Source organism: Heptranchias perlo, unplaced genomic scaffold, assembly GCF_035084215.1.
Source record: "Heptranchias perlo isolate sHepPer1 unplaced genomic scaffold, sHepPer1.hap1 HAP1_SCAFFOLD_62, whole genome shotgun sequence".
Taxonomy (NCBI): domain Eukaryota; kingdom Metazoa; phylum Chordata; class Chondrichthyes; order Hexanchiformes; family Hexanchidae; genus Heptranchias; species Heptranchias perlo.
In genome coordinates this window covers 4,345,660-4,407,707 of record NW_027139644.1, presented here as the reverse complement: position 1 = coordinate 4,407,707, position 62,048 = coordinate 4,345,660, and the positions used below count along the sequence as shown (strand labels likewise).

At 44.2% G+C, this 62,048-nt stretch overlaps 6 non-coding genes across 6 annotated transcripts; 5 read left to right on the top strand and 1 right to left on the bottom strand.

Moving 5' to 3' along the window:
* Positions 1–13,462: 13,462 nt before the first annotated feature.
* Positions 13,463–13,535, top strand: trnav-cac (transfer RNA valine (anticodon CAC)). Its single transcript has one exon. It is a non-coding gene; the product is annotated as a tRNA-Val (tRNA).
* A 3,336-nt stretch (positions 13,536–16,871) lies between these two features.
* Positions 16,872–16,943, bottom strand: trnae-cuc (transfer RNA glutamic acid (anticodon CUC)). The gene has a single exon. It is a non-coding gene; the product is annotated as a tRNA-Glu (tRNA).
* A 4,105-nt stretch (positions 16,944–21,048) lies between these two features.
* On the top strand, positions 21,049–21,120 carry trnaw-cca (transfer RNA tryptophan (anticodon CCA)). The gene has a single exon. It is a non-coding gene; the product is annotated as a tRNA-Trp (tRNA).
* Positions 21,121–22,961: 1,841 nt separating this feature from the next.
* On the top strand, positions 22,962–23,033 carry trnak-cuu (transfer RNA lysine (anticodon CUU)). The gene has a single exon. It is a non-coding gene; the product is annotated as a tRNA-Lys (tRNA).
* A 78-nt stretch (positions 23,034–23,111) lies between these two features.
* On the top strand, positions 23,112–23,194 carry trnal-cag (transfer RNA leucine (anticodon CAG)). The gene has a single exon. It is a non-coding gene; the product is annotated as a tRNA-Leu (tRNA).
* Positions 23,195–35,722: 12,528 nt separating this feature from the next.
* On the top strand, positions 35,723–35,795 carry trnav-uac (transfer RNA valine (anticodon UAC)). Its single transcript has one exon. It is a non-coding gene; the product is annotated as a tRNA-Val (tRNA).
* Positions 35,796–62,048: the final 26,253 nt, after the last annotated feature.

The following is a 62,048-nucleotide window of genomic DNA, read 5'->3' as shown; positions in this document are numbered from 1 at the left end:
AACCATTCACCACTACTTTCTGCTTCGTGTCCCTTAGCCAATTCTGTATCCATATCGCTACTGCCCTCTTTATTCCATGGGCTGCCATATTGATGACAAGCCTACCATGCGGTACTTTATCAAACGCCTTTTGAAAGTCCAGAGACACCACATCAGCTGTACTGTCCTCATGTACCCTCTCTGTGACCTCATCAAAAAACTCTATCAGGTTAGTTAAACACGATTTGCCTTTAACAAATCCGTTCTGACTTTCCCTAATCAATTCACCCTCGTCCAAGTGACTGTTAATTCTGTCCCGGATTATCGTTTCTTACTTCCCTCAGCAACCTGGGATGCATCCCATCTGGACCGGGTTACTTATCTACTTTAAGCACAGCTAGCCTTTCAATTACCTCTTCTTTACCAATTTTTAGCCAATCCAGTACCTCAACTATATCTTCCTTTATTGAGATTCTGGCAGCATTTTCTTCCTTGGTAAAGACAGATGTAATGTATTCATTTAGTACCTCGGCCATCCCCTCTGCCTCCAAGAGTAGATCTCCTTTATGGTCCCTAATCAGGCCCACCCCTCCTCTTATTACACGTTTACTGTTTACATGCCTGTAGAAGACTTTGGGATTCCCTTTTATGTTGGCCACAGTCAGAGCGGGATGTTCTTGTACAGAATGTCTGCTATGAGCAGGCGGCCCTCCACCACCTCCTTAACCTCGGTGATGGTGAATTGACGTCCTTGCAGCAGAATCCCCAGGCCCGAGGATTGACTATCGTTGATTCCCGACCAGTTCGACTGCCCGTGGGTCCAAATGCGTGACCACTGTCGGTAGTTGCTAAGGTGCGGGATCACACACTCCTGCAACAACAGCATGTCCTTCTTGACCCTCGATAGGTCGTTCAGAGTTGCAGCACACCGTGTAGTAGCTTTAACGTTACCGTCCATTTCCAACCCTCGGGCCAGATTTTGCATTGGTGTCATGTGCAGGAACTTCTGGACAGTCCTTGGGCTGACGACATAGGCCTGTCCTCCTTTGGGAGAGGGTCTGCGTTCGGCGGTCAACGGCGGGATTTCTTGTGGTGGTATGTCCGTCACTTCTGCGGCCAAGTCCAGCTCCTCGGCCTTTGCTGTTTGTGCGTTCTCCGTGAATGTCGTGCTGCTCCTAGTGTTCCGGATTTGGGGTGCGTTGGATGCGTCCCTGCTCCCGGTGTCCCAGAGCGGGGTGTTACTGCTCCCGAGTCCCGGGAGTGGGAGCGTGCTGTCTGTGACACTTCTCCCGGTGCTCCTGAGCGGGATGTTCCTGCTCCCAAGTCCCTGGAGTGGGAGCGTGCTGTCTGTGACACTTCTCCCGGTGCTCCAGATCGGGATGTTCCTGCTCCCAAGTCCCTGGAGTGGGAGCGTGCTGTCTGTGACACTTCTCCCGGTGCTCCAGATCGGGATGTTCCTGCTCCCGAGTCCCTGGAGTGGGAGCGTGCAGTCTGTGACACTTCTCCCGGTGCTCCAGATCGGGATGTTCCTGCTCCCGAATCCCTGGAACCGGGAGCGTGCTGTCTGTGTCTCTTCTCACTGTTGCGTTTTGCCACTTCCTTTGATGAAGGCGGGGTCTCCCCCCTTTTTTCCTGTTCATCAGTCGAGGAGCAGCCGCTGTTGTCCATTGAGGGCTCGAAGCGCCTTTTGCTGCCGGTCCAACCTTTGATGTCAGTTCCCCTGATCCGACAGGACTTCCTCTTTTTCTTTTTCTGTGTGGTCCATCCTTCTTCCGCCCCTGGTTCACCTTACATCGGCTCAGGGAGAGTCTCGGGATCGACTGTCGGGGCTTGGTTGGTTTTCTTGACGCTCCCTCCCTTTTCCTTTTCCTCCTCTTGGTCTTTGGCTTTTTCACAGGAGTCGCCGAAGTGGGGGAAGGGGTCTTCCCTCCATTGGTGCAGCCACGACTGCGGCTTTCCTCACCTGCGTGCCCTGCCCTCCTGTCAGTCCAGTGCCTGTTGTCCATCTTGCTGCAGTTTCTACAGATCACCTCGTGCCCGGGTTTGCCGCAGGAGCGACACACTCTGGGCTGCCCCTGGTACACCGCACACCCACGACTCGTCCCAATCACGAAGCTTGAGGGGAGGTGAGTGATGTTTCCCGGGCCATTCACACTCAGCGTCGCCGTGATGCTCCTCTCGTTCGTCCAGGTCACGAACATTACCTCGATGTTGATGCTCCAGTCCGCGCCATCCACGTTTCTCCTGAGGAATGTCAGCACATCCATGACGGGCACATGTGTGTTGAACATGTGGACCGTCAGGGGCCCTTCCTTCCCCAGTGGGGGTGTGAAGAGCGGCTCCTCAGTGTGAAGTGACAGCGGCCCTTCCATCCCCAGTGGGAGTGTGAAGAGCAGTGTGTGTGATAGATGGATAGAGAGATAGATAGATAGAGAGACAGGTAGATAGATAGTTAAATAGATGGATGGAGAGATAGATGGATAGAGAGATATATAGGTAGATAGATGGATAGAGAGAAATATGGATAGAGAGATAGATGGATAGATAGATGGCGAGATAGATAGATAAGATAGATAGATACATTTAAAGCAGTGGAGAGACAACAATACATACAAATCAGTCGAAGTAGATTTATATTGATTTTTAATAAGGTGAAAATAACAATGGATATAGTGAAAGAGATAAAGAAACATAAAATTAGTAGAAAGAGAGCACGATAGACAGATTTATAATTAGAGACAGAGTTGGAGATTGGCAGAAGGAGCGATGGAGAAGTGGAGTAAGTTGGAACATTGGGGGCGGGGAGTGGGTGCAGGAATAGTCCGTCTTTTTGTGAAAGTTTAATTGAAATGTATTGAGTCAATTGAAGATCAATTAGCAATGGACAACTACAAATTGCCCGGTACAAACTCAAATATCCCTCGCCCCAATAAAGCTATGCTGGTAAAGAAACAACTCTATTGACACCCAAACTGAACGGCATCAAATCAGCAAAGGTTACTTGAAAGGCATCTAGTGATGAGCTTCAGACTGAATGTACTGGGGATGTTGTACTGAATTAGGCCGACCATGGAAGGCCCTGCAGTGATACTACATATCACGTGTTTCTCTGTTCTAATGTTGAGAAAAGACTCGAAATTAATTGAATACAACTGCAGTTCCTGAACGGGACTTTCTCCTTCACCTTAATATCCTCTAAACAGATCCGCCGCCTATCAAAGTCAACCTGCTTGACCTGTTCGGACTTTGACATTTGAGTTAATGATTAGTTTTGGGGTACATCGGAACATAGGAAGAGGAGTAGGCCAATCAACCCCTCGTGCCTGCTCCACCATTTGATAAGGTCATGGCTGATCTGTGATCTAACTCCATATACCTGCCTTTAGCCCATATCCCTTCATACATTAGGTGGCCAAAAAGCTATCTATCTCAGATTTAAATTTAGCAATTGAGCTAGTATCAATTTTCCGTTTGCAGAAGAGAGTTCCAAACTTCTACCACCCTTTGTGTGTAGTACTGTGTTAGTTTGAGGTGCTGGATTCTTTTGAGGAACACTCTTGGTTTGAGGTGCTGTAATTGTTTGAGGAACACTCTTGGTTTGAGGTGCTGTAATTGTTTGAGGAACACTATTAGTTTGAGGTGCTGTATTTGTTTGAGGAACACTAATAGTTTGAAGTGCTGTATTTGTTTAGGTCCAGTATTAGTTTGGGGTACTGTATTAGTTTGAGGAACACTATTAGTTTGAGGTGCGGTATTTGTTTGAGGAACACTATTAGTTTGAAGTGCTGTATTAATTTGAAGTGCTGTATTGTTTGAGGAACACTATTAGTTTGAGGTGCGGTATTTGTTTGAGTTCCTGTATTAATTCGAAGTACAGTATTCGTTTAAGGTGCTGTATTAGTTTGAGGTGCTGTATTAATTCGAGATACGGTATCAGTTTGAGGTACTGTATTTGTTTGAAGTACTGTATTAATTCGAGGTACAGTATTAGTTTGAGGTGCTGCGTTAGTTTGAGGTGCTGTATTAGTTTGAGATGCTGTACTAATTTGAGGCAATATATTAGTTTGAGGTACTGTATTAGCCTGAGGTGCTGTATCAGTTTGAGGTGTTCTTTAGTTTGAGGTGTTGTATTGGCTTGAGGTGCTCCATTAGTATGAGGTGCATATTAGTTTGAGGTGCTGTATTAGTTTGAGGTGTTGTAGTAGTTTGTGGTTTTATATTAGTTTCAGAATCTGTATCAGTTTGAGGTGATGTATTAGATTAAGGTGTTGTATTCGTTTGAGGTACTGTATTAGTTTGAGGTAATTTATTAGTTTGAGATGCTGTATTAGATTGAGATGCTGTATGAGTTTGAGGTATTATATTAGTTTCAGGTTCTGTATCGGTTTGAGGTACTGTATTAGTTTAAGGTGTTGTATTTGTTAGAACATAAGAACATAAGAAATTGGAGCAGGAGTAGGCCAATCGGCCCCTCGAGCCTGCTCCGCCATTCAATAAGATCATGGCTGATCTGATCCCAACCACAAATCTAAAGAACACAAGAAGTCGGAGCAGGACCCGGCCACATAGCCCCTGGGCCCTCTCCGCCACCCACAGGGCATTGACCGATCCGAACTCAGCTTCATGTCCAATTTCCTGCCCGCTCCCCATAACCCCTAATTCCCTTTACTTCTAGGAAACTGTCTATTTCTGTTTTAAATTTATCTAATGATGTAGCTTCCACAGCTTCCTGGGGCAGCAAATTCCACAGACCGACCACCCTCTGAGTGAAGAAGTTTCTCCTCATCTCAGTTTTGAAAGAGCAGCCCCTTATTCTAAGATTATGCCCCCTAGTTCTAGTTTCACCTATCTTTGGGAACATCCTTACTGCATCCACCCGATCAAGACCCTTCACAATCTTATATGTTTCAATAAGATCGCCTCTCATTCTTCTGAACTCCAATGAGTAGAGTCCCAATCTACTCAACCTCTCCTCATATGTCCGCCCCCTCATCCCCGGGATTAACCGAGTGAACCTTCTTTGTACTGCCTCGAGAGCAAGTATGTCTTTTCTTAAGTATGGAGACCAAAACTGTATGCAGTATTCCAGGTGCGGTCTCACCAATACCTTATATAACTGCAGCAATACCTCCTTGTTTTTATATTCTATCCCCCTAGCAATAAAAGCCAACATTCCGTTGGCTTTCTTGATCACCTGCTGCACCTGCATACCAACTTTTTGATTTTCTTGCACTAGGACCCCCAGATCCCTTTGTACTGCAGTACTTTCCAGTCTCTCGCCATTAAGAAAATAACTTGCTCTCTGATTTTTCCTGCCAAAGTGCATAACCTCACATTTTCCAATATTATATTGCATCTGCCAAATCTCCGCCCACTCACCCAGCCTGTCTATATCCCCTTGCAGGTTTTTTATGTCCTCCTCACTCTCTACTTTCCCTCCCATCTTAGTATCATCTGCAAAATTTGATATGTTGCACTCGGTCCCCTCCTCCAAATCGTTAATATAGATTGTAAAGAGTTGGGGACCCAGCACCGACCCCTGTGGAACACCACTGGTTACTGGTTGCCAGTCCGAAAATGAACCATTTATCCCAACTCTCTGCTTCCTGTTCGATAACCAATCCTCCACCCATGCCAGAATATTACCCCCAATCCCGTGATTATTTATCTTAAGTAATAATCTTTTATGTGGCACCTTGTCGAATGCCTTCTGGAAGTCTAAATACACTATGTCCACTGGTTCCCCTTTATCCACCCTATACGTTATATCCTCGAAGAACTCAAGCAAATTTGTCAGACATGACTTCCCCTTCATAAAGCCATGCTGACTTTGTCCTATTAAATTATGCTTATCTAAATGTTCCGTTACTGTCTCCTTAATAATAGACTCCAAAATTTTACCCACCACAGATGTTAAGCTAACTGGCCTATAATTTCCAGCCTTCTGCCTACTACCCTTTTTGAATAACGGTGTTACATTAGCAGTTTTCCAATCTGCCGGGACCTCTTCTGAGTCCAGGGAATTTTGGAAAACTATCACCAAAGCATCCACAATCCCTACTGCCACTTCCCTCAAGACCCTAGGATGGAAGCCATCAGGTCCAGGGGATTTATCCGCCTTGAGTCCCATTATTTTACTGAGTACCATCTCCTGAGTGATTTTAATCGTATTTAGCTCCTCCCCCCCGAGAGTCCCCTGTTTGTCCAGTGTTGGGATATTCTTAGTGTCCTCTACTGTAAAGACTGAAACAAAATATTTGTTCAGCATTTTTGCCATCTCCATGTTTCCCACCATTAATTTCCCGGTCTCATCCTCTAAGGGACCTATGTTTGCCTTAGCCACCCTTTTTCTTTTTATATAACTATAGAAACTCTTTCTATCTGTTTTTATATTTTTTGCTAATTTCTTTTCATAATCTAACTTCCCTTTCTTAATCAATCCTTTAGTTACTTTTTGCTGGCTTTTGAAGAATTCCCAATCTTCTATCCTCCCACTAAGTTTGGCTACCTTATATGTCCTTGTTTTTAGTCGGATACTATCCTTGATTTCTTTACTTAGCCACGGATGGCTGTCATTTCTTTTACACCCTTTTTTCCTCAGTGGAATATATTTATTTTGAAAGTTGTAAAATAACTCCCTAAATGAACACCACTGCTCATGTACCGTCTTACCCTTTAATCTATTTTCCCAGTCCACTTTAATCAATTCCGCTCTCATACCATCATAGTCTCCTTTATTCAAGCTCAGTACGCTTGTTTGAGAATCAACCTTCTCACCCTCTAATTGGATATGGAATTCAACCATGTTGTGGTCGCTCGTTCCAAGGGGATCCTTAACTAGGACATTATTAATTAATCCTGACTCATTACACAGGACCAGGTCCAAGGTTGCCTGCCCCCTTGTAGGATCAGTTACATACTGCTCAAGAAATCCATCCCTGATGCACTCAATGAACTCGTCCTCAAGGCTGCTCTGCCCAATTTGATTTGTCCAGTTAATATGATAATTAAAATCCCCCATAATTATGGCTGTTCCCTTATTACATGCCCCGACTATCTCCTGATTAATACTTCTTCCAGCAGAGTTGCAACTATTAGGAGGCCTATATACTACGCCCACTAATGTTTTTTTCCCCTTATTATTCCTTATCTCCACCCAAACTGTTTCATTATCTTGATGCTTTGCCCAATATCATTTCTCTGTATTACAGTGATTCCTTCCTTTATTAACATAGCCACCCCACCTCCCCTTCCTTCCTGCCTGTCCTTCCTGATTGTTAAATACCCTGGCATATTTAATTCCCAGTCGTCGTCACCCTGCAGCCATGTTTCTGTAATGGCCACAAGATCATACCCATACGTAGTTATTTGTGCCGTTAACTCGTCCATTTTATTACGAATGCTACGTGCATTCAGATAAAGAACTTTCAAATCTGTTTTGTGACGCTTAGTTCCTGCTTTTTCCTTTTTTAACACTTTACCTATTACTCCATACCTTCTGTCCCTTCCTGTTACGCTTTCCTCTCTCTCCATGCTCAGGTTCCCAACCCCCTGCCACTTTAGTTTAAACCCTCCCCAACAGCACTAGCAAACACTCCTCGTCGGACAGCAGTCCCGGCCCTGCCCAGGTGCAGACCATCCGGTTTGTACTGGTCCCACCTCCCCCAGAACCGTTTCCAGTGTCCCAGGAATTTGAATCCCTCCCCCTTGCACCATTCCTCTAGCCACGTATTCATTTGAAATATCCTCCTATTTCTACTCTGACTAGCACGTGGCACTGGCAGCAATCCTGAGATTACTACCTTTGAGGTCCTATTTTTTAATTTACCTCCTAACTCCCTATATTCTGCTTTTAGGACCTCATCCCCTTTTTTACCTATATCGTTGGTGCCTATGTGCACCACGACAGCTGGCTGTTCGCCCTCCCCCTCCAAAATGTTCTGTAGCCGCTCCGAGACATCCTTGATCCTTGCACCAGGGAGGCAACACACCATCCTGGAGTCTCGGTTGCGGCCGCAGAAACGCCTGTCTATTCCCCTTACAATTGAGTCCCCTATCACTATAGCTCTGCCACTCTTTTTCCTCCCAGCCTGTGCAGCAGAGCTACCCGTGGTGCCAGGAAGTTGGCTGCTGCTGCCTTCCCCTGATAAGTCATCCCCCCCAACAGCATCCAAAGTGGCATATCTGTTTGAGAGGGGGATGGCCACAGGGGACCCCTGCACTACTTGCCTGCATCTCTTACTCTTCCTGGTGGTCACCCATTAGTTTGATGTACTTTATTAGTTTGAGGTACTGTTTAATTTGAGAAGCTCTATCAATTTGAGGTGTTATATTAGTTGGGGTATCTGTATTGTGAGGAAAGAGTTAGTCTTTATATTGAAGTAATATTAACCTTTTGCTTTTGACTCTTAAGTAAGGAAGTATAAATCTCTGTTGGGAGAATGAAACTACAATCATAAGACAGATTTGCTTCATTTGATATGCATGCATATGATTAATATAGAGACTAGTAGATTCTGAAGTCCAGAAATTCATTGATTTTAGCTGATATCATTATACTCGTAAGTTTAATTATTCTTTCGATATAAACAATTCTCTGACCATCATAACAAGGCCTTTAAATCATTCAGAGCTGGTGTGTATGTGTGTCAGGCAGCATTGTGTGCTATTCGTCTTACCAGCTTCACAGGGAAGCAGGAGAGGTGTGAGATCTGTCTGATTGCAACGTATCATTCCAAGCTGACGAAGCGGGAAAGGGCTGTACTGGTGAGAGATAAACACCATTCTGCTTTCTGGTCAATGGGCAAGGCCATATGTTTTAACGAACAAGTTCAAAAGTTATCGTTATAATTAATGCCTAAAGCAGAACACCTGGCTGTGTGGAAGGAGCCTGTTTGCACCACAAGGCGACATCTAGTGGAGGAGTGTAGTTAGGTGATGAGGGAAGTGATACTCTGATAACGGAGAAAATGCTGGAAACCCTCAGCAGGTCAGGCAGCATCTGTGGAGAGAGAAACAGAGTTAATGTTTCAGGTCAATGACCTTTCATCAGAACCAAGTTGGGCAGTTGTGTTAGGTAATAGTATGAAACATGGGAATTGTTTCACTCATGTGGGGTGATTTGGAGACTTTTCAGTCTTTGGAAGTTCAAGATCAAAAGTAAAATAAGGGCTTCTCCGGGATTTGAACCAGGACCTCTTATATATTTGGATTAATAACCACAAAGCGAGAATCAACCCCTGGATGAACCAGCCCACGGATACAAAACAATGCACTCAAGAGCCAGCTATCGTAAAACACTTTTTGGTGGCTATCCTTGATAAGCAATTATGAGTACAGGTTGCAAAGACTAGACTTGCATTCTCTTGAGTATAGAATATTAAGAGGTGATCTAATTGAGGTGTTTAAGATGATTAAAGGATTTGACAGGGCAGATAGAGACTATTTCCACTGGTGGGGAGACTCCAGAACAAGGGTGTGTAACGTTAAAATTAGAGCTTGGCCGTTCAGGGTTGATGTCAGGAAGCACTTCTTCACACAAAGGGGAGTGGAAATCTGGAACTCTCTCCCCTAAAAAGCTGTTGAGGCTGGGGGTCAATTGAAAATTTCAAAACTGAGATTGATAGATTTTGGGGCTAATTCGGGAGTTTAATGACTTTGAAATTTTTTTCCCTGTGACTTGTATAGTTTCGATCGATGAAATGTTCGTGAAAAGTGTCAGTGTAAAGAGAGTCAGCAGGTCATGTTTTCCATTGACACTTCCTTCAGACCTGAGACCGAAAAGTTTGTCGTTTTCATAGTGTAGCGGTTATCGTGTTCACCAGTTACATGCAGAAAATGCCCGATTTGATCTCGGAGGGAAGCATTTTGTTGGGATTTGCTCCCCATAAACCTCCAGGGTCGAGTTTCTTCAAGTGTGAAAGGGGATACAAACCTTTTTAAATTTAACAGCGGCTGCACCGGATTCCTGGTATAATAAGCACGAAACATTTTTAAGCAGACTCCTAAAATACATAATGTAAAATGGGAAGGGATAAAAGTTCATGAAATGCAAAGCGCAAAGATTTATTAACGTTTCAATTGTCAGTTCGCAAACAAGTTAGCATTTCCTTCAGTGTGTAACAGAACGTATGAATGGTGATTGAAAAGAACAATAAGTGTCTCACAGACTTGAATTATTTTTGTGCAATGAACTATTCCCAACCACAAGGGAACACTGCATCAATCATATATATTTAAGTAAGTAATAAGTATATATAAATATATAATCAATGCCATCAGTTAACCTCGTGGCGCAACGATAGCGCATTTGACGCCAAATCAGAAAGCTGCGTGTCCAAATCACGTCGAAGTTACTATTTATCTTCCCATTCATAGGAGCCTGGATCATTTGGGAATTAATGCTTTTTAACAATAAACGGAACTTTGGACACTAGTTCTGCGGTGCCAGGGAGGGAAGCGTCCTTTCAAAATAAACTACTGGTAGCGGTGAGCAAGTTAAGGCACAGCAGGTGTTGGGACAAGTGAGTGAACCGTCTTAGTTCAGTTGGTTGTTGCTTAAACGCCCGGGTGCTTGATTCTGACACATTGATGGGCCCGACAGACAAGGAAGTAGCAGTGTCCTCAGGCTTGGCTAGCTCAGTCGGTAGAGGCATTCACCTCAGGATCGTGGGTGCTAGTTTCAACTTTTATGCTGCACTCATAAGCGGACCCCAGCGCTCCATTTTCGCTGAAATGGAGAATTTCTCGGCCACCTTTTTCTTGATATCACAAATGCTGGCGTGCGAGTGAAAAGGGCCCTCCTCTTCACTGTGAGTGCAAGAGACAAGTCTGTAGGTACCGCGTGGCGTCCAATGAATGTCAAAGCTTTGAAAGAAGAGTTAGCGATTCAGGTACACAAACCTCGCTGGTGGATAATCAATGTTTTTGTCAAAGGTTCCAGCCTTGCCTTCATCTCTTGCCCTTTGCAAGGCACTTTTTCCGGTTTAAATGTACAAACTGGGTGAGTTGGTGATCGGGGGGACTGCAGTAGACTCAGCGGCCCCGGGTGAGACACAGAAAAATCCGCCCAAGCCCTGTCCCAATGTACGTTTGTGGAAGTAAACACGGGAGGGGACGGTGTGACGTTCCAGTCAAACCTCCTGTCCGGGAACGCCTCGATTTTAAAATTCTCATCCTTGCTTTCAAATCCCACCATGGCCCTCGCCCCACCCTACCTCTGTAACCTACAACCCTCCCAGATCATGTGGCGACAAGGGCAGGTCAGAGCATGGGTATTCAGCGGCGAGTGACTCAGCTCCTGACTCCCCAAAGCCTTTCCACCATTCACAAGGCACAAGTCAGGAGTGGATGATTGCAGCTCCAACAACACTCAAGAAGCTCGACACCATCCAAGACAAAGTAGCCCGCTTGATTGGCACCCCATCCACCACCCTAAACATTCATTCCCTTCACCACTGGCGCAATGTGGCTGCAGTGTGTACCATCCACAGGATGCACTGCAGCTGCAGCAACTCGCCAAGGCTTCTTCGACAGCACCTCACAAACCCGCGACCTCTACCACCTAGAAGGACAAGGGCAGCAGACACATGGGAACAACACCACCTGCACGTTCCCCTCCAAGTCACACACCATCCTGACTTGGAAATATATCGGCCGTTCCTTCATCGTCGCTGGAACTCACTACATAACAGCACATGGACTGCATCGGTTCAAGAAGGCGGCTCAACACCACCTTCTAAAGGGCAATTCGGGATGGGCACTAAATGCCGGCCTCGCCAACGACGTCCACATCCCATGAACGAATAAAAACAATCTCTGTGCTCCTCCAATTCTGGCCTCTTGCGCATCCCCGATTTTAATCGCTCCAACATTGGCGGCCGTGCCTTCAGCTGCCGAGGCCCGAAGCTCTGGAATTCCCTCCCTAAACCTCTCCGCCTCTCTCTCCTTTAACACATACCTTAAAACCTAACTCTCCGACTCAGCTTTTGGTCACCTGTCCCAATATCTCCTTATGTGGCTTAGTGTCAAGTTTTGTTCAATAACGTTCCTGTGAAGCACCTTGTGACGTTTTACTACGTTAAAGGCGCTATATAAATGCAGGTTGTGTCCTCTGGTTATCGACCCTCCTGCCAATGGAAACAACTACTCCGCATCCATTCTATCAAAATCCCCTCATAATTTGCACACCTCTATTAAATCTCCCCTTCACCTCTTTTTGCTCGAAGGAGAACAATCCCAGCTTGTCCAGTCTCTCCACATAACCCATCCCCGCACACGATGGAAGGCGGAGGGTTGAAACCAGGTTTGCAAATTATTGCCAGTCGGGAGCTGGACAAATCGAAAGGAACCGAAATGACAAACAGCTTTGTGAATCTGTCGATACGCTTTGGGAAACAGAATTGGAGACAAATAAAGGACTGACCAGACAGGCGGCCAAGACGCAGCTGAGTCGGCATGTTCCCCTGGAACAGTTACTCTGATGCTGTATTTGAAATTAAGAGGTCGGAGCCATTTAAAGCGTTCCCAGTTGCTGCAGATCAGGGAGCAAAACCTGACATCAGCGCAAGAACGCTCACAACACTTCATCTTTATTTGTTCATGGGATGTGGGCGCCGCGTCGCTGGCGAGGCCGGCATTTATTGCCCATCCCGAATTGCCCTTGAGAAGGTGGTGATGAGCCGCCTTCTTGAACCGCTGCAGTCCGTGTGGTGAAGGTTCTCCCACAGTGCTCCTTCGTCACAGACAAAGCACCGGTGGGCGCGCCGGTTGCAGGAGAGCTGGTTGGCGGTGATATCGATGCTGTGAGCGAGACCAGACCGTTTCTATGTTTCCACAAACAATGTCCCATCCTTTGTTTCTGGAAAAGTAACACTGATGGTGGACAATTGCATTTCTGTGGCTGCAACATGTAACTTTGGCTAGGTGACACGCTGCTTTAGTGTATCTTGCAAGACAGTCTAGCTGACGGTCTCTGTGGTGCAATCGGTTAGCGCATTTGGTTATTAATCAAAAAGTTGGTGGTTCGCGACCACCCAAAAACAAAAATTGCACCTTTTTCTTCCCACATTCGGATTCATTGCCTCATTCTGATCGCCCTGAAGGCGGTGCCAGGTTTTAATTCCTGATCTGCAGTAAATGGGAGCACTTTAAATGACTCCGATCTCTTAATCTCATTTCAAGTTTTCTAATGTGTGATTTGGCTGCAAGAAAACACTCTGTGAACAATGTGATCTGAGCATGCCTGATTCGCCACAATTTACACTGCGGTCGGATATCAGGCACATGAAAAAAAAACAGTGAAATGTTTGTGTGGGCGCGATGCTCTGGGATTCCCTGCCTGACCATCACCACCGATCCTTCTCTGCAGCCTTCCGAAATACAGCGCAGTAAATGTATCCCTGTGAAATGAGCTCCTGGACAGTAATACGGAAATTAGTTTGGCTGAGGGGTTATATCCCTAACACGGAGTTTGAGCCATCAGGTTTCCGTAGTGTAGTGGTTATCACGTTTGCCTCACAAGCGAAAAGTTCCTGGTTCGAAACCAGGCGGAAGCATTTTAAAACCTTATTCCCAGTAAAAATGAGTAAATATTTCACGATTCACACTGCTGATTCAATGTGAACAAAGTCCATATCTCACAGCCATGTTATTGCAGTTCGCTGCGAGCAGGCAATGAAAGCCAGCGTCATGTTGGGGGTGAAGGCTGCTTCCAATCCTGTCTCACACCCCGTGGGACCTGGCGGAGTTTTGATGAACCCGATATATTCAACCAAGGTGGGAGAAATGAATCGGTGTTTGAGAAACATTCATCTGGATAATAAAAATCCAGGACTCCAGATCAAAAGGCTGCGTGTTCACATCACATCGGGGTCACTGTTTCTTTCACCGCTCACATGACACTGGATAATCCCAGAATGAAGGTTTTAATTGCTTTTTCAACAAAAAAAAACAGAAGTTTGGTCAAAACCCAGATTCAATACCAACCCAGTGGCAGGGAGGGGAGCGCCTGATACTCATTTGTTTCATGCAACAAACTGACACGAATAATGGTATTGATTCAAAATCGACCTGCACATGGACACACACAGAAAAAAGACAACCACAGAAACAGGCAGCAACTACTTGCATATATATTTAGCGCCTTTAACGTGGTCAGACGATTTAAGCTCGGTGAACTTGCTTCAGCTTTCTGAAATGTACTTGTCCATCCTTCAGAGGTCACGGAAAATATATTTTTTGCCTTTCGAAAAAAGACGCGAAAAGCAGAGACATTTCTTGTTTTCAACACGGCTGGTGAAATGGCCGGACTATCAAAATTTAAAGGCGACTACCTAAAAATCACATCGTGCAAATTAAAATCACGGTTACTATTTACTTATGTCTGTAAGAAATAACAATAAACATATCAGTCAGCGTCCGTGGTGAGACGGTGTCGAACTTGTTTGCTGCAAAGTTCACCGCTGGGCTAAAGCTGACGCCGTTTCAAGGACGCGAACCCACTCAATTTAAAGGATGGGCTCATAACCAACAGGTCCCGTCAATGTCAAACACCTCCTTTCTTGTTCAATAGAGCGAGCAGAGGCGTGTGCATCATCAGACGCCAGCAACTTTAAGAAATGGAAAAGATAAAGGCACAGATGCAAGTTCCAAATCTTTTCAATCCAAAGTTATTTCACTTTACTGAAAGTGCCGTGAGGCTGAAAACGGGCCCCAGATGATTTGCGTTCACTCGTGACTTGTTTTTCAGTGTTTGTCCGTCAGGTTTGCAATTCAATTTGTATTGGATATTGAAGATATTTCAGGATGATTGCACAACATACCATGTGTAAAGCAACCATCTTGATAACTTCAATCATCACACACTCTACATCGACGCTGCAGAGGCCCCAGCATCCCTTTCAATATTGTTTTTCTTAACTCACAGTTTTCAAAAGGGAATTGGATAAACGCTTGAATGGAAACTTTTTCAGGGCTATGGGGAAACAGCAGGCGAGCGGGACTAACTGCACAGCTCTTTCAGAGAGCTGGCACACGCACGATGGGCAGAGAGAAACTATTTCCGCTGGTCGAGGATTCTAGGACTTGGGGGCACAGTCTAAAAATTAGAGCCAGACCTTTCAGGAGTGAGATTAGAAAACACTTCTACGTACAAAGGCTATGTTCCGATGCTCCTCTGTTCCTATGATATTATTAATATAGAATTCCGACAAGCATTTGATAAGGTTCCACACAAGAGACTGTTGGCAAAAATAAAAGCGCATGGAACTTGAGGCAATGTATTGACATGGGTAGAGAATTGTTTAGGAGATAGGAGGCAGAGAGTAGGGATAATGGGTACATACTCCAATTGGCAGGATGCGACTAGTGGTGTCCCCCAGGCCTCTGTAACTGGGGTCTCAGCTTGTCACCATATTTATCAATGACTTTGATGAAGGAATAGAGAGTCGTATATTCAAGTTTGCTGATGACACTAAGTTAGGTGGTACAGTGAGTCGTGTGGATGCGAGTGGAAAGTAGCAAAGGGACATTGATAGATTAAGTGAGTGGGCAAAACTATGGCAGATGGAGTTCAATGTGGGGTAATCCACTTTGGACCTATGGTCAGGGTATTTTCCGAATGGTAAGAAGCTAGGAACTGTGGAGAAGCAGAGAGAATTAACGGTTCATTTACATAAATCAGTAAAAGCTAACGGACGGATCCAAAAATAATTTAAAAGGCTAACGGAATGTTCGCCTTTATCTCAGGGGGCTGGAATATTAAGAAGTGGAAGTTATGTTCCAGTTATATAAAGCTCTGGTTGGACTGCGTCTGGAGTAACTGCGTTCAGTTTTGGACACTGCACCTCAGGAAGGATAGATTGGCCTTGGAGGGGGTGCAGAGCAGATTCACCAGAATGTTACCGGGGCTAAAAAGGTTAAATTATGAGGACAGGCTGCATACACTCGGCTCGTATTTAACATCTTTAAATGATTCGATAGAATAGAGAGAGAGAATCAATTTCCTCTGGGGAATCAAGAACGAGGGGGACATAACCTTAAAATTAGAACCAGACCATTCAGATTCGAAATCAGGAAGCACTATTTTACACAAAGGGCAGTAGAAGTCTGGAACTCTGTCCCCCAAAAGGCTTTGGATGCTGGGGGTCAATTGAAGCTTTCAAAACTGAGATCGATCGATTTTGTTGGGTTTCGAGGGATAGGGAGTAAAGGCGGGTCAATGGATTTGAGGTTCAGATCATCTCTGATCTCATTGAAGGGCAGAACAGGTTTAAGGGGCTAAATGACCTCCTCCTGTTCCCAATGGAAATGTTGAGAATATGTTTTGTTGAGTCTGTGACGTCAGGGTCAAACCCCTGTCCAAACAAGGCAGGCCACATTTGGGAGTTTAATAACTTTTAAATGAACATTTTTCTTTTGTGACTTGTGCAACTTCGATCAATTGAATAGTTATGAAAGAGAATCAATGCAGTCATTCTAACTTCTGGCTGATAACCAAAACAGAAGTTTCCGTAGTGTGGCGATTTTTGCGTTTCCTTTACACGTGATAGTTCCACGGTTCAATCCTGGGCAGAAACATTATGTTGGGGCAAATTAATTTTTTCTCTGTGGAATATCTGGTCCTGTTAAATTTAACACAGATTCGTCGTCTCACGAGCATTGAACATTTTAAACCGAGCCCTTAAAAATACAGTGTGTAAAATGAGAAGGGATAAAAAGCTCATCGCACAAAAGAAATTATTAAAGTTTTCCAATTTCCCTCAGTAGCCTTTCATTCTGCAAAATAACGTTATCGGTTAATTAATGGTGATGAAAACAATGGTTGTTTTTCTTTATTCCCACAGACTTTGAGCAAGTTCATGCTACGAATATAACAAGTGTTCAAAAGTTCCTTCCCTGACCGGGAATCGAACCCGGGCCGCGGCGGTGAGAGCGCCGAATCCTAACCACTAGACCACCAGGGAGCTCTGTTAACTGGCTTATCAGATGTAATATGGATTTCTCCTTCTCTGTGATTCAGCTTTTAATTCTTTTTAGCTCCTGATTGCGGATATTCCCGTGATTAAATAGGAATAAAGTACAATAGGCTCAGGAAAACCCGGGAGGTGGCATCCCGCTCACCGAGCCTTCACAGCAGCATTCATCTCACCAAGCACTGGAGTGAGTGAAACTTTCTCTGGGGGTGGGGGGGGGGGGGGTCTCAATGTGGAAAGAGTGGCGAGTGATGAAGTCATTTATTAGTCAGGATGGCCGAGCGGTCTAAGTCGTTGCGTTCAAGTCGCAGTCTCCTTTGGAGGCGTGGGTTCGAATCTGACATCAGTTATTTTGACGACTATTTTATTTGTCGCTCGAGCTGCAGTTGATTTTTCGGCCCAGTTGATTTGCTCTTCCCGCAAAAAGCAACCCGGTCTCGATCCACGGCACGTTTTGACGCCCACCGGCTCATCCCTCAACCGAGCTTTGCACGAAAATATGCTTTGAACACAAGGCAACAACTATGGCGAGAGCAGACAGTTGGGGAAATGTACCACAGGAACAGGAGAAGGCCATTCTGCCCCTCGAGTCCGCTCCGCCATTTGATAAGATCATGGCTGATCTGTGATCTCACTCCATATACCTGCCTTTGGCACATATCCCTTAATAGCTTTGGTTGGCAAAAAGCTATCGATCTCAGATTTAAAATTAATAATTAAGCAAATATCAATTGCCGTTAGAGGAAAAGAATTCCAAACTTCTTCCATCCTTTGTGTGTAGAAGTGTTTTGTCATCTCACTCCTGAAAGGTCTGGCTCTAATTTTTAGACTGTGGCCCCTAGTCCTAGAATCCCCAACCAGCGGAAATAGTTTCTTTCTGTCCAGAAAATGTCAATGACACAGTCAATGAAAGGTGCAGTTCACGAAGGCGGCTCACCAGCACCTTCTCAAGAGCAATTAGGGATGGGCAATAAATGCTGACCTTGCCATTGACACCCACATCCCATGAATGAAGGCAAAAAAGTCGCCTGCATTGCCGAGTAATTTCCTGCTGCTAAACGCCGGGAAGAATGAAACCATCGGCTTCAGTCCTTTGAACGAACTGTATACACTTGCCGTCGAGCTCAATCCCCACTTGGTCCTCTGCCCCGAATATCCACTGCATCAGAAAATCCTCCATAACATAGAATCACAGCATGGAAACATCATAGAAGGAGGCCATTCGGCCCATCTTGCCAGTGCCAACACTTTGAAAGAGCTATCCAATTAGACTCACTCCCCTTCCCCTTCCCCATAGCACTGCAAAACTTTCCCCTTCAAGCATTTACCGAGTTCCCCTTTGAATGTTATTATTGAATCTGTTTCCACCACCCTTTCAGGCAGCGCATTCCAGATCATGACAACTCGCTGCGGAAAAACATTCTCCTCATCTCACCTCTGTTGCCAATTACCTTAAATCTGTGCCCTCTGGTTACCATCCTTTCTGGCACTGGAAACAGTTTCTCCTGATTTATTCTATCAAAACCGTTCATGATTTTGAACACCTCTGTTAAATCTCCCCTTAACCGTCTCTGCTCAAAGGAGAACAACCCCAGCTTTTCTAGTCTCTCCGCCTCACTGAAGTCCCTCATCCCTGGCACCATTCTAGTAAATCACCTCTGCACCCTCTCCAAGGCCTTGACATCCATCCTAAAGTGTGGTGGGCAGAATTGTGTGGTGGCCAGCTGGGGCCTAACCAGTGATTTATGAAGGTTTAGCATAAGTTCCTTGCTTTTGTACTCTATGCCACTATTAATAAAGTCAACGATTCCGGATATTTTTTTTTTACAATCCATTCAACTTGTCCTGTCACCTTCAAAGATTTGTGCACGTATACCCCCATGTCTCTCTGTTCCTGCACCACCTTTAAAATTGCACCATTTAGTTTAAAGAGCTGGCACAGCCACGATGGGCCGAATGGCCTCCTGCGATTCTATGATTTTATGTTTTTGATTAAACCTCTATGAAGCGCTTTGGGATATCCCCCAGAAGTGGGAGTCAGCAGTTCACTTTCTCCCTTAACACTTCCATCTGACCTGGTGAATCTGTGCTGCACTCCTTCCAAGGCCAATATATCCTTTCAGATTAAACGGGTATAAACTTAAAATAAGCGCCACTGTGGATCAGTTTTCGCTCACTCAAAGTTATCTGTTGATTGAAATAAGATAATGCGCTTTTAAAGAATAAGGAAGCAGCCACTATCGCCCCTTTTGACAAGCCCACTTTGTGGCACTTTTTCAAAAGCCTTTTGAATGGCCAGAAACACAACATCAACCACATTGCCCTCATCAGCCCTCTCTGTTAACTCATCACAAAACTCAATCACGATTTGCCTTTAACAAATCCACAGTGTCGTTCTATTATCAATCCACACTTGTCCAAATGACTATTAATTTTGTCCCAGATTATCATTTCTCAAAGCTTCCCACCACCTTGGTTAAACTGACTGGCCTGTAATTGCTGGGTTTATCCTTACACCCTATTTTGAACAAGGGTGTAACATCTGCAATTCTCCAGTTCTCTGACACCAAACCCTGTATCGAAGGAGGAGTGAAAGATTATGGCCAGTACCTCTGCAATTTGCACCCTTACTTCCCTCAGCAACTGAGGATGCATCCCATTCGGTCCAGGTGACTTTAAGTACAGCTAGCCTTTTTAGTATCTCGTCTTTAGCAATTTTCACCCCATCCAGTATATCAACTACCCCCCCATTTACTGTGATTTCGGCAGCATTTTCTTCCTCGGTAAAGACAGATGCAAAATACTCATTTAGTACCTCATGCATAGATCTCCTTTTTGGTCTCTAATCGGTCTTATCCCTCCTCTTACTACCTGTTTGCTATTTATATACCTGTCGAAGACTTTTAATGACTTGATGAAGGGATCGAGTGTAATGTATCCAAGTTTGCAGATGATACAAAGCTAGGTGGGAAAGTAAGCTATGAGGAGGACACAAAGAGGCTGCAAAGGGATATAGACAGGTTAAATGTGTGGGCAAGAAGGTGGCAGATGGAGTATAATGTGGGGAAATGTGAGATCATTCACTTTGGTGGGAAGAACAGAAAAACAGAATATTTTTGAAATGGTGAGAAACTATTAAATATTGATGTCCAGAGAAACTTGAGTGTCGTGGACACCTGAACTCCAGGTTGTGCTAACCTAGTATAAGCATCTAAAACCTGGTGACAGAGAAAAGCTAAATAAACACTAAGACATGAAACAATTCTTGGTGGTTTCTGAAAGTCAGCAAAGTGGGATGGTTTACGACCATGAGTTAAGATCAGTGGTGCTTACGTACAGAACAATGCAGCCGAATCGTATAAAGAGAGGGCATGCTCCCTTCTCAAATGTTAGAGCTCTCAATCGGGGACAGTCAGAAGTTCATTGCCACAGGCTGTCCGCAAAGGTCAGGTCTGATACACCTGGATTCGTAGACAGGTCAGGTTGTGTTAATTGCTTGTCATTAATGTAATCTGTCGACAGTTGTATAATAATAATAATACTGTTGAATATAATGTTGAAGACAACTGTAGTGCAACTCTGTTGTAAGTCAATCTATTAAACTTGCTATTTTGTAATCACTCGTGCTAAAATCAAGCGGAAGTCATTGTTGATGGATTAACAACCCTTAGTTGTCAGAGTAACGGGAGAAATCCGTTACAAACATTCACTTGATATATAAACATCACACCCATAGTTTATATTTTCACACGTTCTTCTTCGCAGTTCGAATCGAAGTCTAAACACCGAAAGTCTAAGTGTTTTTCAGAAGGTTCCCCTCCTGTTATGTATCTTGAGCAGTTTCCCACATCCTTTTCATGTGATGTGATAATTCTGGGTGCAGGATGAATGTAATTGGATTTGCTGCAGTCCGCTGACAGCAGGCGATGGAAGCGAGCGCCATGCTGCCGCTGACAGGTGAAGGCGACTTCTGATGCTTCCTGACATCTGGTGGGAGTGGGCGGGGATTTGAAAGCCAACCCATTCCACCGATATCGGAGCTATAAAGCGGTGCTTGGCAAACATTGAGAAAAACAAACACCCATTGCCGCACCCAGGCCTCGTGGCGCAACGGTAGCGCGTCCGACTCCAGATCAGAAGGTTGTGTGTTTAAACCACGTCGGGGTCACCGTTTTCTCCCTTGAAATTGGTTTGTATAATTCTGCAATAAATGTTTTCTTTGCGTCTTCACAAGTAAAAGAACCCTCCTCTAAAGTCTGCCTCTGTTTCCCCAGTGTCAGGGAGTGAAGCAACTGATGCCCTCTATTTATTTAATGTAACAAACAGAAGACAATCACACGTCTTCATTCAAAAACCACCCTGCATGTGGACACATAGTGAGATAAACACAGGGCAGAGATGCAGACAGTATCCGGAAACATCGGGAAATAGACAAGAGAAATAGATTGAGCGCTTTGTTATCAGAAAATTGTATGAACCTCCACGGTCAATGAAAGGGCTTTTGTTGGTCGGTTCCCCATTGCACCTCAGAATTCAGGAGAACTTGGTAGATGGTTGGTTCGGTTCCGTTCTCCCCCACCAGCGGAAATGGTTTGTCGATCCCACCCGACTCGATCCTTTCAAAAGCCACTCTGTTCAAAGCCAATATATCCTTCCAGTTTAAAAGGGAATAAACTTGAAATGAGCGTCATTGTGGATCAGTTTTCTCTCACTCAAAGTTATCTGTTTAATGAAGTAAAAGATGCAGCTTTCAAAGAATAAGGGAGCAGCCACTTTCTCCCGTTTTGGCAGGAGAAGAAAATCGATCGGGATGTTTATGGAGACCAAGTTCCAAAATAAAGCTCCTCCCCTGAATCGAACCGGGAACCACCAAAACACGGAAAACGATGGCATTTTGTTCAACACAATGGGCAATTGCATGGTGTCCTCTCTCTGCTCGTACGTGGAATGTGTTGTTTCAAATACAGCAAGAGATGCCGACAGTGGCTACTCCCCCTTTTCTTTGAAAACTCTCAGGGTAGTGGGTTTGAGCCCCACGTTGGGCGAGTACCGTTTTAATCTTTTATGCTGCTTCCGCCGGTGAGCCCCAGCTCTGACACTTCCCCTCGCCCCCCTCCGTCTCACCGCGCACGATGGGGCCGCACCCGGGATGAATCTCTCCGATTAGTTTTCCACCCCTGTCGCAGCATGAAATGGTCCTTATCAAAGTTACAAATGATACCCTATGTGACGACCACCATGATAATCTATCCCTCCTCATCCTTCTCAAATACAATATCTCACCGTGCTGTTCTGCGGTTAGACGAGTTTCCTGTCTCTGCTCTTATTTGGAATGTGTTGCTTTTCCATCTGACAACACTTGGTATCATCGTATTATGTTAGTCCACAAGAGGAGATCATTCGGCCCATCGTGCCTGTGCCGGGTCAAACACACATATTCGTTCAAAATTCGTTCAGAGATAGATTGATTGCTTTGTTATCAGAAAATTGCCTGAACCCCCCACAGTCTACAGCTTTCCTCCTCGCTATCATGTCCCCTACGTTTAAGTCCAAATCGTTAATGTATACCACAAAAAGCAAATGACCAAGTACCGAGCCCTACGGCACCCCACTGGAAACAGCTTTCCAGTCGCAAAAACATCATTACCCTTTGCTTCCTGCCACTGAGCCAATTTTGGATCCAACAAGCCACATTCCCTTGGATTCCATGGGCCTTTACTTTTTTGACCAATCTACCATGTGGGAACTTTTCAAAAGCCTTGCGAAAATCCATGTGGACTACATCAATTGCACTACCCTCATCGATCCTTCTTGTCACCTCCTCGAAAAATTCAATCAGGTTAGACAAACACTACCTCCCCTTAACAAATCCATGCTGACTGTCCTTGATTCGTCCGTGCCTCTCGAAGTGACAGTTTATCCTGTCCCTCAGAATTAATTCCAATAATTTGAAATGGAGTCTTTCTCCTGCTTGCTGCAATAATAGATAGGGCGGTTAAAAGCCTTTCGGCCCAGCTAGCTCAGTCGGTAGAGCATGAGATTCTTCATCTCAGAATCGTGGGTTCGAGCCCACGTTGGGCGAGTGCCATTTTAAACTTTTATGCTGCTTTCACTGGCCAACAGTGCAGAAATAATGCAGAATGAAACCTGAGCTTGGTGGTCAGGATGGCCGAGCGGTCTAAGGCGCTGCGTTCAGGTCGCAATCTCTTCTGGAGGCGTGGGTTCGAATCCCACTTCTGACATTCCTTACTTTTACGAAGACGTGGAAATATTTTATTTGTGAATTGGGCTGCAGCTGATTTTTCTGCCAAGTTGATTAACTCCTCCCACAAAAGTAACTGGCTTTGTCATGCATATGTGATTTGAGAAGTTTCCAACGGTGAAATGTTTGACATATTAATGACCTGGACAAAGAAATAGAACAGCAGTGGGAAACATTTAAAACGATGATCAATAGAGTCCAGGAGAAATACATCCCACTGAAAAGCAAGAACAAACGAGCCAGAAATTACACACCAGGGATGAATAAAGAAATAAGGGTAAAATTGAAACTAAAGAAAAAGGCACAGACGAGACAATAAAGGAGAGAGGGGAATTTGAAAAGGCTGGGAAAGAAGTCTAAAGAACTATTAGAAAGGCAAAAAGGAATATCATAAAAAGCAAAGTATTCTAGACACATCAACAGCCAAAGAAAGTTTAGGATTGGAATCGGGCCACTAAGGGATACACACGACAAACTCACAGGCAATGACAGCAAAATGGCAGAAATATTAAATAATCACTTTGCTTCAGTATTTACCAGGGAGACTAGTATTGTGGGCATGACAGTAGAGGAAGAGATCAAAAAAATATGTAAAGACATTTAAGATGGAAAGGTGGGGAGATAATTGATAAACTAATCAAACTCAGAGAGGAAATTTCCTGTAAGGTGCTTGACCAGAGTTTCAAACCGCTCAGCCACGCTAATTTCCGTATTACTGTTCAGGAGCTCATTTCACAGGGACACGATTACTGCGCTCCATTTAGGGAGGCTCAGTGAAAGGCGGAAATTGATCTATTAATAGAATCATAGAATAAGACAGCGCAATTCGGATGCCATTCGGCCCAACGTGCCTGTGCCAGCTCTCTGAAAGAGCTGTCCAGTTAGTCCCACTCGCCTGCTGTTTCCCCAGAGCCCTGAAAATGTTTCCATCCAAGCGTTTATCCAATTCCCTTTTGAAAACTGTGAGTTAAGAAAAACAATATTGAAAGGGATGCTGGGGCCTCTGCAGCGTCGATGTAGAGTGTGTGATGATTGAAGTTATCAAGATGGTTGCTTTACACATGGAATGTTGTGCAATCATCCTGAAATATCTTCAATATCCAATACAAATTGAATTGCAAACCTGACGGACAAACACTGGAAAACAAGTCACGAGTGAACGCAAATCATCTGGGACCCGTTTTCAGCCACACGGCACTTTAAATAAAGTGAAATAACTTTGCATTGAAAAGATTTGGAACTTGCATCTGTGCCTTTATCTGTTCCATTGCTTCAAGTTGCTGGCGTCTGATGATGTACACGCCTCTGCTCGCTCTATTGAACAAGAAAGAAGGTGTTTGACTTTGACGGGACCTGTTGGTTATGAGCTCATCCTTTACATTGAGTCGGTTCGCGTCTTTTAAATTGCGTCAACTTTAGCCCAGCGGTGAACTTCGCAGCAAACAAGTTCATCACCGTCTCACCGCGGGCACTGACTGATATGTTTATTGTTATTTCTTTCAGACCGAAATAAATAGTAACCGTGATTTCAAATTTGCACTCAGTGATTTTTAGGTAGTCGCCTTTAAATGTTTCAAATGCGACTACTAATTTATAATAGCCCGGCCATTTCACCAGCCGTATTGAAAACATATCATGTCTCTGCTTTTCGCGTCTTTTTTCGAAAGGCAAAAAATATATTTCCCGTGATCTCTGAAGGATGGACAAGGACATTTCAGAAAGCTGAAGCAAGTTCACCGAGCTTAAATCGTCTCACCACGTTAAAGGCGATATATATATATATATATATATATATATGTATATATGCAAGTAATTGCTGTCTGTTTCTGTGGTTGTCTTTTTTCTGTGTGTGTCCATCTGCAGGTCGATTTTGAATCAATACTAGTTTTCTTGTCAGTTTGTTGCATGAAATAAATGAGGGTATCAGGCGTTCCCCTCCCTGCCACTGGGTAGGCACTGAGTCGAGGTTCAGACCAAACATCTGTTTTTTTGTGAAAAGGCAATTAAAACCTTAATTCGGGAATTATCCAGTCTCATATGAGCGGTGAAAGAAACAGTGACCCCGATGTGATGTGAACACGCAGCCTTTCGATCTGGAGTCAGACTTTTGCGCCACGCACTCTGAAGACAGGATACTGGATGTTATTATATATATGAATGTTTCTCAAACACCATTTCATTTATTGGTTGAATAGATAGGGCTGATCAAATCTCCGCCAGGTCCCACGGGGTGTGAGACCAATATCACGCTGGCTTTCATCGCCTGCTCCCAGCGGACTGCAATCACAGGGCTGGGAGAAATGGACTTTGTTCACATTTAATCAGCAGTGTGAATCGTTAAATATTTACTCATTTTTAATGGGAACAAGGTTTCAAAATGTTTCTGCCTGGTTTCGAACCAGTGACCTTTCGCGTGTGAGGCGAACGTAATAACCACTACACTACGGAAATCTGATGGCTGAGTCGCCGTGTTAGGGACATAAACCCTCAGCCAAACTAATTTCCGTATTACTGTCCAGGAGCTCATTTCACAGGGATACATTTACTGCCCTGTATTTCGGAAGGCTGCAGAGAAGGATCGGTGGCGATGGTCAGGCGGGGAATCCCAGAGCATCGCGCCCACACAAACATTTCACTGTGTTTTTTTCATGTGCCTGATATCCGACCGCAGTGTAAATTATGGCGAATCAGGCATGTTCAGATGACATTGTTCACAGAGTGTTTTCTTGCAGCCAAATCACACATTAGAAAACTTGAAAAGAGATTGGAGCCATTTCACGTGCTCCCAGTTGCTGCAAATCAGAAATTAAAACCTGGCACCGGCTTCAGGGCTATCAGAATGAAGCCGAAAGTGTGGAATTTTCGTCCTTGGGTGGGTTCAAACCACCAACCTTTCAATCAACAGCCGAACGCGCTAACCGATTGCACCACAGAGACCACCCGGTATTTTGTTTTGCAAGAAACACTAAAGCAGCGTGTCACCGAGCCAAAGTTACATGTTGCAGCCACAGAAATGCAATTGACCTCTATCAGTGTTCCTTCTCCAGAAATAAAGGATGAGACATTGTTTGTGGAAACATGGAAACGGTCTGGTCTCGCTCACAGCATCGATATCACCGCCAACCAGCTCTCCTGCAACCGGCGCGCCCAGCGGTGCTTTGTCTGTTAGTTAGTTGCACTGTGGGAGAACCTTCACCACACTGACTGCAGCGGTTGAAAAAGACGGTTCACCACCACCTTCTCAAGGGCAATTGGGGATGGGCAATAAATGCCGGCCTCGCCAGCGACGCCCACATCCCATGATCGAATAAAAAAAAGTATTCTGAGCGTCCTGGCGCTGATGTCAGGTTTTGATCCCTGATCTGCAGTAACTGGGAGCGCTTTCAATGGCTCCGACCTCTTAATTTCACTCATAACATCAGAGTACCTGTTCCAGGGGGACATGCCGACTCAGCTGCGTCTTGACCGCCTGTCTGGTCAGTCCTTTATTCGTCTCCAATTCCGTTTCCCAAAGCGTTTCGACAGATTCACAAAGCTGTTTGTCATTTCGGTTCCTTTCGATTTGTCCAGCTCCGGACTGGCAATAATTTGCAAACCTGGTTGCAACCCTCCGCCTTGCATCGTGTCCAGGGATGGGGTATGTGGAGAGACTGGAGAAGCTGGGATTGTTCTCCTTAGAGCAAAAAAAGGTGAAGGGGAGATTTAATAGAGGCGTTCAAACTTATGAGGGGATTTTGATAGAATGGATAGGAAGAAGCTGTTTCCATTGGCAGGAGGGTCGATAACCAGAGGACACAACCTGCATTTATAAAGCGCCTTTAACGTGGTAAAACGTCACAAGGTGCTTCACAGGAGCGTTATTAAACAAAACTTGACACTGAACCACATAAGGAGATATTGGGACAGGTGACCAAAATCTCAGCCGAAGAGGTAGGTTTTAACGTATGTGTTAAAGGAGAGAGAGGCGGAGAGGTTTAGGGAGGGAATTCCAGAGCTAAGGGCCTGGGCAGCTGAAGGCACAGCCGCAAATGGTGGAGCGATTAAAATCGGCGATGCGCAACAGGCCAGAATTGGAGGAGCACAGAGATTGTTTTTTCGTTCATAGGATGTGGGCGTCGCTGGCAAGGCCAGCATTTATTGCCCTTGGGAAGGTGGTGGTGAGCCGCCTTCTTAAACCGATGCAGCCCGTGTGGTGAAGGTTCTCCCACAGTGCTGTTAGGTAGGGAGTTCCAAGGATTTTGACCCAGCGACGATGAAGGAACGGCCGATATATTTCCAAGTCTGGATGTTGTGTGACTTGGAGGGGTACGTGCAGTTGGTGTTGTTCCCATGTGCCTGCTGCCCTTGTCCTTCTAGGTGGTCGAGGTCGCGTGTTTGGGAGGTGCTGTCGAAGAAGTTTTGGCGAGTTGCTGCAGCTGCAGTGCATCTTGTGGATGGTACACACTGCAGCCACAGTGCGCCAGTGGTGAAGGGAATGAATGCTTAGGGTGGTGGATGGGGTGCCAATCAAGCGGGCTGCTTTATCTTGGATGGTGTCAAGCTTCTTGAGTGTTGTTGGAGCTGCACTCATCCAAGCAAGTGCAGAGTCTTCCATCACACTCCTGACTTGTGCCTTGTGGATGGTGGAAAGGCTTTGGGGAGTCAGGAGGCGAGTCACTCGCCGCAGAATACCCAGCCCCTAACCTGCTCTTGTAGCCACATGATCTCGAAGGGTTGTAGGGCTGGAGGAGGTTACAGAGAACGGGAGGGGGCGAGGGCCATGGTGGGATTTGAAAGGAAGGATGAGTATTTTAAAATCGTTGCGTTCCCGGAAGGGGGGTTTGACTGGAACGTCACACGGACCCCTCCCGTCGCACGCCAGCAATTGTGATATCAAGAAAAAGGTGGCGTAGTAATTCTCCATTTCAGCGAAAATGGAGCGCTGGGGTCCGTAAACGTGTAGCGTAAAAGTTGAAACTCGCACCCACGATCATGAGGTGAATGCCTCTACCGACTGAGCTAGCCAAGCCTGAGGAAACTGTTACTTCCTTGTCTGTTGTTGCAGCGAGAGGCTGTTGGCTCCGCTCCAAGGGTTCAGTACAAACCATGAAACATGTTCTCCTGAATTCCATGGTGTAGAAGGCAATCGAGTAACAAGTCGAGCAATGTATTCCGCTCAATCATTGATCATTCCATTCAGATCTTCTGCTTTTCCGCTGCACTTCCCCCAAATATTGCAATTAATTTTGCTCAGTATTTATTTCGCTTGTTTAATATTTTGTTCGCCGGTTTTGCCAGATTAACATTTCATTTCAATTATCAATGACAGGGAGCAATGACCATCACTTGTAAAATTCCCTCGGGCCCATCAATGTGTCAGAATCAAGCACCCGGGCGTTTAAGCACCAACCAACTGAACTAAGACGGTTCACTCACTTGTCCCAACACCTGCTGTGCCTTAACTTGCTCACCGCTGCCAGTCGTTTATTTTTAAATGACGCTTCCCTCCCTGACACTGCAGAACAAGTGACCAAAGTCCCGTTTATTGTTAAAAAGCAGTAATTCCGAAATTATCCAGGCTTTCATGCATGGTAAAGTTAATAGTGACTTCCACGTGATTTGAACACGCATATTCTTATTGATTTGGAATCAGATGTGCTACTATTGCGCTATGAGTTCGATTGAGAGCATAGATTATGCATGTATATATAATTATTATATACTTATATATATATATGTTTGCTGCAGTGTTCCTTGGTGGTTGGGAATAGTTCATTGCACAAAAATAATTCAAGTCTGTGAGACACTTAATGTTTTTTTAATAACCATTAATACGTTCTGTTGCACACTGAAGAAAATGCTAACTTGTTTGCCAAGTGACAATTAAAACGTTAATAAATCTTTGTGCTTTGCATGTCATGAACTTTTATCTCTTCCCATTTTACAAACTGTATTTTAGGAGTCTGCTTAAAAATGTTTAGTGCTTATTATACCAGGAATCTGGTGCAGCCGCTCTTAAATTTAAAAAGGTTTGTAGCCCCTTTCACGCATGAAGAAGCTCGTCTCTGGAGGTTTATGGGGAGCAAGTCCCAACAACATGCTTCCCTCCGAGGTCAAATCGGGAACATTCTGCGTGTAACTGGTGAACATGATAACCGCTTCACTACGGAAACGACAAACTTTTCGGTCTCAGGTCTGAAGGAAGTGTCTCGGGAAAACATGAACTGCTGACTCTCTTTACACTGACTCTTTTCACGAACATTTCATCGATCGAAACCATACAAGTCACAGGGAAAAAATGTCAAAGTCATTAAACTCCCGAATTAGCCCCAAAATCTATCAATCTCTGTTTTGAAATTTTCAATTGACCCCCAGCCTCAACAGCTTTTTAGGGGAGAGAGTTCCAGATTTCCACTCCCCTTTATGTGAAGAAGTGCTTCCTGACATCACCCCTGAATGGCCCAGCTCTAATTTGAAGGTTATGCCCCCTTGTTCTGGACTCTCCCCACCAGAGGAAATAGTCTCTATCTGCCCTGGCAAATCCTTTAATCATCTTAAACAACTCAATTAATCTTCTATACTCAAGGGAATGAAAGTCTCGTCCATGCAACCTGTCCTCATAATTGCTGATCAAGGATAGCCACCAAAAAGGGTTTTACGATGGCTGGATCTTAAGTGCATTGCTCGTTGTTATTGGTCTCGTTGGTCTCGGGGTATGATTCTCGTTTAGGGGTTTTTAGTCCAAATATGCGAGAGGTCCCGGATTGAAATCCCGGACGAGCCCTTATTTCACTTTTGATCTTGAACTTCCAAAGACAGAAAAGTACCCAAATCAGCCCACATGAGTGGAACAATTCCTATGTTTCATACTATTACCAACACAACTGCCCAACTTGGTTCTGATGAGAGGTTATTGACCTGAAACATTAACTCTGTTTCTCTCTGCACAGATGTTGCCTGACCCGCTGAGGGTTTCCATCATTTTCTCCGTTATCAGAGTATCACTTCCCTCATCACCTAACTACACTCCTCCACTAGATGTCGCCTTGTGGTACAAACAGGCTCCTTCCGCACAGCCAGGTGTTCTGCTTTAGGCATTAATTATAACTATAACTTTTGAACTTGTGAGTTAAAACATATGGCCTTGCCCATTGACCAGTGAGCAGAATGGTGTTTATCTCTCACCAGTGCAGCCCTTTCCCGCTGCTTCAGCTTGGAATGATACGGAGCAATCATACAGATGTCACACCTCTCCTGCTTCCCTGTGAAGCTGGTAAGACGAATAGCACACAATGCTGTCTGACACACAAACACACCAGCTGTGAATGATTTAAAGGCCTTGTTATGATTGTCAGAGAATTGTTTATATCAAAAGGATAATTAAACTTATGAGTATTATGATATCAGCTCCGATCGAAGAGTTGCTGGACTTCAGAATCTACTAGTCTCTATATTAAACATATGCATGCATATAAAATGAAGCAAATCTGTCTTATGATTGTAGTTTCATTCTCCCAACAGAGATTTATACTTCCTTACTTAAGAGGCAAAAGGTAAAGGTTAATATTAATTCAATATAAAGACTAACTCTTTCCTTACAATACAGATACCCCAAACTAATATAACACCTCAAACTGATAGAGCTTCTCAAATTAAAACAATACCTCAAACTAATACGGTACCTCAAGCTAATACAATACCTGAAACGGATAGAGAACCTGAAACTAATATAATACCTCAAGCTAATACATCATCTCAAACTAATAAAGTACCTCAAACTAATACAGTACCTCAATCAAATACAACACCTTAAACTAATACAGTACCTCAAACCGATACAGAACCTGAAACATAAATTAATACCTCAAACTAATACAGCATCTCAATCTAATACAGTATCTCAAAGCAATAAAGTACCTCAAACAAATACAACAGCTTAATCCAATACAGCACCTCAAACTGATGCAGAATCTGAAATTAATATTTTTTTTATTCGTTAATGGGATGTGGGTGTCGCTGGCGAGGCCGGTATTTATTGCCCATCCCTAATTACCCTGGAGAAGGTGGTGGTGAGCCGCCTTGTTGAACCGCTGCAATCCGTGTGACGAATGCTCTCCCGCAGTGCTGATAAGTAACAGACAAAGCAGCGATTAGCGCGCCGGTTGCAGGAGAGCTGGTTGGCGGTGATATCGATGCTGTGAGCGAGATCAGACCGTTTCCATGTTTCCACAAACAATGTTCCTTCCTTTATTTCTGGAAAAGTAACACTGATAATGGACAACTACATTTCTGTGGCTGCAACATGAAACTTTGGCCAGGTGACACGCTGCTTTCGTGTATCTTGCAAGAAACACACCGGTTGGTCTCTGTGGCGCAATCGGTTAGCGCGTTCGGCTGTTAACCGTAAAGGCTGATGTTTCGAGCAAGAAAACACTCAATGAACAATATCATCTGCGCATGCCATTCGCAATAGTTTAAACTGCGGTCGGATAACAGGTACATGAAAAAAACAGTGAAATGTTTGTGTGGGCGCGATGCTCTGGGATTCCCTGCCTGACCATCGCCACCGATCCTTCTCTGCAGCCTTCCGAAATACAGCGCAGTAAATGTATCCCTGTGAAATCAGCTCCTGGACAGTAATACGGAAATTAGTTTGGCTGAGGGGTTATATCCATATCACAGAGCTTGAAGCATCAGTTTTCCGTAGTATAGTGGTTATCACGTTTGCCGAGCAGGCGAAAGGTCCCCGGTTCGGAACTGGGCGGGAGCATTTTGAAACCTTGTCCCCATTAAAAATGATTAAATATTTAACGATTCACATTGCTGAATGATGTGAACAAAGTCCATATCTCCCAGCCCTGTTCATGCAGTCCGCTGGGAGCAGGCGATGAAAGCCAGCGTGATATTCGGGGTGAAGGCTGCTTTCAAGACTGTCTCACACCCGGTGGGATCTGGCGGAGATTTGATAAGCCCTATCTATTTCACCAATATAGGAAACGGTGTTTGAGAAACATTCAAAAAATATAATAACATCCAGGATCCTGTCTTCAGAGTGCGAGGCGCAAAGGTCTGACTCCAGATCAAAAGGCTGCGTGTTCAAATCACATCGGGGTCACTGTTTCTTTCACCGCTCACATGAGACTGGATAATTCCCGAATGAATGTTTTAATTGCTTTTTCACACAAAACGAAACAGATGTTTGGTCTAAACCCTGACTCAGTACCTACCCAGTGGCAGGGAGGGGAGCGCCTGATAACCTCATTTATTTCATGCAACAAACTGACACGAACACTGGTATTGATTCAAAATCGACCTGCAGATGGACACACACAGAAAAAAGACAACCACAGAAACAGACAGCAACTATTTGCACACATATATATAACGTGGTCAGACGATTTAAGCTCGGTGAACTTGCTTCAGCTTTCTGAAATGCACTCGTCCATCCTTCAGAGGTCACGGGAAATATATTTTTTGCCTTTCGAAAAAAGACGCGAAAGGTAAAGACATGTTTTGTTTTCAACACGGCTGGTGAAATGTCCGGACTATCATAAATTAGGGGTCACCTTTGAAAAATTTAAAGGAAACTACTTCAAAATCACTTAGTGCAAATTTAAAATCACGGTCACTATTTATATAGGACTGAAAGAAATAACAATAAACGTGTCAGTCAGCGCCCGCGGTGAAACGGTGATGAACTTGTTTGCTGCGAAGTTCACCGCTGGGCTAAAGCTGACGCCATTCAAAAGACGCGAACCGACTCAATGTAAAGGATAAGCTCATAACCAACAGGTCCCGTCAACGTCAAACACCTCCTTTCTTGTTCAATAGAGCGAGCAGAGGCGTGTTCATCATCAGACACCAGCAACTTTAAGAAATGGAACAGATAAAGGCACAGATGCAAGTTCCAAATCTTTTCAATGCAAAGTTATTTCACTTTACTTAAAGTGCGGTGAGGCTGAAAACGGGTCCCAGATGATTTGCGTTCACTCGTGACTTGTTTTCCAGTGTTTGTCCGTCAGGTTTGCAATTTAATTTGTATTGGATGTTGAAGATATTTCAGGATGATAGCACAACATACCATGTGTAAAGCAACCATCTTGATAACTTCAATCATCACACACTCTACATCGACGCTGCAGAGGCCCCAGCACCCCTTTCAATATTGTTTTTCTTAACTCACAGTTTTCAAAAGGGAATTGGATAAACGCTTGGATGGAAACTTTTTCAGGGCTATGGGGAAACAGCAGGCGAGTGGGACTAACTGGACAGCACTTTCAGAGACCTGGCACAGGCACGATGGGCCGAATGGCATTAGAATGGCGCTGTCCTATTCTATGATTCTATTAATAGATCAATTTCCGCCTTTCACTGAGCCTCTCTAATTGGAGCGCAGTAATCGTGTCCCTGTGAAACGAGCTCCTGAACAGTAACACGGAAATTAGCGTGACTGAACGGTTTGAAACTCTGGTTCGGCTCCGAACAGGAAATTTCCTCTCGAGCTTTGATTAGTTTATGAATTATCTCCCCCATTTCGATCTTAAATGTCATTATATATTTTTTGATCACTTCTTCTCCTGTCATGCCCACAATATTAGTCTCCCTGGTAAATACTGAAGAAAAGTGATTATTTCATATTTCTGCCATTTCGCTGTCATTGCCAGTGAGTTTGTCGTGTGTATCCCTTAGTGGCCCTATTCCAATCCTAAATTTTCTTTGGCTGTTGATGTGTCTAGAATACTTTGCTTTTTTGATATTTCTTTTTGCCTTTCTAATAGTTCTTTGGACTTCTTTCCCAGTCTTTTCACATTCCCCTCTCTCCTTTATTGTCTCGTGTGGGCCTTTTTCTTTCGTTTCAATTTTGTCCTTATTTCTTGATTCAACCCTGGTGTGACATTTCTGGCTATTTTTTTCTTGCTCTGTCGTGGGATATATTTCTCCTGGACTCTATTGATCAGCGTTTTTATTGCTTCCCACTGCTGTTCTATTTCTTTCTCCAGGTCATTAATATGTCAACCATTTCACCATTTAAAACTTCTCAAGACACATATGCATGACAAAGCCAATTGCTTTTGTGGGAGGAGCAAATCAACTTGGCAGAAACATCAGCTGCAGCCCAATCCACAAATAAAATATTTCCACGTCTTGGTAAAAATATGGAATGTCAGAAGTGGGATTGGAACCCACGCGTCCAGAAGAGACTGCGACCTGAACGCAGCGCCGTCGGCCGCTCGGCCATTCTGACGACCGATATCATGCTTTATTCTGCATTATTTCTGCACTGTTGGCCTGTGAAAGCAGCATGAAAGTTTAAAATGGCCCTCGCCTAACATTGGGCTCGAACCCACGATCCTGAGATTAATAGTCTCATGTTCTACCGACTGAGCTCGCCGGGCCTGAGCACTGATAACCGCCTTATCTGTTCTTGCAGCAAGCAGGAGAAAGACTCCATGTCAAATGAGGGACAGGATAAACTGTCACTTCGAAAGGCACGGACCAATCAAGGGCAATCAGCATGGATTTGTTCAGGGGAGGTCGTGTCTCACGAACCTGATTGAATTTTTCGAGAAGGTGACAAAGAGGATCGATGAGGGTAGCGCAATTGATGTAGTCTACATGGATTGTCGCAAGGCTTTTGAAAAATTCCCACATGGCAGATTGGTCGAAAAAGTAAAGGCCCATAGGATCCAAGGGAATGTGGCTTATTGGATCCAAAATTAGCTCAGTGGTCGAAAGCAAAGGGTAATGGTCAATGGGTGTTTTTGCGGCTGGAAGGCTGTTGCCAGTGTTTTGCCGCAGGGCTCGGTACTTGGTCCTTTGCTTTTTGTGGTTTACATTAACGATTTGGACTTAAGCGTAGGGGGCATGATTGAGAAATTTGCGGGTGACACAAAAGTAGGCCGTGTGGTTGATAGCGAGGAGGAAAGCTGTAGACTGTGGGGGTTCAGGCAATGTTCTGATAAAAAAAACCACTCAATCTGTCTCTGAACGAATTTTGAACGAATACGTGTGTTTTACCCGGCACAGGGACGAGGGGCCGAATGATCTCCTCCAGCGGACTAACATAATACAATGATACTAAGTGTTGTCAGACGGAAAAGCAACACATTCCAAATAAGAGCAGAGAGAGGAATCTAGTCTAACAGCGTAACAGCACGGTGAGATATTGTATTTGAGAAGGATGAGGAGGGATAGTTTATCATGGTGGTAGTCCCATAGGGCATCATTTGTGACTTTGATAAGGACCATTTCATGCTGCGACAGGGGTGGAAACCAAAATGGAGAGATTCAGCCCGGGCGCGGCCCCATCGTGCGCGGTGAGACGGAGGGGGGCGGGTGGAAGCAGCATAAAAGTTTAAAACGGTACTCGCCCAACGTGGGGCTCAAACCCACTACCATGCGAGTTTTTAAAGATAAGGGGGAGCAGCCACTGTCTGTGTCTCTTGCTGCAATGGAAACAACACATTCCAAGTACGAGCAGAGAGAGCACACCATTCAGCTGTCCATTGTGTTACCTACCATATCATCGGTTTCCGTAGTGTAGTGGTTATCACGTTTGTTTTACATGCGAAAGGTCCCCGGTTCGATCCCGAGCGGAAACATTATGTTGGAACTTGGTCTCCACAAACAGACAGATCGATTTTCTTCTCCTGCCAAAAAGGGAGACAGTGGCTGCTCCCTTATTCTTTGTCAGCTGCATCTTTTACTTCATTGAACAGATAATTTTGAATGAGAGAAAACTGATCCACAGTGACGCTCTATTCAAGTTTTATCCCCTTTTAATCTGGAAGGATATATTGGCTTTGGACAGAGTGGCTTTTGAAAGGAGTTAGTCGGGTGGGATCGACAAAACTTTTCCGCTGGTGGGTGACAAGGGAACCGAACCAACCATCTCCCAAGCTCTCCCGAATTCTCCGGTTCAATGGGAAACCGGCCAACAAAAGCCCTTTCATTGACCGTGGAGGTTCAGACAATTTTCTGTTAACAAAGCGCTCAATCCATGTCTCTTGTCTATTTACCGATGTTTCCGGATACTGTCTGCATCTCTGCCCTGTGTTTATCTCACTATGTGTCCACCTGCAGGGTGGTTTTTGAACTAAGATGTTTGTTTGTCTTCTGTTCTTTACATTAAATAAATGAGGTCATCAGGTGCTTCCCTCCCTGACACTGGGGAACCAGAGGCAGACTTCAGAGCAGGGTTCTGTTCATTGTGAAGACGCAAAGAAAATTTGAATTGCAGAATTGTTCAAACCGGCTCTCAGTGAAAAAACTGTGACCCTGACGTGATTTGAACACATAACCTTCTTATCTGGAGTCAGACGCTCCACCGTTGCGCCACGAGGCCTGGGTGTTTCATTGGGTGTTTGTTTCTATCAATGTTTATCAAGCACCGCTTTAGAGCTCCGAGATTGGAGGAATGGGTTGGCTTTCAAATCCCCGCCCACTCCCACCGGATGTCAGGCAGCATCGGAAGTATCCTTCACCTGTCAGCAGCAGCATGGCGCTCGCTTCCATCGCCTGCTGTCATCGGACTGCAGCAAATCCAATTACATTCATCCTGCGCCCAGAATTATCACATCACAGGAAAAGGATGTGGGAAACTGCTCAAGATACATAACAGGAGGGGGTCTTCTGAAAAACACTTAGACTTTCGGTGTTTCGATTTCGATTAGAACTGCAAAAAAGAACGTGTGAAAAAAGAAACTATGGTGTGATGTTTCTAAAAAAAGTGAATGTTTGTAAGCGGATTTCTCCCGTTACTGTTGCAACTATGGGTTGTTAATCCATCAACAATAACTTCCGCTTGATTTTAGCTCGAGTGGTTACAAAATAGCAAGTTTAATAGATTGACTTCCAAAAGAGTTGCACTACAGCTGCCTTCAACAGTTCATTCAACAGTATTATTATTATAATATAACTGTCTACAGATTACATTAATGACAAGCAATCAACACAACCTGACCTGTCTGCGAATCCAGGTATATCAGACATGATCTTTGCGGACTGCCTGTGGCAATGGACTTCTGATTGTCCCCTACTGAGAGCCCTAACATTTGACAAGGTAGCATGCCCTAACTTTATACAATTCGGCTGAATTGTTCCATACGTAAGCACCACTGATCTTAAATCATGGTCGTAAACCATCCCACTTTTCTGACTCTCAGGAAGCACCAAGGATTGTTTCATGTCTTAGTGTTTATTTAGCCTTTCTCTGTCATCACGTTTTATGTGCTTATACTAGGTTCGCACAACCTGGAGTTCAGGTGTCCAGGACACCCAAGTTGCTCTGGACATCAATATTTAATAGTTTCTCACCATTTCAAAAATATTCTGTTTTTCTGATCTTCCTACCAAAGTGAATAACCTCACATTTCCCCACATTATACTCCATCTGTCACCTTCTTACGCACACATTAACCTGTCTATATCCCTTTGCAGACTCTTTGTTTCCTCCTCACAGCTTACTTTCCCATCTAGCTTTGAATCATTAGCAAACTTGGATATATCACACTCGATCCCTTCATCAAGTCTTTAAAGTCTTCCACAGGCATATAAAAATAAACGGTGAGTAAGCGGAGGGGTAAGACCGATTAGGGACCAAAAAGGAGATCTACGCATGAAGGCATGGCTGAGGTACTAAATGAGTATTTTGCATCTGTCTTTATCGAGGAAGAAAATACTGCCCAAATCACTGTAAAAGGGGAGGTAGTTGAGATACTGGATAGGGTGAAAATTGATCAAGAGGAGATACCAGAAAGGCTGGCTGTACTTAAATTCACCTGGTCCGAATGGGATGCATCCGAGGTTGCTGAGGGAAATAAGGGTTTAAATTGCAGAGGTCCTGGCCATAATCTTTCAATCCTCCTTAGATACAAGGTTTGGTGCCAGAGAACTGGAGAATTGCAGATGTTACACCCTTGTTCAAAAAAGGGTGTAAGGATAAACGCAGCAACTACTGGCCAGTCAGTTTAACCACGGTGGTGGGAAGCTTTTAGAAATGATAATCTGGGACAAAATTAATAGTCATTTGGACAAGTGTGGATTGATAATAGAAAGCCACTGTGGATTTGTTAGAGGTAAATCATGATTGAGTTTTGTGATGAATTAACAGAGAGGGCTGATGAGGGCAATGTGGTTGATGTTGTGTATATGGCCTTTCAAAAGGCGTTTGATAAAGTGCCACAAAATTGGCTTGTCAAAAGGGGCGATAGTGGCTGCTTCCTTATTCTTTAAAAGCGCTTTCTTTTATTTCACTCAACAGATAACTTTGAGTGAGCGAAAACTGATCCACAGTGACGCTTATTTCAAGTTTATACCCTTTGAATCTAAAAGGATATATTGGCCTTGGAAGGAGTGCAGCACAGATTCACCAGATTGTTACCAGGGTGCAATGTGTTAAATTATGAGAAGATGTTATATAAACTAGACTTAACGTCACACAAGTCACACTGCAAAATGTTTTCATTTTTGATACATACATTAATGAGCTGGACTTGGGTATACAGGTTATAATTTCAAACTTTGCAGATGACACGAAACTCGGGAATTTATTAAACATTGTGGTGGATAGTATCAGACTTCAGGAGGACATAGACAGCCTGGTAAATGGACTTTATTAATAGAGGCATATCGTATAAAAGCAACAAAGTTATGCAAAACGTTTATAAAACACTGGTTAGGCTGCAGCTGGAGTATTGCGTTCAATTCTGGGCACCACACTTTAGGAAAGATGTCAAGGCCTTTGAGAGGGTGCAGAGGAGATTTACTAGAATGGGAACAGGGATGAGGGACTTCAATTAAGTGGCGAGAATGGAGCATCTGTGATTATCCCCTTAGAGCAGAGAAGGTGAAGGGGAGATTTGATCGAGGTGTTCAAAATTATGAAAGGTTTTGATAGAGCAAATAAGGAGAAACTGTTTCAAGTCTCTGAGATGATTCTATTAATTACCATTAATAAACCCACAACTTTCTGTTTCGCAATGAACGAAATGCTAACAAGTTTGCCGGGTGACTGTCGAAACTACGCTAACTTTTCTGACTTTCATCCCTTCTCATTTTACGCACTTTATTTTAGGAGTCTGCTTAAAAGTGTTCAGTGGTGATGAGACCAGGAATCTGATGCAGCCGTTATTGAATATGAAAGGATTGCTGCCCAATTCACACGAGAGAAAGCTCGCGCCTGGAAGTTTGTGAAGAGCAAGTACCAGCAAATTGTTTCTGACCCGGGATTAAACCGGGAGTTTTTCGCGTGTGAGGCCAACATGATAACCATTACACCCCGAAAACATCTATTTAATCCAGCCCAGGTCAGATGGAAGTATTAAGGGAGAAAGTGAACTGCTGACTCCCACTTCTGGGGGATATCCCAAAGCGCTTCATGGAGTTGAAATCAAAAACATAGAAGCATAGAATCACAGGATGCCATTCGGCCCATCGTGCCTGTGCCAGCTCTTTAAAATAAATGGTGCAATTTTAAAGGGGGTGCAGGAACAGGTACACCTGGCGGTATACGTACACAAATCTTTGAAGGTGGCAGGACAAGTTAAATAGATTGTAAAAAAAATGTATTCGGAATCGTTGACTTTATTAATAGAGGCATCGAGTACTAAAGCAAGGAACTTATGCTAAACCTTTCTAAATCACTGGTTAGGCCTCAGCAGGCCACGTCACAATTCTGCCCACCACACTTTAGGAAGGATGTCAAGGCCTTGGAGAGGGTGCAGAGGTGATTTACTAGAATGGTGCCAGGGATGAGGGACTTCAGTGAGGTGGAGAGACTGCAGAAGCTGGGGTTGTTCTCCTTTGAGCAGAGAAGGTTAAGGGGAGATTTAACAGAGGTGTTCAAAATCATGAAAGGTTTTGATAGAATAAATCAGGAGAAACTATTTCCAGTGCCAGAAAGGATGGTAACCAGAGGTCACAGATTTAAGGTAATTGGAAACAGAGGTGAGATGAGGAGAATTGTTTTACGCAGCAAGTTGTCATGATCTGGAATGCACTGCCTGAAAGGGCGGTGGAAACAGATTCAATAATAATATTCAAAGGGGAACTGGATAAATAATTGAAGGGGAACATTTTGTAGGGATATGGGGGAAGGGAAATGGAGTGGGTCTAATTGGATAGCTCTTTCAAAGAGTTGGCACAGGCACGATGGGCCGAATGGCCTCCTTCTGTGATGTTTCCATGCTGTCATTCGATGTTATGGAGGATTTTCTGATGCAGTGGATATTCGGGGCAGAGGACCAAGTGGGGATTGAGCTCGACGGCAAGTGTATACAGTTCGTTCAAAGGACTGAAGCCAATGGTTTCATTCTTCCCGTCGTTTAGCAGCAGGAAATTACTCGGCCATGCAGGCGACATTTGTCTTCGTTCATGGGATGTGGGTGTCAATGGCAAGGTCAGCATTTATTGCCCATCCCTAATTGCTCTTGAGAAGGTGCTGGTGAGCCGCCTTCGTGAACTGCACCTTTCATTGACTGTGTCATTGACATTTTCTGGATAGAGAGAAACTATTTTCGCTGTTTGGGGATTCTGGGACTAGGGGGCACAGTCTGAAAATTAGAGCCAGACCTTTCAGGAGTGAGATTACAAAACTCTTCTACACACAAAGGATGGAAGAAGTTTGAAACTCTCTTCCCCGAACGGCAATTGATATTTGCTAAATTGCTAATTTTAAATCTGAGATAGATAGCTTTTTGCCAACCGAAGGTATGAAGGGATATGGGCCAAAGGTAGGTATATGGAGTTCGATCACAGATCAGCCATGAACTTATCAAATGGCGGAGCGGGCTCGAGGCGCTGAATGGCCTACTCCTGTTCCTATGGTACATTTCCCCAAGTGTATGTTCTCTCCATCGTTGTTGAATAACCGCCTTGTGTTTCCAGCATATTTTTGTTTAAAGCATGATTTTGGGATGAGCCGGTGGGCGTCAAAACGTGCCGTGGATGGAGACCGGGTTGGTTATTGAGGGAAGAGCAAATCAATTGGGCCGAAAAATCAACTGCAGCTCAAGCAACAAATAAAATTGGAATCAGAATAATCGATGTCAGAAGTGGGATTCGAACCCACGCCTGTAAATGAAACTATGACCTGAACGCAGCGCCTTAGACCGTTCGGCCATCCTAACTGACATAGAATTGGTTCGCTCGCCATCCTTTCCACATTGACACCACCACCCCCCCGCGGAGAAAGTTTCACTCACTCCAGTGCTTGGTTCGATAAATGCTGCTGGAAAGGCTCAGTGAGCGGGATGCCACCTCCCCGGGTTTTCCTGAACCTATTGTCCTTTATTCCTATTTAATCACGGGAATATCCGCAACCAGGAGCTAAAAAGGATTAAAAGCTGAATGACAGAGAAAGGGAAATCCACGTTAAATCTGATAACATTGCAAACAGGGTTCTTTGCTTGTTTTGTGGTTAGGATTCGGCGTTCTTATCTCTGTAACCCGGGTACGATTCTGATTTCTCGTCAGGGAAGCAGCTATTGAACACTTGTTATATTAATCGCATGTAAGAAAAATAACAATCTTTGTTTTATTCACCATTGATTAACCGATAATGTTATTTTGCAGAATGAAGGGCGACTGAGTGAAGTTGGAAAACGTTAATAATTTATTTTGTGCGATGAACTTTTTATCCCTTCTCATTTTATACACTGTATTTTTAAGGGCTCGGTTTAAAATGTTCAGTGCTCGTGAGACCACGAATTTGTGTTAAATTGAACAAAACCGGCATTTTCACAGAGGGTTCATTTGCTGTTCCTGTTAAATCACTGTTGCACCATAGTTAAAGATACAAACTGAGTGACACTGGCACTCGCTGATGTTTAACATAAAGACAGCGGTGCAGTGCGGGAATCAAAGACCAAAATGTGAACTTTTGCAAGAAAATGGATTAATATTTGGTTATTTGGACATAATTCTTACAGAGAAGGAGAGACCAGACATTCGGAGGAAAGGTCAAATGATCCATTTGGTGTAAAGTTTGTAATTCTAGTTTATATTAAATAAATCAGTTTAAAATTGGACTCAATCTGAATGTAGTTCTGATCTGGGATTTGGTTTATTTCTCCATTATTCATATTTTTCTGTAATCTGAAACAATAACATTATTTGTAACAGTAACAGATCAGGAGCGTGCTGCGGGACCCTGTCCAGTTTCGTAACACAGCAGAAGGGGTAAGAGTACAGTGTGATTTATTACAGAATCCAGCAGCTCACTGGGAAAGTGACACATGGTACAGATGGAGGAGCAAAAAAGTGCAAAGTGATTTCACGCTTTAATTTGGGGCAATGACTTTTTATCTCCACAAGGTTTAATTTAAAATTTAAATAATTGGCTCTTTATCCTAAAGAAACTTCAGGCACATACCATGGCTTTATGAACAAAACAATCATTTATTATTATTAATACACTAGAAAATTTATATTAGAATTTAATCAACACGTTGGATTTATGCCCGATTTAGAATTGCTTTCACACCAATAAAACAACACGCTCTGAATTCCCAAAATGCATAACCGTTTGCAAATCCAATGTCTATCTTAGACGAAGCCCATAACGAAAGTGATATCCTTATGGTTGGCTCAAGCTTGCCAGGAAGACTCCAGGTACATTGATGGACGCCGTTGCACTGTAGCCTGATTTTCTCTTGTATCCAGGTCATCTGCTTCACAGGCAATCTGTAAACCTGCATTGAGGCATTAGCTGGGAGGTCATGACCAGTCATGATGATTCCAGGTGAGATTGTGTTGCTAGGAAGTGAAAGGTGAGGTTGCAGCAGGAATGGTGGATCTGTGTCTCCCTCCATTCAACTTCTATCCGGCTTATAAAAACCTTTTAAACTCAGAATCACACCTCTGAGACAGTGGTTATCAACACTAGGTTCCTACAAATACAACCCATGATTGATTGACACTTCACTTGTTTTCTCTCAGTGTCCACCACGTAACCAAGTCAAGTCGGCAGGAGTTCAAACGACCTCTAGACCCCCTGGAATCGTTATTATTGGCATGGTGATCTATCCTCTCCTGTGTTTGCCTTTCACAACGTGACATAAATAGTTGTTTTAACAGCTCTTCCACCTTTTAATCGTCCTTTTCCTTCAGACATGCTGAAGCCGATTTAGACTCAGGCTTTCGTTTATCAGATGATTTTTTACCACACAGAGCAGCTGGGAAACTCCTGCAGTAAGTAATGGTCAGGGTCAGGTACACAAGGCTGAGTGACTTTATTGTGCAGCCTCCAGGCATCACCTCTCTCTTTGTTTCTCTCTGTGGATCTACTTTTTCCTTTCCCTTCCTTTTATCTGTCTCTTCCTCCTTCCTTTTTCATCTGTCTTTATATCATTCTGTTTGTTTCTCACTCTCTCCAACTCTACTTCTGTCCACTTCTTTCTCTCTGTTTCTAATTGACTTCTCGAACTCTTCTTTGCATCTATTTCTGTATTTCATTCCATCTTTCTCAGTCTCTGTTTTAATCTTTGTATGTCTCCCTCTCGCCTGTTTTCTATTTTCTCCCTGCTTTCTGTTCCTCTTTCTCTCTTCCTCTTTCTCGTTTTATGTCTGACACTCTCCTGCTCTGACTCTCTCTCAGTCTCTAGTTATTTTGAATTGATTTCTTCTGTCTATTTACCTCTCCACTCCTATTTCTTTGTAATTATTTGGCAGTGTCTCTCTCTCATTATATATATATATATATATATATATACACTTTCTTTCTCTCTTTATTTTTCTCTCTTGTCTTAATAACCTACTCTTTATTTCTCTCCATCTCTGAGTAACTCTGTCTCTGCCCCTCTTTATTTCTGCACTTTTCTAATTGCTACATTTATTTTGTCCTTGTGTTCTCTCTCCCGCTGTCCCTCTGTCTGTCTCTCGTCTCTCTCCCATTGTCTCTCTGCCTGTCTCTGTCTCTCACTCTCTCTGTCTCCCTCTCTCTCTGCCCTCTCTGTCTCTCCCTCTCTCTCGCTGTCTCTCTCTCCCTGCCTCTCTTGTTGTCTTTCTCTTGGTCTCTCTCTCTGTCTCTCACTCCTTGCCTCTCTCTTTGTCTCTCTCTCGGTCTCTCTCTCACTGTCTCTCTCTCTCTCTCTATCTCTCTCTTTCCCTCGCTTCCCTCTCTCTATATCTCCCTCTCTGTCTCTCAGCCTCTCCTTCTTTCTCTCCCTCTCTCTCGCCCACTCTCTCTCCCTCTCTCACCCTCTTCCTCTCTCTTCCCCCTTGTCTCTCTTCCTCTGTCACTCTCTCTGTCTCTATCCACCTCCCTCTTTGTCTCTGGCTTTCCGTCTCTCATTCTCTCTGTCTCCCTCTGTCTGTCTCTCTCTGTCTCTCCCTAATTACCTCTCCCTTTCACTCCCTCTTTCTCGCTTCCTCACTCCCTCTTTCTCTCTCTCTCTCTCTCTCTGCCTCCAGCTCTCCGCCTCCCCCCCTCTCTCTCTGTCCATCTCTCTCTCTGCCTCTCACGCTCTCTCTCTCTCTCTGTCTCCCGCTCGCCCCCTCCTTCTCTCTATGTCTCTCTCTCTCTTTGTCTCTGTCTCCCTCCCTCTCTCCCTTCCTCTCTGCCTCTGTCTCATCATTTATGTGGAGTACACACATTCTAATCAGGACCACAGAAGTGACTTTGATTTCCAGATTTGCCTATTTTTCCTTGCGGTCAGTTAATTAAAGTCCAGCTGAGCTCTTTCGTGCCGCCATTTTGAGCAACAATTCACGTGTCATCTGCAAAGCAAATCCTACCTCAATCGGTCAGATTATCAATAAAATATAATTTCAGATTCAGATTTAGGATCATTCCAGGGCTCTGTGCTGCTAATATAAAATGTACGTTCCATCCCCCGGGAAGTGTAGGGGATGGAGAATGAAATGGGATTTAGTTCTAGTGCTTGAAACCCTTCAGCTCTTTCTATGATTTCACTAATTTAACAATTAGATTGATTGGGTATTTCACCGCGTTCTTCATCTCCTCTCTGAATTTAGTCTGGGTCAGTACATAAATACACGTGTTTGTGCAGGAACTGAGAAGCTGAAGCATCTTTGATGTGTGTTCTGTGAGAACAACAGAGTCAGTGTTGGAGGAATAATACCGAATGTCTGCAATTCGCACATAAATATAAAAGACAACCCGTGTCAGCCACAACAGTATAAAACTGCCCGATATACTGAAGAGTAAAATGATGGATTTCTTTCGGTTCTCCATCTCTGGATCACTCCGATTCTCTCCATTGCTGCGGCCCCGGAGTCCCCTGCGGACTCGACTGGACACTAAAATACGCCTGACCGTCAGAACATTGAGCAGCAAAATCAGACAGAACGGGACACAAGGGGTTAGAATGAGGTGAAACATCTCAAATGCGGCCCATGCGGGGGAAGAACGGAAGCTCGGTTTACTCACACAACCCCAGGGAACATTATCAATTATATAGTAAGGTTCATATGTAAAGTACCAGGGGACATTCACCGAACAGCCCAGCACACTCACTGTTCCCAGAACCACAGCCGCCGTTCTCTCGGTGCAATATTTAATTTTCAGCTTCTCACAACAAATGGCAACAAATCGATCAAAGGTGAAAGTGACTGTGAACCAGACAGAAACACCCGTGGCTGCATTACTCAAGGAGGCAATAAAACTACACACTGGAGTAATGAGCAGGAATGAAACTCCTAAATACATCATACCAATCCAATTCAATATCACACCAATGATAACAACCATGAGATCGCCCACTGCCATTCCAACGAGGTAGACACTGATACATTTGGAGAGACCGCACTTTCCTCGGGACAGGATCACAATCGCCACCAAGTTAACTGCAAGAGAGAGAAAAGGAATCAGAGAAATTACTGATCAGACCTGGAGCCAAAGCAGCAGTTTGAGAGGATCTGGGCTGAAATTTCCAGCATTTTCAGAGAGATGTTTTTAAACACAATGACCAATAATGAATTGGGAGATGGATACAGAAAGTGAATAAAGTGAACACTGGATCCACTGGAAGGGTTGAGTGAGGGCGCAGTGCGGGTGGGGAAGGGAGAAGGGGTTTTACACACCGGGAATCCAGCGGATTAAAGACGGGTTTGGGCTCCAGACGGACGGTGAAAGAGAGCGAAGGGTCGCGAAGGTGAGGGGACAGGGGGAGGTGCATCTGGTTTGTTGCTCTGGGTTAAGAGAGCCGACCGGGGTGGCATTAATCGAGAAAGTCAGCTGAAGACCGAGCCAGTGAGTGAGATTGGGAGGGAGACAAGGAAAAGGACATGCAGGAGCTGGAGGAAAGTCAGGAGCAGATAGTTTGGGAAAGTGGACATACTGAAGAAACGGATGAGGAGACAAAGGATTCAATGCGGTGGGAGGAGAGGCTGGAATTCGGAGGGAGAGACTGCAGCAGAGTGTTAGAGGAAATCTAATCTATTGGTCCCACCAACACAATCCAACCAATACATTCACCTGTTCATTTATGTGGTTATTGGTGTCAGGGAACCTGTGTTGGGTATAAAATGTGTTCATTCAATTAAAATTAAATTAAAAAGTATCAACAAACTCCACCTCGTTGTTTATTGAAGTCAGCAGAGCTTTAAAAATACAGTATCCCAATATTTCATCACGATGAAGAAATTACTGATTCTATTCTTGAATTTTAATGATGTTTAGTGTTAATGTGGAAAACAAGGAACATTCACAAAAACAGACTGAGGACCTGACAGGGATATAAACATGAGGAGCGAGTCCGACAATAAAAACTCACCCAATCTGACCGCATCATAATAACACCTTCAAATCACATTTTCTCTGTTTAATTGTACTGGAAGTTTCAGCAGTTCATTCTGATGAATTATTCACACCACAGCCTCTCGCTTTCCCTCTCAGTCGCCCTCTCTATCACTCACTCTACTCTCAATCTCAAGTCCATTTTCATATCCGATTAAATCCTATCATCCTGTGCCTGCATTCTGTTCACCAGCCCCGTGTTCCACCGATCATAAGAACATAAGAAATAGGAGCAGGAGTAGGCCAATCGGCCCCTCAAGCCTGCTCCGCCATTCAACAAGATCATGGCTGATCTGATCCTAACCTCAAATTTAAATTCATGTCCAATTTCCTGCCCGCTCCACGTAACCCCTAATTCCCTTTACTTCGAGGAAATTGTCTATTTCTGTTTTAAATTTATTTAATGAAGTAGCTTCCACAGCTTCCTGAGGCAGCAAATTCCACAGACCTACTAACCTCTGAGTGAAGAAGTTTCTCCTCATCTCAGTTTTGAAAGAGCAGCCCCTTATTCTAAGATTATGCCCCCTAGTTCTAGTTTCACCCATCCTTGGGAACATCCTTACCGCATCCACCCAATCAAGCCCCTTCACAATCTTATATGTTTCAATAAGATCGCCTCTCCTTCTTCTGAACTCCAATGAGTAGAGTCCCAATCTACTCAACCTCTCCTCCTTTGTCCACCCCCTCTTCCCCGGGATTAACCGAGTGAACCTTCTTTGTACTGCCTCGAGAGCAAGTATGTCTTTTCTTAAGTATGGACACCAAAACTGTATGCAGTATTACAGGTCCGGTCTCACCAATACCTTATATAACTGCAGCAGTACCTCCCTGTTTTTGTATTCTATCCCCCGAGCAATAAAACCAACATTCCGTTGGCCTTCTTGATCACCTGCTGCACCTGCATACTAACTTTTTGATTTTCTTGCACTAGGACCCCCAGATCCCTTTGTACTGCAGTACTTTGCAGTTTCTCGCCATTAAGATAATAACTTGCTCTCTGATTTTCCTGCCAAAGTGCATCACCTCACATTTTCCAATATTGTATTGCATCTGCCAAATCTCCGCCCACTCACCCAGCCTGTCTATATCCCCTTGTAGGTTTTTTATGTCCTCCTCACTCTCTACTTTCCCTCCCATCTTTGTCTCATCTGCAAACTTTGACATGTTACAGTCGATCCCCTCCTCCAAATCGTTAATATAGATTGTAAAGAGTTGGGGACCCAGCACCGACCCCTGCGGAACACCACTAGCTACTGGTTGCCAGTCCGAGAATGTACCATTTATCCCAACTCTCTGCTTCCTGTTCGATAACCAATCCTCCACCCGTGCCAGAATATTACCCCCAATCCAGTGATTCTTTATCTTGAGCAATAATCTTTTATGTGGCACCTTGTCGAATGCCTTCTGAAAGTATAAATACACTACGTCCACTGGTTCCCCTTTATCCACCCTGTACGTTATGTCCTCAAAGAACTCAAGCAAATTTGTCAGACATGACTTCCCCTTCATAAAGCCATGCTGACTTTGTCCTATTAAATTATGTTTATCCAAATGTTCCGCTACTGCCTCCTTAATAATAGACTCCAAAATTTTACCCACCACAGATGTTAGGCTAACTGGCCTATAATTTCAAGCCTTCTGCCTACTCCCCTTTTTAAATAAGGGTGTTCCATTAGCAGTTTTCCAATCTGCCGGGACCATTGCCGAGTTCAGAGAATTTTGGATCCTATTCTCATTGTCGGTTTGTTAAATCGTGAAGCCTCTGTGGAATGGTTTAATGTTTCTACAGATCATTCAATTCTCTATTTGTTCACCTACACTGTTCACTTCATCTACAAATCATGGAATAAACAGAATCGAATGCCTCTTCCAGACAGATCTCTCAACAATTGGGATTCCTTTTCCTGCAATTATAAAGTAAAGGGATAGATGGCGGGATTGTTCAATTAACAAGCCGCTAACATCACACTTATTATCTACAGATAAATAGAAGGACTCCTGATTCCAGCAGATACAGTGCAAACTACGAACATACGGACATACGAATTAAGAGAAGGATTAAGCCATTCGGCCCGTCAAGCCTGCTCTGCCATTTTTTAAGATCATGGCTGAACTGATTGTGACCTCAATCTTACTTTCCCGTTTACCTCCTATAACCTTTGACTCCCTTGTTAATCGGGAATCTATCTAACTCAGCATTAAAAATGCTCAATGACCCTGCCTCGAGCGCTCTCTGGGGAAGGGAGTTCCACAGACTCAGGACCCTTGGAGAGAAAAAAATCTCATAATCTCCGTCTTAAATGGGAGGCCCCTTAGTTTTAAACTGTGACCCCTGGTTCTAGTCTCTCCCATAAGGGGAAACATCCTCTCAGCATCTACGCCTTCTGGTCCCCTCAGGATATTGTATGTTTCAATATGACGACCTCTCATTCTGCTAAACTCCAGTGTGTGCAGGCCCAACTCGTCCAACATTTCCTCATAAGATAGCTCCCTCATCCCAGGAATCAGTCGATTGAACCTTCTCTGAACCGCCTCCAAGGCAATTATGTCCTTTCATAAATAAGGAGACCGAAACTGCACGCAGTATTCCAGATGTGGTTTCACCAATGCCCTGTACAACTGGAGCAAAACATCACTGCTTTTATTTTGCATTCCCCTTGCAATAAATGACAACATTCCATTTGCCTTCCTAATCATTTGTTGTATCTGCATACTAACTTTTTGAGATTCTTGTACGAGGACCCCCAGGTCCCTCTGCACTTAAGAGTTCTGCAATCTCTCTCCATTTAAATAATATACTGCTCTTCTGTTCCTCCTGCCAAAGTGGGCAAGTTCACATTTTCCCACATTATACTCCAGCTGTCAATTTTTTGCCCACTCACTTAACCTATCTATATCCCTTTGCAGATTCCTTACGTCCTCTTCACAACTTACTTTCCTACCTTCATTTGTGTCATCAGCAAATTTAGCAACCATACATTCGGTCCCTTCATCCAAGTAATTAATACAGCATAATATCGAAACATTTAATTTCACAGTGAAGTCCAGTAACAGTCAGCGCATTCATCCAGAGTGAAGCAGAGAAGGAGATGTGAAAGAGGCAGCAGCAAACTCAGTTCAGTAACCAGACATCTGAAGCGGCGTCAGAAACACACATAATGAAATAATATTTCATAACAGTGATCACCAATAAATACATTGAAATCCAAGTTAAACTGAAACATATTATTGGGGATGGAAGACACGCGCTGCCTCCTTGTGAACACTGAGACCTTGATCTGTCTCATTATCAATCACTGAAAACACATTGATGAAAACATATTCCACGACAGGTTAGTTCAACAACAAGAAACTGTTATCAGCTCCTGATGGTCTCATATCAACTCTTAGCCCAGACACCTGATTGCAATACATTCAGTACAGAGAAAAATCCAGTGACAATGCCAGTGTTGGATATACAATGTTCATTACAGATATCTGGACTGTGATGGAATACTCTCCACTTGCCTGGATGAGTGCAGCTACAACAGCACTCAAAAAGCTCGACACCATCCAAGATAAAACAGCCCGCTTGATTGGCACCCTGTCCACCACCCTAAACATTCACTCCCTTCACCACCGGCGCACTGTGGCTGCAGTGTGTACCATCCACAGGATGCACTGCAGCAACTCGCCAAGGCTTCTTCGACAGCACCTCCAAAACCCGCGACCTCTATCACCGAGAAGGACAAGAGCAGCAGGCGCGTGGGAACAACACCACCTGCACGTTCCCCTCCAAGTCACACACCATCTTGACTTGGAAATATATCTCCGTTCCTTCATTGCCGCTGGGTCAAAATCCCCGCACTCCCTTCCTAACAGCACTGTGGGAGAACCTTCACCGCACGGACTGCAGCGGTTCAAGAAGGCGGCTCACCACCACCTTCTCAAGTGCAATTATGGATGGGCAATAAATGCCGGCCTCACCAGCGACGCCCACATCCCATGAACGAATATAGAAAAAAATGCATCTCCTACAAGATCCATTCCATCATTCAACCAACAAAACAGAACAGGTAACTGTTAAAATATGCAGGGTGAAGGAACAATTTTCCAAGTACAGCAGCAGAGGTAACACCGATTTACACCATTAACAGATGAGATAACGGCTTACCCGGAACACCAATGGCTGCAAGAACAGGATAATAAATGCGTGTTATCTGAAAAATTACTGGATATTCCATTTCTGTGAGAAGCACTGATTTCTGTTACCCTGGAAACCACAGCTCCAGCAGGCACTCTGAGCTGATCCATTCCAACAAGCCCTGATTTATACAGGGGATAAGTCTCCACTGACACGGTTATACTCCTGACCATTGCTATTAGTTGCAGTCAGTTTAACAAACACATTACATCAGCAGCTTTGACTCCGATGTAAATAATGTGGCGAATAAAACACAAACATCTCAAAGTCCAGGATATTATCTGAATCAGATCTCTCTCGGGAATAAAGTTTAAATCTGTTCTCATACAGGACTGATCCAATAATAATGCGCGGGTCCATTTACAGTTTTTATACAATTGTATTGACCATGTTCACTCCTGGTGGTTCATTCATAAATATTACCGATTCTCCGCAGTGTCGACTGAATCCAGGGACACAAGCAGACCCGTTTCACTCTGTTCCTTCAGTATCCCAGTTAAAATATGAATTGTGAGTCTCTGACACGGGGACAGTTAAAGGGCAGGTTGAGGATTGCAGCCCAGAAATGACTGTGGGTGATATTAGGGGACGGACACTGAACGTGTCCCATTGACATTCCTCTCTCCGCTATTTTACTGCAGATGTTTACCCGTTTATTCCACATTGGTTAACGACTGCATTAAAATTGGTCCCGTGTAAAACCGAGCTGAGCTCATGACCCGATTTGACCTCCATCACAAAGGACCCGTGATTCCATCACCCGTCTCCATTCCTTCCTCAGCCCATTGCCATTGAAACCTTCATCAAGGCCTCTGTCCCCTCCAGACTCCATTCCTCCAATTCACTCCTGACCGGCCACACAACCTCCACCTTCCATAAACGTGAGCTCGTCCAAGGCTCTGTTGTCCGTGTCCAACCAGCACCAGGTACTGCTCGGCCTCACTGACCCTCACTGGCTCCTAGTTCCATATCCCTTAAATTTAAAATCCTCATCCTTGGGTTTAAAACCCTCCATAGCCCACCCATCCCCGTCTCCATACCTACAGACAACTCACCCGTCGCCTCTTCATTCATCGGACGCTGGTCTCTTTTGCTGGGACTTCCCTCACTTGGTTCCATTCACCTATCTGATCAGAGCCAGGAGAAGCTTCTCTTCTCAACCCAAGACCATTATCTCTGATGTTTCTAAAGGTTCAGTCCTTGGCTCCCTCCTCTTCATAAGAACATAAGAACAAAAGAAATAGGAGCAAGAGTAGTCCAATCGGCCCCTCGAGCCTGCTCCGCCATTCATTAAGATCATCGCTGATCTGATCCTAACCTCAAATCTAAATTCATGTCCAATTTCCTGCCCGCTCCCCGTAACCCCTAATTCCATTTACTTCTAGGAAACGGTCTATTTCTGTTTTAAATTTATTTAATGATGTAGATTCCACAGCTTCCTGGGACAGCAAATCCCACAGACCTACTACCCTCTGAGTGAAGAAGTTTCTCCTCATCTCAGTTTTGAAAGAGCAGCCTCTTATTCTAAGATTATGCCCCCTAGTTCTAGTTTCACCGATCCTTGGGAACATCCTTACCGCATCCACCCTATCAAGCCCCTTCATAATCTTATATGTTTCAATAAGATCGCCTCTCATTCTTCTGAACTCCAATGAGTCGAGTCCCAATCTACTCAACCTCTCCTCATATGTCCACCTCCTCATCCCCGGGATTAACCGAGTGAACCTTCTTTGTACTGCCTCGAGAGCAAGTATGTCTTTTCTTAAGTATGGAGACCAAAACTGTATGCAGTATTACAGGTGAGGTCTCACCAATACCTTATATAACTGCAGCAATACCTCCCTGTTTCTATATTCTATCCCCCGAGCAATAAAAGCCAACATTCCGTTGGCCTTCTTGATCACCTGCTGCACCTGCAAACTAACTTTTTGATTTTCTTGCACTAGGACCCCCAGATCCCTTTGCACTGCAGTGCTTTCCAGTTTCTCGCCTTTAAGATAACAACTTGCTCTATGATTTTTCCTGCCAATGTGCATAACCTCACATTTTCCAATATTGTATTGCATCTGCCAAATCTCCGCCCACTCACCCAGCCTGTCTATATCCCCTTGTAGGTTTTTATGTGCTCCTCGCTCTCTACTTTCCCCCCCATCTTTGTATCATCTGCAAACTTTGATATGTTACACTTGGTCCCCTCCTACAAATCGTTAATATAGATTATAAAGAGTTGGGGACCCAGCACCGACCCCTGCAGAACACCACTGGCTACTGGTTGCCAGTCCGAGAATGAACCGTTTATCCCAACTCTCTGCTTCCTGTTGGATAACCAATCCTCCACCCATGCCAGAATATTACCCCCAATCCAGTGATTCTTTACCTTGAGCAATAATCTTTTATGTGGCACCTTATCGAATGCCTTCTGGAAGTCGAAATACACTACGTCCACTGGTTCCCCTTTATCCACCCTGCACGTTATGTCCTCAAAGAACTGATGCAAATTTGTCAGACATGACTTCCCCTTCGTAAAGCCATGCTGACTTTGTCCTATTAAATTATGTTTATCCAAATGTTCAGCTGCCTTCTCCTTGATAATAGATTGCAGAATTTTACCCACCACAGATGTTAGGCTAACTGGTCTATAATTTCCAGCCTTCTGCCTGCTACCCTTTTTAAATAAGGGTGTTACATTAGCAGTTTTCCAATCTGCCGGGACCTTTGCCGAGTCCAGAGAATTTTGGAAAATTATTACCAAAGCATCCACAATCCCTACTGTCACTTCCCTCAAGAGCCTCGGATGTAAGCCATCACGTCCAGGGGATTCATCCGCCTTGCGTCCCATTATTTTACTGAGTACCGATTCCTTAGTGATTTTAATCGTATTTAGCTCCTCCCCCCCCCCCTCGAGCCCCCTGTTTGTCCAGTGTTTGGATATTCTTAGTACATGCTTCCTCATCGACATGCTGCCCTTTGGTGACACAGTACGCAGACATGGACCAGCTTTCAGATGGACGCTGACAAAACCACTGCCTCTCTTGACCCTTCCAATATCCTTGTGTTGTCAGGCCCACATTCTGTTTTAGATGAGCCACAATTCACTCAAGTTAAAAATTGGGAAGTCATGATCTTTGGCCCCAAAATCTCCACATCCTTGCCAGGAATTCCATCCCCATCCCTGGCTTTTTGATTGGTGAGTTGCTCACCAACCACCGAAGCCCTTACTGACCTGTATTGGATTCCAGTCTCCTAAGCCTGTAATTTATTTATATTCTTTCTTACACTTAATTGAATCAGGGCATCACCCCTCCCTATCTCTGTAAACTCCCCAGTCCGACAGCCCCTCCCAAACACTCTACTCCTCCACCTCTGGCCACTTGTGCATCCGCAGTCAATTTGTCCTATTTTTGAAAGCCGTGCCTTCAGCCATGGCCACGCTCCTGAATGCCCTCCCGAAGCCCCTCCATCGCCCTCTCCTCCTTTCAGGTGTCAGACGTGGCTCAGTGTTCGCAGTCTCATCTGTGAGTTAGAAAGCTGTGCATTGAAGTCCAATTCCAGAGACTTGAACACATAATCCGGGCTGACATTGCAGTGCAGTACTGAGGGGCCACTAGTGCAGGTTAGTAGTGAGGTCGTGGTGCACTGTCGGAAAGTCACGACTGAGGGAGTGTAATACTGTCAGAGGCTCAGTACTGAAGGAGTGCTGCATTGTCGGGCAGTCAGTACCGAGGGAATGTTGCAATGTCGGATGGTCAGTATTGAGGGAGTGCTGCATTGTAGGAGGGTCAGTACTGTGGGAGTTTTGAACTGTGGGAGAGTCAGTACTGAGGAAGTGCTGCACTGTCGGAGGGTCAGTACTGAGGAAGTGTTGCACTGTCGGAGGGTCAGTACTGAGGAAGTGCTGCACTGTCGGAGGGTCAGTACTGAGGAAGTGTTGCACTGTCGGATAGTAAGTACTAAGGAAGTGCTGCACTGTCGGAGAGACAGTACTAAGGAAGTGATGCACTGTCAGAGACTCAGTACTGAGGGACTGGCACTCTGTTGGATGGTCAGTGCTGCGGGATCTCAGTACTGTTGAGGATCAGTACTGAGGGAGTGCTACACTGTCGGAGGTTTCGTACTGAGGGAGTGGTACATTGTCGGAGGGTTAATACTGAAGGAGTGCTACACTGTCGGAGGCTTCATACTGAAGGAGTGCTACACTGTCGGAGGCTTCGCACTGAGGGAGTGCTACAGTGTCGGAGGGTTAGTACTGAAGGAGTGCTACACTGTCGGAGGCTCAGTATTGAGGGAGTTTTGCACTGACGGAGAGTCAGTACTGAGGAAGTGTTGCACTGTTGGAGAGTCAGTACTGAGGAACTGTTGCACTGTTGAGTGGTCAGTACTGAGGGAGTGGCACTCTGTTGGATGGTCAGTGCTGCGGGAGCTCGGTACTGTTGGAGGGGCAGTACTGTGGGAGCGCTGTACTGTCGGAGGTGCCAACAGTAGGATACGTTAAATCGAGGGCCCATCTACCCTCTCAGATAGATGTAAAAGATCCCATAGCAATATTCGAAAAAGTGCAGGGGAGTTCATTCCGGTGTCCTGGCAAATATTTATCCCTCAACCAACATTACTGCAGCCGATTTTCTGGACATTTATCTCATTGCAGTGTGTGGGATGTTGCTGTGTGCCAATTGTCTGTCACGTTTCCTACATTACCACAGTGACTACACTTCACAATGTTCTTCATTGACTGTTCTGGGCGTCCTGACACCTTGAATAGCGCATTATAAAGGCAAGTTATTTCCTTCTTTCAGACCTTTCATGAAACCTATTTCTTGCTTCAAGCTTTTGTCATCCCTCCTAATATCACCTTCTTCGGCCGGGGGTCCATTTTTGTCCTTCAGACATCGAAATTCTACTCTTGAAAACCAATCTTAACCCCTCCTACTCTCCATTTACTTCTCTTCCTTTAAACACCCTCCTTAAAACCACTCTTTCACCAGTCCTCCTGATATATTGTTACTCCTTTTACTTCTCCGTGAATCCCCTTGGGAATGTTTATTAAATAAAGGGCGGACTGTGAATTATTTTTTATTTTTGTATTCGTTCGTGGGATGTGGGCGTCGCTGGAAAGGCCAGCATTTATTGCCCATCCCTAATTGCCCTTGAGAAAGTTGTGGTGAGCCGCCTTCTTGAACCGCAGCAGACCGTGTGGTGAAAGTTCTCACTCCCACAGTGCTATTAGTTAGGGAGTTTCAGGATTTTGACCCAGCGACGATGAAGGGACGGCGATAAATTTCCAAGTCGGGATGGTGTGTGACTTGGAGGGGAACGTGCAGGTGGTGTTGTTCCCATGTGCCAACTGTCCTTTCCTTCCAGATGGACGAGGTCGCGGGTTTAAGAGATGCTGTCGAAAAAGCCTTGGGGTGTTGCTGCAGTGCATCCAGTGGATGGTACACACTGCAGCCACAATTCGCCGGTGGTGAATGGAGTGAATGTTTGGGGTGGTGGATGGGGTACCAATCAAGCGGGCTTCTTTGTCCTGGATGGTGTCGAGCTTCCTGAGTGTTGTTGGAGCTGCACTCATCCAGGCAAGTGGAGAGTATTCCATTACACTCCTGACTTGTGCTTTGTAGCTGATGGAAATGCTTTGGGGAGTTAGGACGTGAGTCACTCGCCGCAGATTACCCAGCCTCTGACCTGCTCTTGTAGCCACAGCATTTAGGTGGCTGGTCCAGTTCAGTTCCTGGTCAATGGTGACCCCCAGGATGTTGATGGTGGGGGATTCGGCGATGGTAATGCTGTCGAATGTTAAGGGGAGGTGGTTAGACTCTCTCTTGTTCGAGATGGTCATTGTCCGGCAGTTGTCTGACGCAAATGTTACTGCCACTTATGAGCCCAAGCCTGGATGTTGTCCAGTTCTTGCTGCATGCAGGCATGGACTGCTTCACGATCTGAGGGGTTGCGAATGGAACTGAACACTGCGCAATCATCAGCGAACATCCCCATTTCTGAATTTACGATGGAGGGAATGTCATTGATGAACCAGCTGAAGATGGTTGGGCCTTGGACATTGCCCTGAGGAACTCCTGCTGCATTGTCCTGGGGCTGAGATGATTGGCCTCCAACAACCACTGCCATCTTCCCTTGTGCTAGGTATGACTCCAGCCACTGGAGAGTTTACCCCCTGATTCCCATTGACTTCAATTTTACCATTGCTCCTTGGTGTCACACTCGGTCAAATGCTGCCTTGATGTCAAGGGCAATCACTCTCACCTCACCTCTCGAATTCAACTCATTTGTTTGCAACAAGGCTGTAATGAGGTCTGGAGCCGAGTGGTCCTGACGGAACCCAAACTGAGCATCGGTGAGCAGGTTATTGGTGAGTAAATGCCGCTTGATAGCACTGTCAACGACACCTTCCATCACTTTGCTGATGATTGAGAGTAGACTGATGGGGCGGTAATTGGCCGGATTGGATTTGTCCTGCTTTTTGTGGACAGGACATACGTCGGCAATTTTCCACATTGTCGGGTAGATGCCAGTGTTGTAGCTGTACTGGAACAGCTTGGCTGGAGGCGCAGCTGGTTCTGGAGCACAAGTCTTCAGCACTACAGTCGGGATGTTGTCGGGGCCCATAGCCTTTGCTGTATCCAGTGCACTCAGCCGTTTCTTGATATCAATTGGAGTGAATCGAATTGGCTGAAGACTGGCTTCTGTGATGGTGGGGATATCGGGAGGAGGATGTGATGGATCATCCAATCGGTACTTCTGGCTGAAAATGGTTGCAAACGCTTCAGACTTGTCTTTTGGACTCATGTGCTGGACTCCGCCATCATTGAGAATGGGGATGTTTGCAGAGCATCCTCCTCCCGTTAGTTGTTTCAGTGTCCACCACCATTGACGACTGGATGTGACAGGACTGCAGAGCTTTGATCTGATCCGTTGGTTGTGGAATCGTTTCGCTCTATCTATAGCATGTTGATTCCGCTGTTTAGCATTCACGTAGTCCTGAGTTGTAGCTTCACCAGGTTGGCACCTCATTTTTAGGGACTCTCAGTGCTGCTCCTGGCATGCTCTTCTCCACTCCTCATTGAACCAGGGTTGATCCCCTGGTTTGTTGGTAATGGTAGAGTGAGGAATATGGCGGGCCATGAGGTTACAAATTGTGCTGGAATACAATTCTGCTGCTGCTGATGGCCCACAGTGCCTCCTGGATGCCCAGTTTTGAGCTGCTCGATCTGTTCTGAATCGATCACATTTAGTACGGTGATAGTGCCACACAACACGTTGAATGGTGTCCTCAGTGCGAAGATGGGACTTCATCTCCACGAGGACTGTGCGGTGGTCACTCTTACCAACACTGTCCTGGACAGATGCATTTGCGACAGATAGATTGGTGAGGACGAGGTCAAGTCAGTTTTTCCCTCTTGTTGGTTCGCTCACCACCTGCTGCAGGCTCAGTCTCGCAGCTATGTCCTTCAGGACTCAGCCAGTAGTGGTGCTACCGAGCCACTCTTTGGTGATGGACATTGAAGTCCCCCACCCAGAGTACATTTTGTGCCCTTGCTGCCCTCAGTGCTTCTTCCAAGTGGTGCTCAACATGGAGGAGGATGGTAAGCGGTAATCAGCAGGAGATTCCCTTGCACCATGTTTGACCTGATGCCATGAGATTTCATGGGGTCCAGAGGCAATGTTGAGGACTCTCAGGGACACTCCCTCCTTACTGTATATCACTGTACCACCACCTCTGGTGGGTCAGGACAAACCCAGGGATTGTGATGGAAGAGTCTGTGACGTTGGCTGAAAGATCTGATTCTGGCAAAATCAGGATGTTGCCTGACTAGTCTGTGGGACAGCTCTACCAATTTCGGCACAAGTCCCCAGATGTTGGTGAGGAGGAGTTTGCAGGGACGACTGGGCTTGGTTTGCCGTTGTCTTGTCCTTTGCCAGGTGGTCCGTCCGGTTTTATTCTTATTATGACTTTTCGTAGCGAGATTTTGCAACTGAGTGGCTTGCTCGGCCATTTCAGAGAGCAATTCAGAATCAACCACATTGCTGTGGGTCTGGAGTCATATATTGGGCAGACCGTGTAAGGATGGCAGGTTTCCTTCTCGAAAGGGCATTAGTAAACCAGATGGATTTTTACGACAATCCGGTAGTTTCATGGTCACCATTATTGATACTAGTATTTTAATTCCAGATTTTTATTTAATTAATTGAATTTAAATTCACCAGCTGCCGTGGTGGGATTTGAACTCATACTGCTAGATTTTTAGTTCAGTAACAGAACCACGATGCTGCCGTACCCTTTTAACATGGTTACCAGTTTACAGGGAATAAAGTTAGAATTAATTAGTTAAATTGAACGTGGTGACCTATGTACAGGGAATAAAGTTGGAGTTAATTGTTAAATTGACAGTGAATAAATTTAAAGATAACTGTTAAATTGAACATGTTAACCAGTATACAGGAAACAATTTTCCAGATATTTGTTAAACTGAACATGGTAAGCAGTATATGGGGGTTAAATTTCCAGGTAATTGTTAAATTGACCATGATGACTCGTATACAGGAAAGAAAGTTACAATTAATTAGTTAAATGGAACATGGTAACCAGTATACAGGGAATAAAGTTACATCTAATTGTTATATTGAATATGGCAACCAGTACGCAGAAAATAAAATAACAGTTAATTGTTAAATTGAACATGGTAAAAAGTATACTGGCAATAAAATTGCACTTAATTGATAAATTGAACATGGTAACCAGTATACTGGGAAAAAAGTTGCAATTAATCAGTTAAATTCAACATGGTAAGCAGTGGACAGGAAATAAAGTTACAGATAATTAGTTAAATTGAACATGGTCACCAGGATACACGGAAAAATGTTACAGATATTTTTTAAATTGAACATAGTAACCAATTTACAGGGAATAACGTTACAGGTATTTGTTCAATTGACATGGCAACCAATATACAGAGAATAAAGTTCGAGCTAATTGTTAAATTGATCATGGCAATCAGTATGCAGGGAATAAAGTTACAGTTAATTGTTAAACTGATCATGGCAACAAGTATACGGGGAATAAAGTTACAGTTAATTAGTTGAATTGGACATGGTAACCAGTATGCAGGGAATAAAGTTACAGTTAATTGTTAAATTGGACATGTTAACCAGTATACAGGGAATAAAGTTACAGTCATTTGTTCAATTGTGATGGCAACCGGTATTCAGGGAATAAAGTTCGAGCTAATTGTTAAATTGATCAGGGCAATCAGTTTACAGGGAATAAAGCTACAGTTAATTAGTTGAATTGGACATGGTAACCAGTATACAGGGAGTAAATTTACAGGATTTTTTTGGATTGAACATGATAACCGGAATATAGGTAAAAAAGTTACAGTTAATTATTGAATTGAACATGGTAACCAGGATACAGGGAATACATTTACAATAGTTAGGTAAATTAAAAATGGTAACTAGTATAGAGGAAATATAGTTACAGTTAATTGTTAAATTGAACATGGTAACCTGTATACAGAGAATAAAGTTACAATTAGTCCTTAAATTCAACAAGGTTACCTGTGCACAGGGAATAAAGTTAAAAATAATGGTTAAATTGGACACGGTGACCAGTATACAGGGAATAAAGACACAGTTAATTGTTAAATTGAACATGGTAACCAGTATACAGGGAATAACGTTACAGTCATTTGTTGAATTGTGATGGCAACCGGTATTCAGGGAATAAAGTTCTAGTTAATTGTTAAATTGATCATGGCAATCAGTATAGAGGGAATAAAGTTAAAGTTAATTAGTTCAATTGGACATGGTAACCATTATACAGGAAACAAAGTCAGAGTTAATTATTGGAATTTAAAATGGTAACCAGTATACAATGGACAACGTTACAGCAAATTAGTTAATTTGGACATGGTAACCAGTATACAGGGAATCAATTTACAATTAATTGTTAAATTGGACCTGGTAACCAATATACTGGGAATAATGTTACAGTTAATTGTTAAATTGAACATGGTAGCAAGTATACAAGGAATAATGTTACAGATAATTAGTTGAATTGAAAACGGTAACCAGTATACAGGGATGTGGCTAGTGGAGTCCCGCAGGGATCTGTCTTGGGGGCCTCAATTTTTCAAAATAGTTATTAACGACTTAGATGAAGGCATAGAAAGTCTCATATGTAAGTTTGCCGATGACACAAAGATTGGTGGCATTGTAAGCAGTGCAGATGAAAACATAAAATTAAAAAGCGAATTTGATAGATTAGGTGAATGGGCAAAACTGCGGCAAATGGAATTCAATGTAGACAATTGTGAGGTCATCCACTTTGGATCAAAAAAGGATGGAACAGAGTAGTTTCTAAATGGTAAAAAGTTAAAAACAGTGGATGTCCAAAGAGACCTAGGGGTTCAGGTACATAGATCATTGAAGTGTCATGAACAGGTACAGAAAATAATCAATATGGCTAATGAAATGCGCGCCTTTATATCTAAAGGACGAAAGTACAAGGGGGCAGAAGTTATGCTGCAGCTATACAAAACCATGGTTAGAATGCACCTGTGAGTAGTTCTGGGCACCGCACCTTCAGAAGGACATATTAGCCTTGGAGGGAGTGCAGCATAGGTTTACTATAATGATACCCGGATTTCAAGGGTTGAATTACGAGGATAGATTACACAAATTGGGGTTGTATTCGCTGGAGTCTAGATGGTTAAGGGATAATCTGATCGAAGTTTATAAGATATTAAGGGGAACGGATAGGGTGGATAGAGAGAAACTATTTCCGCTTGTCGGGGATTCTCGGAGTCGGGAGCACAGTCTAAAAATTCGAGCCAGAAATTTTAGGAGCGAGATTAGAAACATTTCTACACACAGACGTGATAGAAGTTTGGAACTCACTTCCAC